We start from the raw sequence: 60,948 nt of genomic DNA, 5'->3' as shown, positions 1-60,948 counted from the left end.
GACCCAAAACAATCCTTTCTTTTCTTTTGCTGATAACTTTCTCCCCTCACCCTCTTCCTTCTGCCTATAAAAACCTTCCATTTTGCACAACTCCTCAGAGAGCCTGTAAATTTACTAGAGTGGTTGCTGGTACATTTCTGAGTCCCTGAGTAAAGTCAATTACCTCTTCAAATCTACTCAGTTAAATTTTTGTTCTTCGACACTGAAGACTTTAAAATAATTCAATCAATCTTTACAAAATGTGTGTTATGAATGTACTTAACGTATTTGTTTCTGATGCTTCTTACATAGTCTATTCCTATATTGGAAAGTGGTTATTTTATTGTTAGTGATAAGGATAAGTGATGAGGATTTGAGATGAAGTGTGATTTTTATTATTTTCTTTTATGCAACATTATCCTTTCAAAGAGTTGTTTTTAAAATTTGCTCACTTAATTTTCCTGAACCCTACAAAATATACAAGGGCCTATCCATTCTTAGGAATGCCTTCCCCAGCTCTCTTTTTCACCTATGTAAGCAGAAAGACAGATGCAGTGCTCCTTCAGATTTATTAGGAAAGCAGATAAGAGACCAGAGACATGCAGAGATTACATAGTTTGTTTTGTTTCATTACCCTAATCTAATTGAGCATTTTCAACTGGTACAGGATTTTTAAAGCTAAGACACCACAAAATGGAGTTAGCTTTTCTTTTCTATGATAATAAAAATATTCAACTCTAAAACATCTATTGTGAATAATTTCCAAGTAACAGCATATTCCATTTTCTTTTTTTTTTTTTTTTAAGATTTTATTTATTTATTTGACAGAGAGATAGAGAGTACAAGCAGGCAGAGTAGCAGGCAGAAGGAAAGGGAGAAGCAGTCTCCCCGCTGAGCAGGGAGTCTGGCGCAGCTTTCAATCCCGGGACCCTGGGATCATGACCTGAGGGAAGGCAGCCGCTCAACTGACTGAGCCACCGAGGTTCTCCCCATTTTCTAAAGGTAACCATATCAAATTTTATAAAATTTTATAAAATGTTTTTCAGAACTCAGGAGAATTGAAAGCTCAGTAAACTTAGAGAGGTATTTAACAAAGCTAATTCATAATAATTATATCAAATTTCATCTATCTTGGTATTCCTATAGAATTTTTTAACTTGGAATACTTTTGAGATCTGAATCAAGATAAAAATTTAATTGTATATTTTCCCTAACTATAGCTTTAATTACAGAAGAACAATTCATAATGATTTCCTATTGATAACTTACATGAAATAATCCATAAAGATAATACAATGTTTTATTAACCAACTCAATTGGTAAACAGGCCAGTGGAGTTTTATAAATTTTATCAGTCATACAAATAACATTTAGTTTTGACTGTAAACAGAGAACATGGGTTTCCTAAAGAAAGACAAATCATACTTCCTTTGTAGATAAACTTTAATAATATTTGAAAATATTTAAGCTAGCCAAAACTGCTTAATACAAATTCATTTTCCGTACTTTCTAACAATTCTGGTAATACTTTAGGGTGTCTTATTTTGATAACTTTTGGCTTTTAATTATACTTTATGTTATAAAGTATATAAAGTTTCCCTTTCCTATTTAAGTAAATATAAGAAATGAAAACATAAACAAACACATATAAATTAATGTTTGGCTAATAGTTTTTAATTGCTCAGAAAATGTTCTGCACCTACATTCAACAATATAACATGGCGTGATTCATTTCCAAATTTTTAATGTTATACTTAAAAATTTCTGAACTGGTACCATTGTCAGAGTAATGTATACCTCAGACAACATAAATTGCATTACCCTCAAAAATAATTTTACCTACAGTTGCTATAAAAATTGTATATTATGGACATCCTATAAAATAAAATATTTATTTATTAGAACTACTTTTATATTCTGCTTTAATACTCAATTTCACATCAAGAAATAGCTTTAATCAGAAGCTGTGATTGAGAATAAGAAGAATAATTACAGAATTTTTTAAAAATCAAATACTCTTTTCAATAGTTAACTAGTTAATAAATTAAAGAAAATGAAACAGTTTTTTGGTCTGAATGAGAAATTTCCATGGAATATATGCTGCTATTGTCTGCAAATTTAGAGAGTTTGGCACAAATTTAGAGAGTTCCATATTTCCATGGAATATATGCTGCTATTGTCTGCAAATTTAGAGAGTTTTGGCACAAAAAATAATATTAAAATATTATTTAAATATATAACTGCTTTCTAAATTAATACAATATAATAGCCTATTAAAATGTTACACATTCAAAATAATTTATTAACTCATGTGTTCATTCATTTATCCATCTTTCAACAAATGTTTGGTTGAGTGTTGCTTTCATAGATTTCCATGTTTTAACATTTACATGCTAGAAATTCAGTATTTCTGATTTTCCATTTTCTTAAAGTAATTACCAAGGTAGGCAGAGTGTTAAATTCCAATATGGATCCTCATTCCATTTTTACCATATTTAAAAGGCTAAGCACCGTGTCTCAGGCTTGCAAATCTAATGCCTGCCAGGCTGGTTTTACAAATGCTTGAAGATGGCGAGCCTCTGCCAAACTAGACAGTGCATGCTCTTGTCAAGGTATTTATATTTTAAAAAGGTAATAATACATCCCGGTAGGCAAACAAAACCTATTATTGAGTCTAAGTCACACCATGGGCATCAAGGTTGCAATTCTTTCTTGGAAATTCTCCCATCTGATCCTTATAAAATCTCTGGCTCACATTATTATGGGCTTGTTCTGGTCCATGCCTTTCCGACAAACCTAGAAGCTGTAGGAACCTGAATATGGATTCATATGGGCAGAGATCCAAGGACCAAGCGCTGAAGACTCCTGAAAGCAACAGTGCTGAGAACATCTCCGCAGTGTGAAAAGTGTAGTGAGAAATGAGGACTTATTTCCCAAACTGAAGACTGAACCAAAGAATACGAAAGTCCTTCAATACACAGCCACTCAGGTAGAGAAATCAATTCTCTGGCACCAAAGACAGTGTTTCTAAGAGGATTTCTAAGAACAATCTCCCCAGAATTTTGAAGGAAAATATCTAATTTTCATCTCAAATTAAAATGCATTTTTTATTAGCCTCGACAATACCCAGCTCTCCCACCGCACGCTTCCGTAGCATAGAGAGTAACATAAGTTTTCAAATAGAAGATGCAAGAACGCACATTGGTAGAGTCCTGAAAAGGGCGATATATACATGCATAGAAAAGAAAATTAACACACGAAACTTTTCTTTCTAGAGAATATGGAAGTTACGTGAGACGAGGTGAATTTCAGGGAGCCTTGTATTTATAGCATCCTTATCTATACATGACTCAAAGTTTACTTCCAATAAACAAAATACTAGCAGATGCTGCTATCAATTTACATTCAACAAACTCCTACATATGCATTTGTAGATGTTTCTCTGTTAAAACACACATTTATTTCTTGACACATGTCTTTGCTAGCGTCCTAAATTTGGGTTCCAGGTGATCTAGAAACTCAAGCCCTTCTTCTTCCTGCCGATCACTGCAGCAGCCTACAGAGCCCGCCATAGACCCTTTCCCTTCGTAGTTATACGAACGCACGTAGTCTTCAGAATGTTTATGCTCCTCGTCTTGTCCACACATGTACACCTTCTGTATCAAAAAAGAGCACATTTTATTATTTTTTTAAAGACACCTAAACATATTAGCATAAAAATAATGTCTTTGATTTACCTTTTACTGTTTAATTTTTAATCAGAGTGTGTCCTCTAATGGATTCCTACATATAAAAAATGCACATGATTGGTCTGTATTATATTCATTCTGAAAATATAGCAGATATATAAATGCTCCTAGCGAACACATTTATGAAAATTAAAGATACATGCATATCACAAAACTAACTTATGATTTCCCATTTGAACATAAGATCTGTATAGTTCCAACATCTCTTTGCAGGCTTCACATATTTGGGGAACCCATATAGGCTATGATTCTTCCATTTATATACAATTATATAGGGACAATTATGGAATATATTCAACTGGATAATATTAACCAGTATCGGTTAATCTGAACCTAAAACAAGGAACTAAAACCCAAAATAAAAGCTTGACAGCCTGTCTGGTTGATGTTGATAGCCAGGCCTTTATGACTACACAGAGGATTCAGTATACTAAAAAATGTTTATAATTTATGATCCATGTATCACTCTATACAAATCTTTCACTCCAAGTGATTTTCCTGGTAATTTTTAGGGAAGAAGCTACTGGTCCTCTTGTACTTCCTAAATATGTATACATATGTCCCTCCTAGATAGTTGTGCAGTTTTGTAAACCTTATTTTAAAAATTAGACTTGAAAGGATCATTTTTCTGTTTGGGCTTGGGCCTTAAATCCATATATATGATAATTAAAGAACTTAAAAGGTGATGAGTTCCAGGTGCCTGAGGAGGAAAACTTTTGGGAAATCTTGATTTAAAATCGTTTTTAGGGGCCTCTGGATATATCAGTGGGGTTAAACGGTTGCCTTCCACCCAGGTCATGATCCCAGGGTCCTAGGATTGAGCCCCACTCTGGGCTCCTTGCTCAGCTGGAAGCCTGCTTCACCCTCTCCTTCCCACTTGTGCTCTCTCTTACTATCTCTGTCTGTCTTTCTCTTTCTTTCTCAAATAAATAAATGAAATCTTAAAAAAAAAAAAAAAAGTAAAATCGTTTTTAACTTTCATGGAATATGAACTCGAAGACATTGGCACTCACCTCACCAAGCCGAGGTTGGGTGAAGCTGTGCCAGTCGGTATATGTGTATCTTCCAGCCTCCATTACTCCCTGTCCTGCTCCCTTGACAGATTCCAAGGTCTGATGTCCACCGCCTTTGCTGGAATCCAAAGTGTAGCCACCTTTTACCATCTCAAAGCTTTGCTGTGTTTTGATTCCTTGGCCACCAAGAGTGCCAACAGACATGCTTGTGTCACAAACATTGGATGTCTGTGTGGGGAGTCTAATATTTGCTTCCTAAAAGTAAAGTTAGAGTTATAAAATGAGTGAGTCAAATTGAAACTAACAATTTCTTTTCATTTTTCTTTCCCATCAAAATTGATTATGTTTGGGTTGGGCCGCTGCCTTCGGCTCGGGTCATGATCTCAGGGTCCTGGGATCGAGTCCCATATCGGGCTCTCTGCTCAGCAGGGAGCCTGCTTCCCTCCCTCTCTCTCTCTCTCTCTGCCTGCCTCTCCAACTGCTTGTGATATCTCTCTGTCAAATAAATAAATAAAATCTTTAAAAAAAAAAAAAAATTGATTATGTTGAAGTCCAAACCCTCAGTGCCTTAGAATGTGATCTTGTTTAAAAAGAGGTCATCACATATGTATTTAGTTAAATTTAGTTGAGGCCACACTCAGGTTGGGTAAGGTGAAATTTGAACACAGACATGCACAAAGGGAGAAGAATACCATTGAAGATTTGGTTTTAAGTCCAGGAACCACGAGTTTATGATTCTTTGGAGTCCTAACGATAGGTTCCCCAATGATAGGTCCGTGATCAAAGGAGCGAGACTGATACAAAGCGAAGGTCAAGCAAAGCTTTATTTCGCACCAAGCATCAAGAATCAAACCGACCGTTTGGGGCCGCCTCTTACAGGGAGGGCGACGCCTCCCTGCCTTAAAGACTAACTCTTATAGAGCAAAGGCCATGTGGTTGAGCCTGGTCACACACAGGTGGCCAATGAGATTGCAACACACAGAGAAAGCTGCACAGTCATGCTAGGTCACTCACGGGTGGTCAATTGAATTACAATTCACCCCATAGTAGCTATTTGAACTAGCCTATCACCTTGGTCAGAATTGGCGTCCAAAAGGTGGGGCCCACACTCCTTGGTAGCTGGGGAGACAGTATGCGCGCCCCACTGATTGGATGTCTCCACCTGGCCTGACTCATTCCTGCATTCGGGCTCTGTTATCTCCACCTGACCTGACCCGCTCTTGTATTTGGGCTCTGTTGTCAGGGACTGGTTGACCATATTCTACTGGTTTCCGGGACTTGCTTTAAGTAAGTTCCCTGGGTGGCGGGGGCAGGGGGGGAGGGGAATGTCAGTTTAAGTTTTACTGCATAAACAACAAAATCACTGTTTAACTGGATGGAATTGCTCTGGCTAAATAGGCCCTTACACTATGAAAGTAATACAATAGAATTATAAAGTTAAACGAGTTAATCCAGGGATGCCTGGTGGCTCAATTGGTTAAGCACCTGCCTTTGGCTCATGATCTCAGGGCTCTGAGATTGAGGCTCATGTGCTCCTGGTTCAGCAGAGGGTCTGTTTCTCCCTCTCCCGCCCCTCCTCACTGCTCATGCTCTATCTCTTTCACTCTCTCTCTCAAACAAATAAATAAAATCTTTTTAAAAAATGAGTTAATGCATGCAAAGCACATGGAGTTCTGCTTGACATAGTAAGTGCTCAATAAACATTAGTTGTCATTATTATTACTATCATTATGTAATACTCAGCTGTTATCATTGGATCACCATACAATTCATACGAAAGTGAAATCTAATTTACCATCACTTCTTCTCCAGGTCCTTCAGTGTTTGACACAATTAAATTTTGTTGGGCTACATCTGGAAAACACTTCTTTACTGTTCTCTTAGCAGTAACACAGAAACAAGCAAACAGAACACCTAAAAAATAAAAAAGTATTTAAGTAAAATAGTATTTATTTTCTTGCTCGTGCATATCATTTTTTTTTTTATATCTTTTCAGTGTAACAGAATTCATTCTTTTTGTACCACACCCAGTGCTCCATGCAATACAAGCCCTCCTTAATACCCACCATCTGGCTCCCCCAACCTCCCACCCCCACCCCTTCAAAACCCTCAGGTTGTTTTTCAGAGTCCGTAGTCTCTCATGGTCATTTAAATCATGATTTTTAAAAAGTTTCTTCACAGAACTTTAAAGAATTTGTTCCATAAATTAAGATCCCTTTGGGTTATGAAATTTAAAACAGAGTATATAGACCATCTTCTGTCTGACTAAGACTATGTTATTAGGCTAAATGAGAAAGAAATCAGTTAAAAGTAAGAAGGATGAACTGAGCATAGTTTGTTAACAGGTCTCTTCCCAACTCCAGAATTAACTTAAATGTTTCTCTTCTTTCCTCCACACCGAAATAGTAACTCCCTTTGATTGAAATTTAAGCTAGTATTACTGATAATTCAAATCCATACAGAACACACTCAAAGGGCATTAGGCATAAATACAAACATGAAAGGCAGTTACTTAAAATCTGTGGCCACTTTTAAAATTGTAATCACTGTGCTAAGGGGCATGTCCAATCTAACCTGCAACTCAAGTCAATGAATTAGGACACAGTAAAGACTATGTGGAAAGCCTATAGGTTCTGTAGTCAAATAAATGACTAAAAAAGGAAGGAAGGCTAGAGGGAGGGCGAGTGGGAAGGAGAGATGAGAGAAGGGTGGGCAATGATTTCTATCACTTTTGCATCTTGAAAAAAAGTTTGCAGAATGCAAAATCTCAACATTCTTTGCATGCATTACTTTTCCTCAGTGGCTCACCATGACCATTTTCCACTGAGAGTCTTTTTTTTTCTTTTTATAATTCCAATTTTCTTTCTTTTTCAAGTTTATTTGTTTATTTTTAAGTAATTCTACACCCAATGTGGGGCTCAAACTCACAATCCTGAGATCAAGTGTTGTGTGTACCTTTGACTGAGCCGGCAGGCACCGCTCACTGCAGTCTTCTTCAGATGTATGTTAAATACCTTTATTAATAACAGCGAGCATAAACATCTAAGTGAATTTTGGAAGTACTCTTCACTAATTCTTCCTGTGCATAAACTTGGCTGGTTAAAAGACTATGTTTTGTATGGGAGGGAATCTTAACCAACCTCTTGATTTTACTTGTGGAAAAATGAACTTGAAAGAAAGGAAATGATCTATCCTGGGTCTCATACCCAGGTCTCATCCTTAGTTCATAGAAGAACTAAGGGTACGGTTCTGAAAATTAGTTTAAGTTTAATCTGCTCTTACTGATATGTTTCTTCTGTATCAAAACCCCCAGTCATATAGTACACACAAGACTTTTAAAAGGACACATTTACCAAAGGCTATAAAAGGTCGTTAAATAAAGAACCACCATATATATTTTTAAATATTAGATAAGCCTTCAACTAACACATTCTCGATAATTATACTTACATAACAGCAATGCAGAACCCAACACCATGGCAAGAATAGCCCATCTTCCAAGTATTACATTTGGCTTAACATCTCTCACATTTTTCATATTCATTTTACAGTCTGATGGAGTTGTACAGTCACATACTCTCACTGTTAACATGTGTTTTGCATTTAAGCCATGCCTATCTTTTATTATGAGAGGCACAGTATAATAGTTATAATCAAGAATTTGCCGCTGACGGAGAATGGCAGTTTTACCTAGAGCAAAAAAGGAATATATGTTGAAACTTTTCAGTTGCAATATTAATCTTACTTGATATGCTTGGGGTAGGCTGGGGAGAAAAGGTGCAGAATTTAGCTTAAGGAAAAACTCTAGTGGCTCTTCTTTTTTTTTTTTTTTTTTGAGAAGGAGAGACAGAAAGAGGAGGGGCAGAGAGAGAGGGAGAGAGAGAATCCTAAGCTGACTCCATGTCCAGCACACATGTCCTGAACTGAAATCAAAAGCCCCACCTACACTTAACCTACTGAGTCACCCAGGTGACTCACCCTGCTTTTTATTTCTTCCTTCCTTTTTTTTTTTTTAAAGATTTTATTTATTTATTTGACAGAATGAGACACAGCGAGAGAGGGAACACAGCAGACGGAGTGGGAGAGGGTTAGAAGCAGGCTTCCCACTGAGCAGGGAGCTGAATGCGGGGCTGGATCCCAGGACTCTGGGACCATGACCTGAGCTGAAGGCAGATGATTAACCCACTGAGCCACCCAAGCGCCTCCCCTCAACTCCTGCTTTTTATTTCTTAAAAATGATTCTGATTTCTTGAAAAACCAGAAAAATGAATTAATATTGCTCTATATTTATATTAGACTAATCTATACTTAACATTACTCAAATACCATATTAAAACGGATTGATGTGTTCTCTTAAAAGATATTTGGAACTAGAGACTAAATATATTATCTATTGCTTTAAAAACATACTTTTGCTCTTTTCTCTGGGCTGCCAACACGCCATTCAGACTGAGGAAGACCCGGAAACTTTGGGGTCACAGGAGCCACAATCACAGCCACATGGGCTAGCACCGGATTCACCCAGGAAGCCAGGGGGACACGGGCAGCATGTGTCACCACCCTACCAACTTTGACAAATATGACTCAGGTCACTTTAAAAAAGTTAGTGTGAGGCATTACTCCTTAAACAGGAACTGGAGCCTCTGCCCAGCTGTCGACCTTGACAAACTGTGGACCTTGGTCAGCGAGCCGACACTGGTCAATGCTGCCAAAAACAAGACTGGAGTTGTTCCTATCACTGATGTGCTGTGCCCCGCCTACTGCAAAGTTTGGGGGGAAGGGAAAGGTCCCAAAACAGCCGGTCATCATGAAGGCCAGATTCTTCGGGGGAAGATCGGGGAAGATCAGAGAATAGACATAGACTCTTAACGGTTCAGATTTGGCATTTCATTTCCATATATTTTTAGCGACAAAAGACCACGTTAATTTCTTCTATTTCTATTGTCTGAGTGTGTGTGTAGTGAGGAGGAGGGCTGGTGTCCTCATGTTCCACATGAGCCATGAGGAAGGAGGTTCAATAAAAGCTAATGAGAAGTTAAAAAAAAAAAAAATTAAAAAGCAAGGTATTATCCTTTTGGGGGGATCAATAAAATCATTTCCTAAAATGAATGTTTATTTATCATAATGAACTAAGGTGAATGTCAAAACCATCAGTCATCTTAAGTTCCTACCAATGAGAAGATTTAGCATAATTACATACCATCTTTTGTTTCTAAATTCCAAAGTTTGTTGGCAGAATTATCCAGAAAGAATTGAAAAGGTGGACCATTCTCCGGTCCATCAGCATCTACAGGTTCCAGCACAGCGTAATCCTTATCATGCTGACAAATTGTCACGTCCTTATCAATTTGTGGTGGGTGATCATTAAAGTCTTCCAAAAGAACTACTAATGTTCCCGTGCAAGATCTGCCATCTAAGAAAAATTTAAAGATAGGATATTTCTTTGCTTAAAAACTTATTTTTGGCATCTCTGTGACACACCGCTGATATCTGCTCTCTAGTGGCTGTCTGAACTTGAATTTCACACACTTTGGGATCCCAAATACCACTGCTACAAATACAAAATAGTGACATGTCACTCTTCCTTGAAGCTTGATGGCTCTATCAGATGTTATCTTGAGATGCTTTTTAAAATGAAAAGGTATGACACGATGAGCAATGTCACTACAGAAGAGCCACCTGAAAATAAAATTGATTCCTTACAGCTTACTTTGTGAAGAGCATTGTTCATCTTGCATATACAAAGACTTCACTTTAGGTCATCAGTTACTTCATTGACTTCCTCTGCAGACTCATTTCCTCACATACTCTTTTCCCAAACTTTGTAAAGTTTCTCATCAAACCCACTGGGTGCACCTTTCCCTGTCTGCTTTGGTACATTCTGCCGCCACTTCTGGGAATACTTTTCTCTTTCTCTTTGCCTGATCATACTTTGTTATCCTCCAAGAATCCGCTCAGATATCTCCTCCTCTTGAAACTTGCCGTGACTTTTTTCTAGACAGTGGCAGCGATATTCTCCTTTGATTTCTCAGAACACTTTGCTCATCATTGACTCACTCGCTGAACTGTAAACATGATCATCCTCAGAGCTAAGTTGTATTCGTCTTGAGAACCTAATGCTCTGCCTAGCATTTCTTGGCTAACTTATAACTTCATAGTAACACCTTGAACATAATGCAATTACTGTTTTATACTGTCCAAAAAACTTTGTTGAATAAACCATAAAATAAGTTTGCACCTTTCCCCTAATTCAATAAATATGTTTTTGACCATAGGAGTGATTACTCATCTCCAGATGGCCACTGTTATTGGCTTAAAGCATTTCACCTTGTCTCAATATTTTTAAGGAAAATATTACCGATGATTTGTGTTTAAGAGATAATGAAGTTCAAAAAACATGTCTAGGTTTTACCATTTGTGATAAGATAATAAACTACAATAAATCGTAAGCTCTCAAAATTGAAATAAACAGAAAAATTGATCCAGTTTCTTGTTTTTTGCTTCTAAATTTGAAGCATTAGATAAATTCAGCATTTTTCATAAAGACCACTATAAATCATAAGCAAATATAATCCATTTTTACTTTGAAATAACACTTAAGCCATATCTTGTAGTATATTTCAATGATTATTTGCTTATTTAATTATTAAAAGTTATTTTTAAATTAATTACTTCATAAAAGGCCACTGTTGCATATATCTTTTCCAAAATTATTCTATCTAAACAAATTTTATAATATCTAAAAATAAAAGAGAGCTACAGCTCTTCTTTCTTTTTTCTTTTTTTTAACAGCTCTTATAATAAGAAATCTGCAATAGAACATAAACATTTTGATACTGCCAGAAATTTGTAGATAAAGTTGAATACAAGTGACAACTTTAAAATCAGCAAACTAAAGATGATGTGTTAATTAGCACAGTTAATCTAGTTAGAGGAACATAATATAAATAAGAAGCAGTGAAACACCTTTTTATAGAAAAGATACATTACTTGTGATAAATTAACTATCATTCCCAGGGAAAGGAGACTTAAGAGGTATTAAGAGAAGAACTGAACACAGACGAGTGGAATCAATCACAGAAGATGTCCCTGTCATTCATCTGAAGCAGTTAAGTGACCTGAATTTCAAACAGGACGGGCAGTGCTATACTAGGCAGAGGGTACATGAAACAGTGCTTTCTAGCGTGATAGCAAGGAAACCAATCTGCTTGGCAAAGAAGACTGACACAAGAAGCAGAAGTAAATAAATTGGATTCAAAGAAAGCTAAAAGAATGTCTAGGTGATCATCCTGAAATATTTATGAGCACCAAAACTAAACTTTCATCTGGAAATATAAGTAATTATTAAGATATTTGGCCCTTTGGAAGTATATATTCATTTTGTTTATGAAAATAAACAAAAATGTTGATGTCACCATGTGGGTCTTTACTTCTTTGTGAGCACACGCAGATTACCCATGAGCCTGGGACATAGACTCTTACAGTTCAGATTTGGCATTTCATCTCCTTATATTTTTAGCGACAAAAGACCACGTTAATTTCTTCTATTTCTATTGTCTGTATTTTCCTTCTCTTCAAATAACATTTCATTTTCCTATCACTAAGCTTCTCATTTCTGTGAAATGAGGGGCAGCTCTTAACTGATTTCTACGTATGATATCCATACAATCTTTTATGGGGAAGTTGTTATACTAAGAACCTCTTATGAGAATACAGTAATCCTTTCATTTATATTATGTGAGAATTTGACTTATCTTCTGAATTCTAATTTCTATAGTAACTTGCCTAGTACTTGGAACTTACTAGACTATTAACATTTGTGAAATACATGAGTAAACGTAAGTCCTTCTTTGACATCATAATCGTGCTCTTGAACCACTGCGCTTTCACTTCTGCTTCCATAGGAGCAGAAAATCATCCAGGGTTTTACAGTGGCGGCAACATTATTTCTCAGCTAATGTTTTCTGCATTCTTTAGTGGTTTTTTTTTTTCCTACCTGTATTGAAAGAACTTTTAACGTAGTTCTGTAGTTTTAATGTAGTCTCTGTGAGAGGTATCAAGAGGAAGAGAGGTTCGTACGCAAGTGGGTAAGCGATGATATTTTACAAGGACACTTACATTTAGTTTTTTTTTAGATATTGAAACATAAGTATTTTTGGCACATGGAAATAGTACTATTCAAGTGTTTGTTGGTGCATTTTTTTTAAAGATTTTATTTATTTATTTGACAGACAGAGATCACAAGTAGGCAGAGAGGCAGGCAGAGAGAGAGGAGGAAGCAGGCTCCCTGCTGAGCAGAGAGCCCGATGCGGGACTCGATCCCAGGACCCTGAGATCATGACCTGAGCCGAAGGCAGCGGCTTAAACCACTGAGCCACGAGGCATATGTTAACCTACTAGCACATGTATACAAACATACTAGTAAATATAGGGAGGTTGCTGTGTGTGGGTCTCAGCCTGCACATAACCAATCTTGTGGCTAGACTGGCCTTTGTGGTTCTTATATGACTGCAAGGTGTCCCAACTATCAGGAAACTCTGGGGGAAAAAAAGCTTTACTGTACTTACAAGTCCTGGAAATTACGTGGCACTTCTGGGGCCACACAGAGAGGATGTGGGGGTCAGGGAGAAAAAAAAGCAAGCCTGGGATACCGCTTTGATTGGGGTCAAGAGTGGGGGTTGAGGGTTTCTGGAGTCCAGTCTTCAGTGGTGAATTTAAAGCCTAAGAGTAGAAATTTAAAGAGCTTGGAAGTGAAAACACAAGCTGCCCCAGGGATCAGTTACTGAAATCAAGATCTCTAAAACAAAGGAGCCTGGGCTGGTAGGGCTACTGGGATGTGGTCTGAATCAATGTCTTGTCTGCTTAGTAACGTTTATTCCAGATAGGGATCTTTGAAGCAGATGCCTTTGCAATCAAAGCTTAAGTCAGGCAGGTACTTGCATTGCAAAACAAACAAACAAAACTGTTGGGGTATGATACATTACAATGATCCACATTCAAAAGTCATCTTCTGTGAGGAGTGTATGTTCAGAAGGATTTGGAAATGACTACTTTATGACATTTGAAGGACATTTCTTCACTAGATAAGTTCTAGAATTAACTAACCTTGGAGAAGGATTGTAAACCACAGCAAAAGATGTAGTCATTATTTGACCATTTCTTGGGAAATATGATACGTCCATTAAGAAAGGCTCAAACAGACCTACCTTGAACCCAATTGTTTTAGAAGGACTAAACCCTTTCAGGAAGTTCAAGCCATAATTATCTAAGTATATACTCCTGAAAACAATGGAGATCCTAGAGGATGCCACCGTGTCTTTGACCATTTGTCCTCTCCTAGTTTTCATTACTGATGCACTGGAGCTGACATTGGGTGGTCTCCAACAAATTGAGCAATCTGTGCAAATCTGTTTTGCTTTAAATTTTGATATGAAAGTAAACAAAGTTCACCCCAAGACTTCCTTAAAAATATATCCTCTATTTCTACAAAATTGCACTTACCTGTATCCATTGCAACCACAGAAACGTTGTATTGGTCGTTTTTTACAAATTTTGATTCTCTATCTAGTACTTTTATAGTTCTCAAGTCACCAGTGTGTTCATTAATTTCAAACCAGTTATCTTCATCTCCTATCTTCTTATACCTAATTTTAAAAAATCAAATGTAAATGCTCAAACCAAAGGCCGGACATAATCTCAAAACATATCATTTTGAAGAATACCTTACCTTAAGCCTTCACTACTGCGTGTATCAGGATCCAACGCTTTGTATCCCTGCAATTCTTGTCCAACTTGGAGGCCATCTTTACTCTGAATAACTTTCACTGGCGGTTGGCATTCAGGACCCTCATCGCTGTCTTTAATTTTAACAGTGACAGTTGTAGTGCACATAGTAGGAGTTTTTGAATTTGCTGCTTTAGTGAATTGTGCTTCATTAAGGACACCAACTTGCAAAACAACCTGGCGATTCACTTCATAGTTCAATGGCTGTTTAATAAACACACTTTAATCAGTCAATCTGTAATACTTAATACAGAAGACTTATAATTAGGATTCCAAATCTTAGCACAAAATGGAATATCATTTTTGTGCGTAAAATATTACCAAAAGCAGGTGCTAATATACTTTAAGACTAATGGTTGACTTCCTATAATGAGAAATGCTATCAAATGCAAAATTATTGACGATTTAACCAATTTCTCTTCTCACCTTTCTTCGGGAAGATCCTGCCTTTAGTTTTTTCATTACAAGTTTAAATATTAATAGAAATACAAAATAAGTGATAAACCCAAATTTATCAAGTGGGAGAATAGTGATAACTGAGACAACAGAAGTATAGAAAGAGTATAAGAAGTATATAAGATAATTAGACCACTGGGACATGAGATTTGGCTATAATGGAGCAGTTACTCTGAGTGTATGTGTAAAAATTATAGTGATACTATCTAGCAGCATCTTTTGGAAGCACATTATTTTTAGGGCTTTTTAAAAGAAATTATCATATTTGAGTTTATATAGCTCCTAATCAAAGTGTTCAGTCCTGAGCTGAATAAGAAGAAAGAATGTTGAAACAATGGTTAAACAATTAGAGACTAAAATCCATCAAAATAACATAAAAAGGAAAGCAAGAGAAAGAAATCTAGAACCCCCCCCCAAAATGATAAACGAACAAACAAAAAACTCCAGGAAAAAAAAAGAAAAAGAGAGTGAGAAAAAGAATAAGCAACATAATAATTAAGGGGCTTTTTCTAAAAATCATAGGAGGAAAGTACAACTTGTGTCTGTAGCTTTTAAGAAAATCCACTCTCCCTAAGATATTAATCAGGGAAAATATGTTAGAGGTTAGAAAAGGCAATGCATAGAAAGGCTCAGAAAGGAACCAATTATGTCCTTAGTCATCCACCCTGAATATGCCTGATTTCATCTGATTTCAGAAGCTAAGCAGGGTCAGCCCTGGTTAGAACCTGGAAGGGAGAAAGGAGCCAGATTTAGTTTATCATTCTGGGTGATACTAATTGCGACTCTATTTTTAAAATCCCAAAGTGCTGGCTACTTCAAATATAGGAGGATTAATGGCAATAGTTGCTAAATAGTTAATAAATAGTCTGTTATACAGCATAGAGAAGTAAAAGTATAATCTGAGCATGAAAGCAATTGAAAAGGCAAGAGGTTTGATGTCCAGTAGTGATTCTTCCATTTCTCTCTTTCTTGTGTTCCATAAAATTAAAGATCAAGTGGCTGCCTAAGACTCCTTCTAAGAACAATATTGATTACTCATACAATATTTCTTTGCCTGGGTTTTCTCCATCTATAGAACAATGTGTTTTGTGCCTGCAATGCCCATCTTCTAAAAAAAAAATTAGGGTAAAATAATAATAATTAAAAAAATTTAAGTAAACAAATTTAAATCATTTCAGCATTACATTGCAATTCTCTAGTCATATGTTTACAGAAATTACTATGGAGATATATAGTATATAGGACATAGATATGTAGAAATCAATGCCCAAGTGTACATTAGTATTTTTTAAAGTATTGCTTGATTGTTTTGTTGTTGTTTACCTTGACAACACACAAGACTGCTTCATTTGTATTGGGGTCTGTGCTAATTTTGAAGTTTCCATTTTCATTTCCCTGTAGGATCTTGTAGACAGCCTTTGAGTGAGGAGTGTTTGGCAAGTCCTGGTCGTGTACCGCCATTCGTAAAATCTCAACGTCAATTCTGTTTTCTTCTACTTCTGTAAAATACTAAAACAATTGCCTCTTGTTGTGATAAATTCATAGCTTTAACAACATGATTTTCTACTTTAAAATTTACATTTAAAGAAAAAGAAAATAAAGTAATATAGGAACATGTGAACATAAATTGGAAAGGACTTAAAAAATTCATGCATAGATTATTTCTTTCCTTACTAAACTGCTTTTTCAAATCTTACCCATTCTTCAAATATTAATTCATCTCTTAACTTCTAAATTTCTCTGAAATCACTCAAGCCCTCAGATTTTATCTATTCTGAATTGCCTCAATTCTTACAGTCTATGGCCCTGTTTATATCAACATAGTAAGCCTTCAATATTTATAGGTAATTATAACCTACACTGATTTCTTATTATTACTGGATGACTTGACATTTTTTCCTCTTCCCTCCAAAAATGAAATACAGTTACAGAAGCATATTATATTAAAAGATTAAAAAAGTAGTAAACCATAATCTTCTAGAAATGTAAAATAAATTCATAGAAGGATGATAAATCATTAGAGTACAATAGATCTTGATTCTAATCCCAGTTTTTCCTCCTCTTACATGGTCTATATGTATGAGATCGTAAGCAAGTTACTTAACTGACTTTTCATTTTCTCTAAACTATGGGATAAACCTATCTTTACAAGGTGTAGGGATTCATATAAAATATTATATGAATGTGCCTATCACTGGAGGTTTTCTTTTCTTTAACTTGTACTCTGGTACAGATTAATAAAAAAATTATTATTTATTAAAAGTTCAGGAAGGAAGAGCCATTTCCTGGAAGTATCTTCCTATATATGTTTCTTGTACTGTGTACTTCCTAAGGGAAAGTTCCCTCATACATGATGCCGGGAGAATCTGCGTATAGATAATGGGAGGTCCACACTGTATGTAGTGCTGTCCCAGCAAAGCAGAGGATATAAAGCTAGTCTCTTTTTCATCTTAGGAAGTTGAAATACAAAGGATACCAGAGAGAGAGACCTCTTTTCCTGCACTCTATAAAATAAACTTAAACCCAAGGCATCCAATAATAGAACTTGGCATCCAAGAGACTGGTGAATACATGAACAACATCGACAGCTAAGCAGCCCTTTGATAGCCAAGAGAGTAGTTTTTTCCTAGCATTTAGAAAAAACTGGTTCTTTAATTATTTTTTCAGAAATCATATTTTTTCATGTTATCTGTAAGTGGTCACTCTTAAAACCAAAATATGGAATCTCACAGAACTACCAAATTCCTTGTGTATTTTTTTGAAAAAGTGAAAGCACCTAGGTAAATGAATACAAAGAGATACTCACAGAAGTTTCTGTAAAATATGGTGGATTGTCATTTTCATCCTCAAGTGAAATAGTAATTGTTCCTGTATTAAATAAACCAAAAGGTTGGCCCCCCATATCTCGCACTTCCATTATTAACTTGTATGTATCACAATGCTGGAAAAAAAAAAAAAGTGAGAGAAAAAGGTACACTGATGAGCACATCTATTTCCTATAGCTAGTGATTCTCATTGCCATTGAATAGGCTCTCACTATTTTATGTTCTTTTTTTATTTTTTAAAGATATATAAATATAAATAAGAATAAGAGATTGGCTAGTCAGTACAATAGAAACCGGATGTGTCTACCATAAAATTTCAAAATTTAAAGCTATTTGCATCCGCACATCAAATCAGGTCAATGATCTTCATGAGAACTTGCCCAATACCTTGTGCTTTCCCCAAATCTCCTTAGACACGAAGGAGGTATCCAGAGAAGCCCAACCACAGGCTTTAGGGAAACAATCTGGGGAGGTGGCCAGACTTTTCTGGGAGTTCATTATGAGTATAAATATAGTTTAGTGAGTCTAAAATTAATTAATCAGTTCATTACTTCTCTATCCAGTAAAGGTGTAGTTGTGGTGATGACACCTGTATCCGGATGTATGGAGAAATGCTTTGGATGATCTGGGATTTGCTGTAAGATTTTGTATTTCAGACGAGTATGGAGAGTGTCTGGTTCATCAAGGTCTATGGCAGTCACTTGTCCCACTGAAGTTCCTGTTCAGAAAAATCCCATATTGTCAACAACTTAAAAGAGCCATAAAATTGAATTACAAACAAGGTATGGTTGTAGCGTATTCTCCCCAAAATGACAAGTATATTGATTTTACAAACAAGTGGAGTTTCTTAAGTGCTCTTCCAAACCCCAGGATCCCCTTAATTATGTGGGTATTCTGAATAACAGGGTTAATATTCCACATGTCTAAGAACACCCACCCCACCTTGATTAGCGTGGTCCTCCAATTCTTCCCTCCAACCCACCACCCGAGCTCACAGGTCATGTTTGGATGGAATCTTCTTTGCATGTCTCACTTCTTTTATGGGACAACTTGATAATGTTATGAGAGGAATAGCACAGCTTTGATTATGATAACAAAGAATTTATACCTTGATATTTCAATAAATCTGCTGAATTGTTAATATATGCAAATAATTATTAATATATGTAAGACAAACATTGTATAGCAACCTGCCTATCATTTGGACAAGATTTACAGTTCAGAAGAGTACAAGAAATGTTATTTTAGCAAATCAAGAATTATGAAAGAACAATGTTAAACATGCATGCAGACGCAATGATGAGAGAATGCAGGAGGCATTTCTTGTAACTTTTTTATTTTCAAAATAAAATGGATACTTTTGTGCCTAGGTCACAATCTTGGCTGTCTATAACATTAAACTGGTTTGCCGTTTTTTAAATTTGTTTGGAAAATATGCCAAGTAAAGTATGTATATATTGTTATAAGTCAGATAAACATTTCCATGAAATGATTTATTACTGGGTCTTTGAAAATGTCTTGAAACTTTGTAAAGATTCCAATTATTTATTGCTTTATGAATGCATCTGTGATGCCTATGTACATGGTCAAAATAGAAAATGTGTATAGCATTTGTCTGTAACACACATATATGCATTGTGGATTAATCTAACAAAGTTGGTAACTTCCCATATTAGCTGCCTTGTACTTACACATAGCAAAAATGAGCACAAAAAAGTTTGCCTTTGAAGAATTTATGATCTTCAAAGATTACAAGGTTTTATATAGAATATCTTTGACACTCCAGCATTGTTAAATGTTTTTGCATAATTGTGTTACAACATTACTGGGGATTTTAATCAAAGCAAAAATCTAGTTTTTTCCTGAGAGGTGAACTTACCAGTTCTACAATTTTCAGGCACACTGAAGATAGTCACTTTGTTTTCAAAATAGGGAGCGTTATCATTATCGTCTTCAACTTTGAACAGCAAGGGGAGTGGGTACTCCGGGGCATAACCGTCTGCTGTTGTGGCATAGGCGTAGAGCTGAAGAAGAGACAAGCACCGTCAGCTTGTTTGCAAATGACACATTATGCACAAAATTAAGTCTAGCAGTTGGGAAAAGACATAAGGTTTAAAAATCCATCCATGAAAGAATATGTAACTAAGAACTTGGGCGATGGAAGATACACTAGCACAGACAATGCTGCCATATGGCTTCAAACCTTGTGCAGTGTTCATGTGATTCTCCCGCCAAGGACCGTGCATTCCAGCTAAATGGAATTACTCTGTTCTCTGAATTAACCGCATACCCTTCCGCTTGTTAGATTGTATATAAATTTCCCCCAGTTATGCTAATAAAAAGTATTTTATTAGAGATTTAAAAAATAGGATTCCATTTATTTATGGATTTGCTTACATGTATAAATAGATATCAATGATCTTCAGAGATTCAATTATCAATTCTTTTCTCTGGTTACCTGCATGTTCTCATTTTTCTATCATAAACATATTTCTTGTGTAAAAAAAGTGCCAATAAAATCATATACAGGTTCCAAAGCCATCTCAAAATGGTATATGCTGGTTCCAAAGGCCAGGATTTAATGTCCTTTTCTTTCAAAGACCATCAGCTTATTTCTGTACTCTTCTTATGTGGTTTATGCATTATAAGTGTTCAATAAATAGTGTTTGAGTTAAACAGATTTTCTTTACTGACAGCACCAACTAAACATGCCCAAGGTGGATTCTGTATTAATTATTCACAGGTCAATTATTCACCGGTCAGTTATTCACTGGTCAATCTTCCTGATTTTCCTACTGTAACCATCTTCCAAAATGAACCAGGATTAAAATTCCAGGTATCTCCCTCCTCCTTGTCCTTCATTAGCCTTATCTGTCAGTTGCCAAGTTCTAGAGATGCTGGCATTTCCGTGTCTCTGCCACTCGTTATCTCTCTTTTATTCCTAATGCCATCACTCTCATGAGACTCCAAATGTATTCTACATGTTATCCTACCAACTTTCCTGCAATTTTCCTAACTGACCTTGTCCAATATCTGCAGCACTCAAGAGTCAGAGTCATTTCCACAAAGCACAATTGTAATCCTGATATTACCTAAATAGATTCTTCAGTGATCTCTGTTTCATCTACCAAAGTAACCACAGAATCCCCGCTCCTGTTAAAAGGCAACATTGCATCTTTACAGTTTATCTGGAAGGAAGAAGCTTCCACTCCAGTCTCTGGGATGGATGTTATTGAAATGACCATGTTCTTTCTGTTCCCTTATTTGCATTTCCCCAAACAACCCCCAGCTGGAGTTTGTCAGTTATAAAACTCGTATACTTTGATTTCCACCAGTCTGATCACTAGATCTTATTCCCAATAAATTCTGAATGCAGAGTGGAAACACAGCAGTATTCCCGCCCACCATCCCCACCAGCAGCACCGTGGTTGTCTTCACCACCGTCCTGTCTGGATGTCACACTATTCGGCCTTCCTATCCATCTCTTCCTTTCCCCTCAGATTTTGTATGAGTTTTTCTTTCTTTAAGCTGCTGCCATTTGAGATTTTTAGCTACAGAAAACTACAAAATTATCTTATGTCTCTATAAGATGACAATTGTCCTTAGGGATGAAGCCTGTGACATACCAAAGCACCCAACACAGTGCCTGAGTAGGTAATTCTTCAATAAATAGATTTTTCCATTCAATTCCATCCATCTTTCCTTTTTAGAAAGACAAACTTCCCTTTAGATGGGCCCTTTGGGGCACCTGGGTGGCTCAGTGGGTTCAAGCCTCTGCCTTCAGCTCAGGTCGTGATTCCGGGGTCCTGGGATCGAGCCCCGCATTGAGCTCTCTGCTCCACAGGGAGTCTGCTTCCCTTCCTCTCTCTCTCTGCCTGCCTCTCTGCCTACTTGTGATCTCTCTCTGTCAAATAAATAAATAAAATCTTAGAAAAAAAATTGGCCCTTTGCAAAAATTTATCATAAACATTCTTCACAGAATCACTTGTAATGAATTCTTCTACTTCATCACATTGGCATTAAAATATCTCCCTCTCTAACTTAAGTCCAATCTGCTGTAATTTACACAACTTCTTACTAGTGCTTCTCTTTATCAGAAATGAAGATCATCTAGTTCCCACCATACAATCACTTGTAGTTTGACATAATAGTGTTTCCTGATGTTTAATAACAAGTTAATATCATTATCTCACCTTCCATAGATTCAGGTGTGGTGATTTTGTTTCAGGTACTATTTCAGATACCAGGTTTTATATGCTTTTTGTTTGTTTGTTTGTTTGTTTTTACTAATAATGAACTAAGTATCTCCAAAATAAATCAAAATTCAAATCATTGTTCTCAGACGGTGATCTAAACTAGGAATATACCTAAACTTTAAAGCATAGCCTAGTTCCCTAGGAGAATCTATTTATGTCCCTGTAATAGAGAAACTAATTTAAATACTTTCTTATTTAGTCATTGAGGTAAACTCAATAATAGTACTGGTTTTACAGTAGAGTTCACATTCTTTTATACTGAAAGCAATAATCATACACTTGAATATTGCGATAAGAAGTATATAGAACATTATACTTTAAAATTAGTCATATTTTTAGCTGAGTTAGAAGAGTATTATTTAAACTTCTTGTGCATTTTTAATATATTGTTTCTCCCTTGAATTCTTCTGTAGTTTGAAGAATCTCATTTCTTTTAGCCCTTTTCCACTACAATTTGCTGAGTTGTCTTGTCTTTTCTTTTCCTTTTTTCCCTTTCTTTTCTTTTCTTTTTCTTTTTCTCTTTCTTTCTTTCTTTCTTTGGGAAGATGGAAACAGTTGCCAACAGGAGTGGGAACCTGAGTTTGACCTTGTAAAGAAAGATATCTAGTGTAGACAGGGCAAAGGTAGGAGGAGAGCAGTGGCACCAAAGCTGAGTGGGTACAGAATATGATTAGCAACATACATTTAAAGACAATGGGTGCGCCTGTGTGGCTGAAAAAGAAATGTATGTTGCAAGATAAAAGATTCTGGGAAAAAGACTACCTGAAACTAATTTTTCCCTGTGTATTTACAAAGATACAGATTCTCCTCAACACTCAAAGAGAAACACGTTTGTAACTGCTTTCTTTCATAGAATAGCCTGGAATTATTGAAGAAAATCCTCTACTTATACAAGAATTCTTTGAAAAGATTTGATAAAATGGACTTATACACATCCCTGAAAGGTTAGATGTATTTAATGGTTTAAGACAAACTCTTGAAACTGCAATAATGATGGGATTCATCCAGAAAAATACTTACAAGCCAAGATGAAACAATCTAACATGGGGCCAGAGGGAGAGTAGGAGCACAATGAGAATGTGTGTGGAATTAGACCTATGGCAGCCTGTGCCAATAATTAATGAAATCAAATTATTTCAGGTAACAATAATTGAGTAATACATAACATTTATATAGGTTAGATAAATGCAAAAAATTGGGAAATCCCATCAAAATCCTGTTTTTGAGGACAAAATCCTAGAGCATGTGTATTATTTTAAAATTTTTTTTAAAGAGCTGTATGGTTTTCATACTGATTTTACCAATATTTAATTTGTGTATTTAATGTTTGCAACAGCTCTGAGGTAGATAAGACAACTATTAGTAGCCTGTAAGGCAGAGAAGGAAACAGATTCTTGAAGGTCGTGACTCATCCAAGCCTAAAGGAAAAAGTGGCAGATAGTGAAGATCTACTAATTTCCAGAGTAATAAGCTTTCCAATGTAAAGCTAGTAAGTGAAATCAATTTGATACAAAAACAAAGATGTATTATTTTAATTTGCACCTCTATGTTGACAGAGAAGGCTACCATTCTACATTGCCTCAAGTGATTTCATGTTTCATCATGTTTATATCTGGCTGTTATACTTCCCTTTACAAATCTTACTAATTTTCAAGAGGTATTTCTTAATATCAGTTCAATCTTAACTATGATTTAATGGGAACTAAAGAAACATGGGCAATTCTGAAATAAAAATTATCCAGAAGCCCAACATTAAGAATAAATTCCAAACCGTTTTATTTCTTTTGTCCTTTAAAAGATGTTAAAAAATAGCAAAGTAACTTTTTAAAAAAAGTAATCTCTACATCCAACATTGGATGAACTCACAATCCTAAGATCAAGAGTCACATGCTCTACCAACTTGAGCCAGCCTGGCACACCAATGTAACTTACTTTTATTTTTTTTTAAGATTTACTTATTATGTATTTTAGAGATAGACAGCACAGGGATGAGGGACAGAAGGAGAGGGAGAGAGAATCTTAAGCCAATTCTGTGCAGAGCACAGAGCCCCAGGTGGGCACGGTCTCATGATCCTGAGATCACCACCCTGAGTTAGTCGCTTAACTGACTGTGCCAGCCAGGAACCACCCCCCCGCCTTTTTTTTTTTTTTTTTTAAAGATTTTATTTATTTATTTGACAGAGAGAGATCACAAGCAGGCTGAGAGGCAGGCAGAGAGAGAGGAGGAAGCAGGCTCCCTGCTGAGCAGAGAGCCCGATGCGGGCCTCGATCCCAGGACCCTGAGATCATGACCTGAGCCGAAGGCAGCGGCTTAACCCACTGAGCCACCCAGGCGCCCAACCCCGCCTTTTTTAAAAGATTTTATTTATTTATTTGACAGAGAGAGGTCACAAGTAGGCAGAGAGGCAGGCAGAGAGAGACAGAGACAGAGACAGAGGAAGCAGGCTCCCCGCTGAGCAGAGAGCCCGATGTGAGACTCCATCCCAGGACCCTGACATCATGACCTGAGCTGAAGGAAGAGGCTTAACCCACTGAGCCACCCAGGTGTCCGGAACCACCCCCTTTTTATAAATAAAACTATTCTCTCTTTCTGTTCTCTGGCAACAATCCAGTGAGAAGCAGCTGAAGACTTCAAAAATTCAAAAACAGGGTGTTATCAGCAGAATAAGAAGTGAAATGTACATTGCAGCATACAGAGAAGGCAGCTTATTATTTCTCCTTAGGAGTGACTACTAGTGTTGGATCTTTTCTCCTTATAATGGATCTATAAAAGGGGCAGAGGGACTGGGTGGCTCAGCTGATTAAGCATCCACCTTCAGCTCAGGTCATGATCCCAGGGGCCTGGGATTGAGTCCTGCATCAGGCTCCTTGCTCAGAAGGGAGTATGCTGCTCCCTCTACCTGCCGCTCCCCCTGCTTGCGCTCTCCCTACCTTTCTTTCTGACAAATAAATAAAATCTTTAAAAAGGGGAAGTTCAGATAATTTACATATTCACATGCACACATACCTATATGTATATATTTTTCAACTTCATATGGTTTCTTGATCAAAATGTTTGCAATGATGCTTAGCATACCTCACCTATTAGAATCTATGTAAGCTATTTTTTTTTTCTTTTTAGGTTTATTTGACAAAGAAAGAGAGGGTGCACAAGCAGGGAGAATGGGAGGGGGGGAGTGGGAGAGGGAGAAGCGGGCTCCCCATTGAGAAGGGAGCCTGATGTGGGGCTTGATCCCAAGAGCTTGGGATCATGACCCAAGCTGAAGACAGAAGCCCAACCGACTGAGCCACCCAAGTGCCCCGGTAAGCTATTTCTATTTCTTAAAGTAATAATTTGATATTATTGTGAATAAAGTATGTTTATTCAGAGAATTTAGGTGGAAACATAAAATTATAAGGAAAAGATGTCATTCTAATCCAAACATTTAATTTAATTATGAAATCCCTAAAGTGGGACATTTATGTTCTAAAAATTTCACCACCTTATCCGGTGCTTTGACATCCTTAGGACAGGGTCTCCACCCGCCCCCCCAACCCTAGTCGTTCACTTCTTTCATGGCTGCCTTTGTGTGGTTACCAGTTCCTGCTTATCTTTTCTTTTTTCTTTTTTTTTTAAATATTTTTATTTATTTATTTGACAGAGAGCGAGAGGGAACAGAAGCAGATGGAGTGGGAGAGGGAGAAGCAGACTTCCGGCTGAGCAGGAAGCCTGATTTGGGGCTCGATCGCAGGACGCTGGGATCATGACCCGAGCTGAAGGCAGACGCTTAAGGACTGAGCCACCCAGTTGCCCCCCTGCTTATCTTTTGGATATCTGCTAAGATGTTAATTTCTGGACTACCCAAGTATGAGATAACTTTCCTTTCTATGGACTCATTTAACAAAGAGTCCTTCAGTTATACTCACTTCTAATTCAAGAATCCAAGCACTTAAATAATTTAACTCACCATCTCCCTAAAACTCACTGTGAATTTCTTCTGTATGTCAGGTTAGACCTCAGAACACTGAGGAGATATGTGAAGTTTGAAACAGAAAAAATAAAGGATTTAATTTTCTGAAGAGCTGAATTTTACTTTGGGTCAAATTAGATAAAATAAGAGAAATTGATAACTTATTCTGGTTACTAAAGAAATAAAATGATATCCAAGGCTCTCATGGCTGAAGGACAGTCAGAGAGAAAAAAAGAAAAGAAGCACAATATTATTCAAGAGGTGAAAACAGTGAACCTCAGTTTTATGATATGTTTAGAATTATGTTGGGTGACTTTAAATTTTCAGTTGCTGGGGCCCATCCCAGAACAATTAAATCAGAATTTCTGGGAAATGACCTAAGCATCAGTATTTTTAAAAAAGTTCTCATGTGATTTATAATGTACAGTCAGGTGGAGAATAATTGAACCTGTTATTATAGGGAACTACAAACTCAAGAAAATTCAGCACTGTTGTCCCAGGGTTCTACAAATCAAAGCCTGTCCTTTAAAATCTGTCATTTTATTTTATAGAGCTTTTCTCCCCTTATTATATCCATTATCTTTCTTCACCAATTGTGCTAATAGAAATGTTAAGTTTACATCATACTATAATGATATTTAAAATACTAAATCAAATGATTAATTTTTCTAATATGTAAATAAGCTGTATTAAAATTACAGAAACTGGGGGTGCCTGGGTGGCTCAGTGGGTTAAGCCTCTACCTTCGGCTCAGGTCATGATCTCAGGGTCCTGGGATCGAGCCCCGCATCTGGCTCTCTGCTCAGCGGTGAGCCTGCTTCCGCCTCTCTCTGCCTGCCTCTCTGCCTAGTTGTGATCTCTCTCTCGCTCTCTGTCAAATAAATAAGATTAAAAAAAAAAAAACTATGCTTTAAAATTACAGAAACTGTAACTGAAAAAATAATTCTCAATAAACCAATAATCTTACTGGAAACTGTTCATACTGCTCACGATCTATGCTTCGCGTACAAAAGATGTCCCCTGTGTCCTTATCTATGTAGAATAAATTGAAGGGCTCTTTGTCCACTCCTGGTCCACTTATGGAGTAAAAGATGGTGTAGTTCTGTGCAGCATCAGACTGGACCTGTAACATAAGTGACAATCTAGTAAAATAATGAATATGCTATGGTAATACCTTCAACCTGATCTGTTGTGATGCTTTAACTATTATCACTTGCTCTCTTTTTTATTCACCTATTCTTTCCTTCCCCTGCTTCTTTATGCATCATCCCATATTTTTCAAGCTCTTATTCATACTCAGCAACATGCAAAGCCACAAACTGGATCATCTATATGATCCTAAATTTTTTTGAATTCTCTGCATATTTATGGAAAATCTTGGAGATGAACATACCTTCACAATTTCTAGTCACTTAATCCTTATTCCTATGTAAAATATAGTAACAATTTCAGTGGTTTTGAGTTATTTGAAGTGGAAACTTTTCTGATTTAAAAAATTAAAAATAACGCACCCTGAATACTGTTTTTCTGAAAATAAATAAATTGGAAAAAAAAATAAAATAACGCACCCTCCCACCCACCATTAAGACCTAATTTCAAAGCTGGCCTATTATTACACTCCAGGTAGCTGGCAGTGACATCTCCTTTTTGGTAAACAAAAATACCGGTCTTTTTTTGTGAGGGTAAGTGTGAATTAAGGGGACAATTGAATTATGCAAAATCTATAGGCATGTCCTCTGAGCAAAGAAGAGTGAAGTATGGTGGACTATTCAGGAGAATCTGGATATAGATTTAGAAGCATCAGAAACTCAAAATATGAAACTTGTTTGTAAATGCAGAATAGGATTTCTAGAGGAAAGTGACAAAATACACTGATTTTTTTTTTTTTTTTAAGTTCTGGTGAATGGGTGATCCTTATTAGTACAAACAGGTAAAAGCCCTGAAAGTTTTAAAAGTAAACAAGCTATACTATATAAAGTCAAATGAGGTAAAACGTACCTGCTGAACATGTTGTGGAAATGGACCTAATGAGTTCTCCATCAGCGAACAGGGAATAGGGGCCCATCGTCTCTTGCTGCGTTTGAGAACTGTGTCTCTGGTGTGCCTCTTCTTCGGAACCTGCATGTGATGAGAGTTGAAGAAATAGAGCCCAGCCTCTTATCAGGAATTGTGATTTTCACATGTACACCAACGTGAAGAAAATAAGTAGGGGTTGCACATAATAATATCACAGGTAATACCCAAACTGTTTGTGTTTTTTATTAAGATACACACACACACACAAGAACCAGTTTCATTCTGTTTAACCAGTTAATCAACCAGAGATTTGTAGGGCATTGCTGAAAGATGCCATCTCGAGAAGTATTAGCCTCCTAAACAGAAATTATCTGTTAACAAATATCTAAAAACTGATTTTATTCCACTTGGTGTGGTACAACCAATATTTGCCAAAATACTGGCTACAGCGTTTGTAGAACTATGCAAAGACAGAGGTCAGTGTTTGTTCAAGTATATTTTATTTTATGTGTTGTGGAAACTATAAAATGAAAATATGAAATAATGTTTTATAACATTCCTCCTATATTTGTAATATGTGTTATGCATGTTAAAATGCAAGCACATTCTAAATTTGGTAAAGAATTCTTATAATCAAAAAGAATACAGCTGGGAAGTCTCTCACAAATTAAATTACTTATTCATAAGTTATTCCACAAGACTTACTTCAGGGTGCAGACTTTGCTTAAAGTGAGATTTCTGTGAATTTCAGCAATCTCTCCCTTCCACCTCTTGACTACCACTCACGGCAAGAGCATGAATGAGCCTAGAGCCTGGACATTCCAACCAGTCCTATGGACTGGCTACATGTCATTCTCTGAAGAGAGGGACCCTGTGGCATTTTCTATTATGGCGGAGTAAGCTGTAGACAACCTCTTTAAAGCAACTGAAATCCACAGTCACTTGGGAGAAAGCCACTCAGGGTGGAGTCCCACACCTCAAACCTGACTCAGTTTTCACTGAGTTTTAGACCCACCCCTGCTTGTTCCTTAGGTTGGTTGTGCTAATTGCCACAACTCAAAGCACTATCTGAAACCTTTGATATTCTGACCTTGCTCCCTGGCTGCAGAGCTGTTCATTTCTGCACCACTTTGTGACAGCTCTACCACTCCTTGGAACAGTCTAGTCTTTGCACAGGTTAGTTAGAAGGGGAATAAACACACAAGTAAGCATTCAGAAACCGTGATTTTGGCAAGGAAGGAAGTCTATGAAATGAAGTCCTTTTGTAAGCAGAGCGTATACCTTCTTTCCTTTCACATCCAGTACAATTTCTATCTTTTTCTGTTCCTGGCTCTGGCCATCTGAAGGAAAAATGGAAAAGCTCTTCCTTTCAGAAGACAAAATGAGGTCATGTGTTGTGTAAATGGAGCCATCTTCTAGAATCCTGAAGTCAGGGTCGCTGGAAAGGATTAGACTGGTGGATGGGAAACATTCCTTCAGATTCACTGCAGGGAAGACATTGGCAGCAATTTGTAAAATAAAACAGGAATAGAACAAGTTTTACAGGAATAACAACTGACAGTCCGTGAGAAGCAGAAAGAGGGAGGTGACGCTTGGAGGTTGTTGAGTACCTATTATTATAAAATTGAGGGGCCATGGAAATTAAATAATTAAATAAATGGAGTCATAGTTTCCATTATTTTCACCATAAATTAATTTGTGAAGAGATATAAAATATTTTGTTACTGTCCCTGGATTTATTGTTTCCACTCTAACTCCTGCTTATGGGTTTGTACATATACATACAAATTTATCATTTTATATGTAGTGTTACTGGTATGGTCTCAGATTTGAAACAGGTCTTCAACCATTTTGATAACTAAAGCTGTCTTGCAAAAAGGAAAGAAAACCAGTCTATACTTCAGTAATACTTGGTATATAATAAGGTTGTTATCAAAATGTTTCCTTTACAGATTCATATTTAACATATTTAGCATATTTGCTATATGTCTATAGAGTATAGGTTGTATCTCTTTTACATACTTTTAGAAGATTTAAGGCAACGGATTAATTTAGAATTTCAAAGCACAGGCCAAAATGATGTCTGCCTTGGAAAAGATACCACTTTTGTATTCAAGGTGTAAACTTAAGGCCAAAGAAAAGCCTCATGAAAGGAATTTGACCCTCGGACTCGGAGCAACCAACCTATGCTTGAAGAATGGCTGTGATAGTGAAATTTTATTTGACTTTCACAAGCTATTCTGTGTAACAAATCACACAAATTCTTGTGGGGGGACTTGTTCATTATAGTCAACCTCAAGCACAAATATTATTGGGGGGGCATTTAAATTTTAACACAACTGTTTTATATCTAATCAATTAAAGAGCATTGGCTTTGGAATTTTGGCAACAGATTAGTTGATATGAATTAAAATATGCCTCTGGTTTTCATGCCCTCATTCATCTGAACTAAACTCATTTAGCCCTTTGATGTTTGCTAATTTTTCTGGCAATAAAAGTATACAACTAACGTGGTACTTTAATTGTTTCTAACCACTACCAAAACACAAGTAGTCCATCTTTCATTTTATGTTGGATTTTAATGCCAAGTAGCTATTACAGGGCTTTATCCCAAACTTTACAAGAGCAGCCTGAAGCTAAATGTAGCAGTTAAAACTATGAAATTCTTAATGCTGTTTCTCACCTTTGCCTACAAGTGTTTCAGCCTGAAGATGAGAAGGAACTTGAAGAGAAATTTTCTGACAAGCATCACAAGATAATATTAAAACCTCAAAAAAAGAAAAAAAGAAAAAAATCAGGAATTATATTTGATCACAGACTTCCACATTACAGTTGTCTTATTGATTAAAAAAAAAGTCAATTTCAGAAATAAATTTATCTTCCAGTTCTTCCATATTTTTCATATTTATTTTATTTTAAAGATTTATTTATTTCATTCTAGGGAGAGAGAAGGTGGGGATGGGGAGGGACGGAGAAGAGGGAGAGAGAGTCTCAAGCAGACTCCAAGTCTGATGCCCAATGCCATGAGCCTGAGATCAGGACCCCAGCCCAAACCAAAAGAGCAATGCTCAACAGATTGCCCCACTCAGGCGCTCCCATGTTCATTTTATTTTATTTTTAAAAATATTATACTTATTTATTTAACAGAGAGAGAGAGAGATCACAAGTAGACAGAGAGAAATGCAGAGAGAGGGGGGAAACAGGCTTCCTGCCGAGCAGAGAGCCTGATGCAGGGCTTGATCCCAGGACCCTGAGACCATGACCTGAGCCAAAGGTAGGGTCTTAACTCACTGAGCCACCCAGGTGCTCCTCCCATATTCATTTTAAAAGGGAAAAGCAAAGGAAGTGGCTTTAGGGGCACCACAGTCATTTAGTATTAATGATATTAATGAGAAATTAAAATAAACAGAAGTTCTTAGAACCCAAATCGTATCGTATTATTTTCTAAAAATGGGTTACAAACAATTGATTTTACATAGAGATTATCATCTCTAAGTCCATTCATAAATGCCACACTGATTTCTTAGCATGAAGAAAGTACTTAACTCTGGAATTTAATGATCACACATTTGTACACAAATCTTCATTTCCATACCCCCACACAATTTGAGGTTATAGTTGATTAAGGCTAGAAACCATGACGATTTTTTTTTAACCTCATAAAGAACAACACCCACAAAACTTCCCTCATCTCATATTGCTCCTGGAACTGGTTGGCATAACCTGGAAAGTCTAAATGGTCTTGAATCAAAGAACTTGTCTAAAAAAAAATATAATTCAAGATATAGAAAGTAGCCTTCAACAGAGTAAAGATCAGTAACTAAATTCAAGGCATAGCTATTGTTTTAGAAAGCTAGGTAGTTAAAGGAAAGAAGATAGACTGAGGGAAAAAAATTTATTGGTTTAAAAGTTTTGACAGGTTTAAAACATAATTTACTTCTTTTTTTTTTGGCATTTTGTACCTATTTGCTTCCTTTCTATTTATCAAAATGAATGATTTTTTATTACTTAAATATAACATTGCACAGATCTAGATTTCCCAGAAACAGGTCAATTTTATGATTAATTTTTCAGAGAAAATATTTGTAGTTTTATGGGATGTATTATTTGGGAGAAAGAAAGAGGAATGCATTATCGTCCATACTCAGAGTGTGTAGTTCATTTCCAACTCAATTCAATTGCATTGGCTGTATTTTGTCAGTCTATTTAAATAGTTTGTAATTTTACAAAAGCTCTGTTATGCAGAAAACACCAAAAACTGGAATTTGAAAAATCAATTTGTAATCACTTTAATTAATTAATTAATTATATTTACTTATTTATTTTAAGCCTCCCTGTTATATGTTTTCACAACATCCCCATATTTCCCTTCCTGGAATGTCACATAAATCTAATCATACAGTCATGCAATGCTCTTTCTGTTTCCAGGCCTCTGTTCTATCGGCTTATAAGCTCCGAAAAGGGGAAAACCACACCTGTCTTGTTCTCTGTTAGAAACCCAGTATTCAGCACATGGTAGGTATTTAACAAATGGTTGCAGAATGAATTTGATGGAATTACATTCAGTTTAATTTAAATAACCACTTTTTTAAAACATAAGACATGCTTATTTATTTGACTTTTTAATATAGTTTTTCCTAATGCCAAAGAAAAAACTAAATTATATCCCAAGAACTTTCTTATCATAAAGAATTCTATTAGTAAGGATCTAAATATATGATGTGGAAAGAGTACTTTGTAATTGACAAAATATGTATACATATGCACAAGTCTCTGTGTATATATATGTGTGTATAGATACATATATTTAACCTATATACACACACACATTATTCTCATAGTATATAGTCACGTTCCCAACTCCAATACAGATCTTTCCTTTCTGCCCTAAGACCCCCACTTCTTTGCTTCTGGCTCTGTAGACAGAGCCAATGGAAGTTTCCAGAAGTACTATTCCCATCTTCAAGTTAAATTAACAGCTTAATGATTTGAGGGAGCTGGAGTCAGACACCCTTTTAGCTATAATGGGGGTTAAGGATGGATGGGCAAGGGATGAACCAAAGGAGACTGGACACAGCAGAGACCAGAAGCAAAAGTAATCTGGATGAATCCCACAGAAATCTTTCACCGCATTTTACCCAATACTTAATTTAAGGTGATCTCTGAGGTTGTTGTCTGCCTCCCACTCCCCAGGGAGTTACAGAATGAGAATTTGACCATCAACCCTGCATCACATATTTATATGGAGAAACTGTTTACCCCCATACAGTGAAATCTTTAAATTCTTAAAATATACTTTGAAGCTAAAGGATTTTGCCAAAATGGAGCGGGAAAGAAAGGAAATTCATGGCTCAGAAATGCCATATGGAGATATGGGACCAGTACCCTTCTCCCTCATCCCCACCAAAGAAAAACAGCACCTGAGTACACACGTACAAAGCTCTAAAAAACCCAAGTGGAAGCCAACTTAATAGAATTTTTTCAATGATGGTCACATAATTGAATTTCTTTTTTATTATTTTTCTCAGGTTAAACCCCTTGCTCAGACTACGACTTCTGCTCATCTCTTAGCTCCTGGTGGGTACAATGAAAGTTCTGGATAACTGCACCTTCACCCAGACTCCCTTTCCTCTTTTTGCAGCTGAGTGGAACTAAGCATGTAAAATATCGACAGCTTATTTAATGACTCCTAGCAAAAGCAAACCTCAGAACCCCTGGGCCATGTGCCCGAGGAATGAATTCATTCCACGACTCCTTGGGAAAACACCACAGCAAGACTGAACCGGGGAATCCCTTGAAAAACTCTAACATCCAGGCAGTGGGCACGTTAAGAGTAAACAAAAACACCAGCCATCTCAGGTCACGGGTCTCTCAACTCTCCCTTTTTTTTGTTTTTGTTTTCCCAGTCTATCTTCTTGGACTTCCACTGCCACCCCTACTCTCTTTCAAGCCCAAACTGGAGGGAGGAAGCACGTAGTGACATGCTTGAATTCCCTAATCCTTTGCTTGTTACTCACCAGGAGACAGAAAAGGAGCTGCTTACAGAAGATGCTCCCTGGGGCAGCAGAGGCTGCAGCCATCAGAAGTGGTCCCAATGGTCAGGACTGGTGGCTGGATAGCAGGGCAGCTTGGGATGCCACCCTGGGCTTAAGCAGATTCCCAATGGCTGGCACGTGTGCGGGGCACGCTGCGGCCACCTTGGCGCAGCTGAGCTGGGTTTGGAGGAGAGTCAGGAGGCAAAGCGATAAAAGACAGAAGGAGCAGCAGGAGAATTGCTTTCTCCTATTTCCAGGCCAGTCCTCCTCCTTCCAATTCAATTACCTCTGAATGTGAAGAGGTTTTCCTACAAGTGGGGAGGGTGGGGTACGAAACACCCCAAAACCCAGTCACTAGCTCCTCCTTACAGCTTTCAAAATTTCTCCTGCCACTTGACACATAGGCAGAAGCAAGAGGGAACACCCTCCATCCTCAGCCCTCCTCCTTTTCCCCCCCAGGTTGATGCTCCCCGGTTATTACCCACTCCCACGTCCTCCACTCCTTCTTGGCCTTATTAACCTGTCTTGCCCCTGGGTGCAAAGAGAAATGGTGCACCAGCTCCGTACAAGGAAGTGATACCGCCTCAGCTGCAGTTTTGGCAAATCCGGGGCCATAGACCTGTGCAATCACAGCCATCAGATGTTATCTCCCCATCAAAGCGTTTAGGTGTTGTCTGCCACAGGTGTTCCGCCGCGGCTCCATGGGAGGGAGAGCTGGTGCTGTGGTCACAGCGGTGACCTCGCTGTGTCTACACCCCGTCATCGGCTGTCCCCCAGGGTTTGGTCTTCTAGGTGTCACCAAGAACTTAGTACAGTGTGTCTGGGATATCATTTTTTATGGCATTCTTTTTGCTACTTGTGACGCAATGAATTTTTTTCCTTGAGTGTCCTTATTTGAGAACTACGATCTGAGACCAGCTCTCTTTCAAATCACACCATTCATCCTAATTACTGGAACCTCACATGTGGGCTTTCCTAGCCTAAAAGTACCATATTCCAAGCAGTTCAGTTTCTTAAACACTAATGATGCTTGCAAGGAGGTCTAAAGCATCATTTTTCCTGCCACGACTCAGCCAGTCCAGTATCAATGGCACCCGTCAGCAATGATGGGCATTAGAAAAAGAGGGTAAATATTTTCAAATGGTAATTGTTTCATTTGGCCTACAGAGAAGGAACTAAAATTCCTACTTCCTGAGCCACTGCTAAAAATCAGGAACCATGGTAGGCATTTCAGTGATTCCTCCCAAACAGCCCAGCGAGGGCTCCTTGGAGATGATGAAACCACGAGAAAGGATGTGATCATCCTTTGCTAGCTGACCCACAGACGATGGAGAAGTCCACATTAGAACCAGGCCTGACTGTCACTAAAATGCTACTTTTTCACTGTCCTCTTATTTCAATGATAAATACAGACACGTATGTTGAAAAGGAGCAGAAGGTGATAAGGCATGGGGTGTCTGAGGGGCTCAGTCAGGTAAGCATCTGCCTGAGGCTCAGGTCGTGATCTCAGGGTCCTAGGATTTGAGTCTTGTCTCCCTCTCCCTCTCCCTCTGCCTGCCGCTCCCCCTGCTTGTGGGCATGCTCTCTCTCTGACAAATAAATAAATAAAATCTTTAAAAGGGAAAGAAAGTGATCAGGTGTGTAAGCATTCAGCCTTGCTGAATAAGCCAGATTGGGCTTATTAATACTTATTATATTTATTAATAAGTATTATTAATTAATACTTATTATATTTATAATAATTAATTACTTATTATATTTATTAATAGCAGTCCATCGTTTGGAATACTGTGAGCATCTGGCCTCTTTTGTGAGAGTCATTCTATGGCCAAGTAAAATGGTTGTTAAACCATTTACGTTACACATCCTTTTACATGAAATTACTCTTCCTGCTCTTGCTACTGACATTTTGACCTCGTGTTTAACTGAAAAGTAAAGGCACAGCGCAATATCTGAGCTGCTGAGAAAGGAAGGGTGAAAGATTTTCTTTTCGTTATTCAACAGTGGGAGCAATGCCTTTCCTGCATATAAATGCAGACATAGGAATATAACTGCTTCTTTGCACGTAGAGGCTGGGAAGACTTGCAAAATAAAAGACCAGGGAACTAGAACTCAAGATATCTGGTAGTGTTTTATTGCCGAAGGTATAGCTACCAATAAATACATCCTGTGTCTGCACTGGAATATGTTCAGAAAATAAAGTCACTGTAATTGGATATCTTAATATTTGATGCTTTGGGAGAAAAGAAAAGCACCTGCCTGGTCAGGTGTATATTTATATGTAGGTATATCTAAATATAGTTATAATATTATAGGTTATTCGGAAAAAGTTCTGTTTTGTTGTTGTTGTTTTGCGTGTATGTTAGTTGTATTTTGTCCTAATCTATGTCTAAATTACCAGCATAGCTGAGTGACTGATGGTGAAGTACAGTAGTTAGCAGCTTGGATTCTTTAGATTAAGGGCTTAGATTCTGAACCTAGATTACCTGGGCTTCAACTCCTGGCTTTACTCCTCACTACCAATACGCCATTAGGCAAGTTACTTAACCCCTCTGCACCTCAGACTCTTCATCTATAAAATGGGATAACAATAGCTGCTAATTTATAGATTAGTATGAGGATAAATGTCATAATACATAGAAAGCACTTTGAACAGTGTTTGGCTCATAGCAAGTGTTAATGTTTTATACCATATAATTGCCTAAGTGTGCAATAAAATGTTGAAGCAACTACGCTTCAAGAAAAACAAACACAAAATTATTGTAAATCCAAGGTCTCTTATGTAAAAGCTACCTAAAGATGCACAAATAGATGCATTCATTGAACAAATATTTAAGGGTCCATATATAGGACTCTCACCTCTGCTAGAAGATAAACACCATATACAGAAAAAAGGAAGACAGACATCTCACTAAAATTTTTAAAAAGTACAACTTTCTGAAGGAAAGTACAAATATAGTTTTCTTTCTAGTTGAAAATATAGGGTAAAAGAAGACTGTAGCAAATATTAAATAACTTAGCCTTTTAGAGAGAAATTAAGACTAGACAATGATTATATTCTAAATGCAGAATCTTGTAGAAGAAAAAAAATTTTAAATATGTCAGTATCACATAACCTGATTTCCACCACTGATTTATGATCATACAGAGAAAGATTTAAATCTAAAAACCCATGTGGCCTTCATAGTTCTTTAGTTTTTAGCTTAAGACATGTTGAGAAAATATGCCTTCTTGTGAATTTTCAAGAAAGTGTCTTCAGGAAATAGTGACAAATTTCTTTCTTTTCTTACTTTTTTTTTTTTTAAGATTTTATTTATTTATTTGACAGAGAGAGAGAGAAAGAGAGTACAGCAGGGGGAGCGGCAGGCAGAGGGAGAGGGAGAAGCAGGCTCACAGAGCAGGGAGCCTGATGCAGGGCTTGAGCCCAGGACCCTATGAACATGACCTGAGCCAAAGGCAGACACTCAATGACTGAGCCACTCAGGTGCCCCATGTTTTGTTTTGATGTTTAATCTTAATTTAATTTTATTTTTTTCAGTGTTCCAAGATTCATTGTTTAGTGACAAATTTCTTCAGAAATATTTATGCACAGCCAACTTGTAGACAGTGTTATCTTTGAATAAATTCAAGGCCTCAAAATGGCCATGTACTGATAGAATTTTTCTCTCTGTCACGTGACCAATTTATTTTAAAAGACTCTGAACTGGTAGGAATCTATGTACATTGATGAACCCATAATAAGACACTTTCTGTTAAATATGTATGACCAAAGATAACAAACTACAGGGATAAATGAGGGCGTATGATCTTAATGTGGGAGGGTAGAAGTGTATGAACAAAGGAATAAAAGTGCTTTTTTTTTGCTATAAAAGACACATTGGATCCCATAAATTCAATGTACCACAGTGGAAAGCCCCTTCAATTCCATTGGACTCAAAGATCCTTTATCTGGGCAAAAGGTTATTGAAAATTAGAAGTAATTCATAATAACTAATAATTATTAGGAATGATTTCTTGAGGTTGCTTGCATATAGGATGGATTAATTTTACCTTAAAAAATGACCACTTCCCATTATAAAAAACTGTTGGCAAACCTATGAAAAGAAAGATCAGCATAACATCTCTGTATGATTTAGAACTCCATTGAGCACTCATGCCTAATTCAAACTGGCTTAAGAGAAACAAAAGAAAGCATAGTAGTTGGGGATAAGAGGATTTGTTAAGTCATGTGATTGGAAAGTCCAGGGATATCTTGAGTTCAGGCATAGCTTGAGCCAAGTTGTCAAATGATCTCACCATGCTGTTGATTTTCTCCATCTCTTGTCTCTTTGTTCCTGTTGGTTTCATTGTCGTTCAGTTTCCTCAGTGTGGAGGCAAAGATGGCCACCAGAAGCTCTAAAATTATATTCTACCATCTTGGTAATCCATAGTTGAAAGAGCATATCTTGATTCCAGTAGTTTGGACAAAACACAATTCCACTAGCCAAATTTTGTCCATAAATTTAAAGTCAAGGGCCAGACCAGATCACATAAACAAAAAGTGGCAGAGAGTTCATTGTCCAAAACAACCACAGGCTATCAACAGAAAAAGGAAGATTAATAGTTTGGCAGGCAAATATCCTCCAAACTGACCATTTCTTTATTTGTCATTTTAGTCATACCAGTTATGCACCAAATCATTTATTAACATGATGGTGCTGATGACAGAAAGCTGAAGAAAACATGATCTCTGCCCTCATGGACCTAAAAATCTATCACGTATTTTGAAAACAAGTTAAAGTACTTCATATGATATAGTTAGTATTAAAATCCTGGTCAAATGCACATAATGAATACTTTAGACTTTTATTCACTTCTTGAAATTTCCTCCAATTTTTATTTTCTTTGCTGGCCTTCAAAGTTAAATGTTTGGAAAAATGTGTTGTTTTTTTCTATGATACATGGAATCTTACTGTCAATTATTTACCTTACATGTTAAAAATAATGTGGAGTGCCCAGGTGGCTCAATTGTTGGGTGTCTGCCTTTGGCTCAGGTCATGATTCCAGGTCTGGCTCCCTGCTCAGTGGGGAGCCTGACTCTTCCTCTCCCACTCTCTCTGTTTGTGCTCCCTCTCTTGCTATGTTTCTCACTGTCAAATAAATAAATAAGTAAATAAAATAATGTTATTAAATGTTTATTTTTATGGATAAGAATAGATGCTCATGACCTAAACTTTGTTAAGATGGAAAATTAGGGGGAAAACTTCAACCATAATCTAAATGTAATCTTCCAGTACGTATCTTCTAGTCTAGCTTCTGTGTATAGAATTTTAAACATTGTTATACTGTGCTACCAATTTAATTCTGTAGCATATATTTCCCCTTAACAATTTTTATAGAACAAACATTTGTCCCATACCATGGCAAGTCCTATATAGGTATGTATTAAACAGTATTAAATTCCTTCAAATAAGTGCACTACGATTGATTTAATCAGTCCTTAAGATTGAGTCCTTCAGTTTTTCCAAATTTTTTATTATTATAAAAACCGAACTGGGGGAGGAACAAGATGGTGGAGGAGTAGGAGACCTAAATTTTGTCTGGTCCCAGGAACTCAGCTTGATAGTTATCAAACCATTCTGAACACCTACAGACTCAACAGGAGATCTAAGAGAAGAAAAGCAGCAATTTTAGGAACAGAAAAGTGACCAGTCTCTGGAAGTGATTCCTAGATCCTGAGATTCCTCTCCTATCATTAATGTCATTCAGTCTAAACTCATCAAGTATCATTAAGCAATAAAGTAGTTCCTGTTTTGTCCTTAAAAACAAATAAACGCTATCCTGAAAGCAAAAGCCTTTTCTGGATTTAGGATCATTTCTTGAGATAAAGTCCTTCATATAGACATTCTAGGTGAAAAGATATGAAATTTAATAGCTCTTGGTATATAAAACCAACTTATATCCCCAAAACAGGGTTCAGATGTACATTCTCACTGAAAATGAACAGAAACAGCAAGGATCCTAGCCAGGATCGAATATTAACAGTTCATTAAAAATCCCATATTCATAAGTAATACATTATCATTTGAATCTGAATTATTTGTCTGATCATGATGTTGAGCCCTTTTCACAACTGCTAAGTCACTGCATTTTTTCATAATATTTGAATATGTTAGCATATATCAGCAATTATAAGGAAATTGGCACAGTTGAAGTAAACCAAACAAGTTAATAATTAAAACTGTCTTCAATGGTATTGTTTCTTTGAAATAAGAAGATTCTTACATTTTTAGTTTTTAGCGTTTTATATATTTGTGATTGAATTTCATGGCAGTACAAAAATATTTTTTCCTTGGGGCACCTGAGTGGTTCAGTTGGTTGGGTGACTGCTTTTGGTCCAGGTCATGATCCTGGAGTCCCATGGGATCGAGTCCTGCATCAGGCTCCCTGCTCAGTGGGGCGTCTGCTTCTCCCTCTGCCCCTTCCCCATCTTAGTCTCTCTCTCTCTCTCTTATCCTCTCCCTTTCAGATAAATAAATAAATAAAATCTTTAAAATAATAACACTTATTAAAAATTTTTTTTGCCTTTTAAGTCCTTTGAAATGCTAATATTCCCTAGGAAACTATTGCTATTTTCTGATGTAACAACCACAAAACCCACGGAGAGCTTTATCAGTTGATTTGTAGGCTAGATTGCAATGTAAATGTAGTCATTTCTATAGGAAATGTGACACCTACTCCAAGGAACCATTCCTAATTTACTTGTTACTAAACTGAAAAGAAAACCTATTCCCCAAGATACTTGCAGCTTGATTTCCATACAAGAAAAATGAATGCCATTGATCAGATCCTGAAACCTGTTTCATGAAACGCCCCTGAGAATTTGTTCTTACCTAAGGTTAATTGAACAGACTGTCATCTCAGTGGTTCTCTGCTGCTTCATGAGTCTAAGGAGAAGATGAGGAATTGGATTGCTGGTCTTTTCCTGGGTTGCTATGAAACGCTGCTATTTCCTGCATTCCTAAGATAATTAGAAAGATGAGAATGGGAAACAGAGTACTCTGCATGATCAGACAAAACACCTTTATTATGTGGATAGCGAAACATTTTGTAAATCATGCTGCCCTTTGGGAAAAGTTTTCCTATGTGAATTTGAACTAGAATGTTTTGGAGAGTTTCTGCCTTTACATTGAAGATGCGTGTGCATGTGTGCGCTGTGTTTCTCGAAAACAGGATAGAGGGCTCAAGTACAGTGAGAAAGCTTGGTGTTAACCTTAATGGAGCCAAGCCTGTTAGACTGAGCGTCTTGCTATTTTACCGCTATTCTGAAAGGAGAACACAATTATGGCATGTTTTGCTGAAGCCTTGGTGGTATTATTTTACACCAAATAATTTGACTTCTGGAGAATGTGTTGCTGCATCACTATGTCCTGTGGACTCTTCTGGTCTGGTGAGGCGGGTGGATATTCATCTTAGTGGACAGCAGGGTAGAAAGATTCATACCACGAACAATGAAGACAGGATACTGGGGCAGTCCAGGAAGTGGAATCCGTGAATAACTTCTGATGATTTTCTTTTCTTTCTTTAAGAGGAATAGTCATGCTTTGAATTGTTTTAATTTTTTCTGATGTTGTAACATTATATATATATAATATATATATATAATATATTATATAATATACACACACACATGAATTTAAATACTTAAACTATATATATAGTTTAGTTTATGATATATTATACCATACTTTATATATTACATATGGAGAGAGAAAAAGAGAGAGAGAACCTAAGTCTAGGAAGAGAATCATAGGAAGTACCAGGTCACAGAGGAGAAGCAGGCTGCAACTTACATTGGCTCATGGGTAGCCTGGAAAATGCCCTGTTCACCTATTGTACTAGAAAATAGATACTAGAGGGCGCCTGGGTGGCTCAGTGGGTTAAGCCGCTGCCTTCGGCTCAGGTCATGATCTCAGGGTCCTGGGATCGAGTCCCGCATCGGGCTCTCTGCTCAGCAGGGGCCTGCTTCCCTTCCCCTCTCTCTGCCTGTCTCTCTGCCTACTGTGATCTCTCTCTGTCAAATAAATAAATAAAGTCTTTAAAAAAAAAAAAAAAAAGAAAATAGATACTAGAAAATGAAGATATCTTGATGGCATAGTTGAGTTGTAATATTTTAAAATGGTATGTAAAGCATTCTACAAGTCTAGTCTTCTTTAAATGAAATAATTGTATACATACCAATATTTTGAAACAAAACCACAATACTTAGGATTTTAAAAGTCTTTGGCACAAATTTAAAGACTGTAGTTGTAGAAAAATATATATATATGGAAAATACCCAAGTTTATAATTTTAAAATTATATGCTTGACAAAACTATTAAAAATGAATTAGATTTTTAAAAAATGAATTAAAGGTGGAAAGACCAGCAAAGAAAAAGAGACAACATAGAAGAGGAGAGAATGATTGACTCAACTAGCTGTACCGATGCCTATTACGTACCACACGCTAGATCAGAATTTACTCAAAGAAAAGTGCGAAATGACATGGCTACAATAAACTGTCTGATGGGGCACAAAGGAATCATAATCAACCAACCTAGAGCAGAAGGAGCAGTGTTAAATTCCGTAAACCTCTTAGTGAATTTCAGTTAAAAGAAATGGCAAATATTGGGAAAATCTTTAATGTTATTAGTTGTGTTATAAAACAAAGAGACAAAATATAGAATGGAAAGAAATCTTTGCTTAAACATCTACATTTCTATTTTTATTAATAAAGTATATTTTTGTCTTACAGATTTAGTGTAGAATATATAAATAGTTACATATGGAGAAAGAGATAGTAGTAGCCCATGACTATTTTTAGACTAAACTGCATTAAAAATATACCTCTATACTTGAGATTTATGCTAACTGTGGTTTTCTTAGTATAAGTGGATTAAGAGTGAGTAACATTAAACAAAAGAAGCTACACCCTTTAAAGCACACTCCCTCTAAGAATTAGCCTCAATTAGCCACTGGGCTTAAATTATTATTGCTTTATAAATGCTTCTGCAATCAACTGGTAACAGATGAGTCCCCTGCCATTGAATAATTAGTCTAGAAAATGCAGAGTTTAAGAACTCCCAGATTCCATTCACAGAGTTTGGATTCAGACCCAATATTTTAGCAGGTTCTCAGATAGTATGAGTGTAGAATAAATTCATTATTTATTAAGTATCTTTTCTGTGGCTCATAGGGAAGAACAATTATGCCCTAAAAATGCTTACAATGTTGCTAAGCAGACAAAATGTGTATGTATCAAAGAGAAAATGGAACAACAAACATATAAGCACATGCTAAGTATTGGTATAGAATTGAAGTGTTCCCAGCATTCAGAGGAAGGACTTTCGGTGAAGAATAGGATAATCAGAAAACCAAACCATCAGCACATACTAGTTAGTCAAATTTGTTAGCCTAGTAAGGTGACCAGTGAGGAACAGAAGCATAGCATAAGACAAGGGTCCTGAGTTCGGACAAACTGAAAAAGTACATTAAAACAAGGAGAGGCCAATTAATGATGTCTTGCTAACTATAAATGAAACTGGGGTTCAGAGGGGAGATGAGTCTATCCCATGAGTGGAGACATGAAAGGTAGATAGGAATTCCATAACTAGAAGGAAGACGGAGAACACCTGAAAGGAGAGAGGTGCAGGAGAACTGACCAAAATGGATTAGAAGGAAAAGCCTGGATGGCTCAGTTGGTTAAACATCTGCCTTTGACTCAGGTCATGATCCCAGGGTCCTGGGATCGAGTCCCATGTTGGACATTCTGCTCTGTGGAGAACCTGCTTCTCCCTCTCCCTCTGCCTGCCATTCTTCCTGCTTAGTGCTCTCTCCCTCTCTCCCCCTCAATCTGTTAAATAAATAAATAAATAAAATCTTAAAAAAGAGGAAGAAGTAGGAAGAGCTGGTCCAAGTATGACTAACATCCCAACTTTATCAACCAATAGTCAACATGACTTTTCTATCCTCACTGGTGCTTTCTTAGGTTTTCAGCAGACAGGCCTGACCTTTACTCACAGTGTAATAAGAGAAACAGAAAAATATTACAACAGGGCATGATGACATACAGCTATGAACAAATGCCATGAGTCCAGAGAAGAAAGTCATTCAGCATGGCAGATAAGAAGGCAAGGTTACTAGATCTTGTGTGTTGCAAAGAAGGAAGTAATTTTAAGTGGCTCTTAAAAGAATGGGAGTTAACAAGAAAGAAGAGTCCAGGGGAAAGACAGTCTCCCAAGAACTGTGTAATCAAAATTGAAGAAGCATGAAAGAGCAATGCTTTTGCAGGAAATGATCAGAAACTCCTAGTCAGAGACAAAATTTCAAGTTGTATCATGCAGCGAATGGTTAAAGAAAAGAGGAATTTTCATCCTACAGAAGAGGACAGTGGTGATAGTATATAATATTTGTTTTCAACAATCACAGAGGAAATTTTACACTTGGTTTTTCTGTTCCTATTTCTATGCTTAAAACAGTTTCAGATTTACAGCAAAATTGCAAAGACACTACAGAGAGTTGCCATATACTTTGCATGTACTTTCCCATGTTATTAATAGCTTATTAATAATTATCAATATCATTAGCTATTAATATCATTATATGGTACATTTGTTATTATTCATGAACCAAGATTGATACATTGTTATTTTTTAAGATCTATTTCTTTTAGAGAGGGGAGAGAGAGTGAAAGTTGGGAGAGAAACAGAGGGAGAGAATCTTCAAGCAGACTCCCACTGAGTGTGGTGACCAACACTGGGCTCAATCTCACAACCTGAGCTGAAACCAAGAGTCGGACACTCAATGGACTGAACCATCCAGGCACCCAGCTGGTACATTATTATAAACTTAAGTTTATACTTCATTCAGATTTCCTTGGTTTTTACCTAATGCACCTATTCTGTTCTACTGTCTCATAAAGGGTAACACATTACATCTAAGTTCCTCTTGACTGTAATAGCCTCTCAAGCTGTCTTTGTTTTTGATGACTTGGACCGTTTCAGGGAGAGCTGGTACTGTGTGCCCTGTTCAGATTTGTCTGATATTTTTCTCATGGTTAGATTAGACTGGAGTTTTCATTACATCCTATCAAGGGCACATACTATCAACATGACTTACCTGATAATAAATTTGACACATGCTAAGAAGTAGAAAGTATTCTAAAGGAGGTAATTAAAAAGCAAGTTTTAAATACATATTTCCAAGGACTCAGGTTCAGAGAGAATGAAGTTATTTACCTGAGTTCATGTGGCCAGTAAGTAGCCAGACCAAGACTCAGACCCAATTGTTCTGATTTTAAACTACGTGTTTCTTCTTCTTCTACTTCATTGGGTTATAATGTATATTGAATGAACAAATGCCAGTAAAGTTCCTGCCAGGGGCGTGCTGAAGCTGCATGTCCAGGTTCTCTAGAGCCAACAGTGCATATGTCTTCTAGCGTTTGCACAAGAGACATCAAGTTGGTAGCTTGAAATCAGCTCTGGTGGCAATCTTTACACCACAGCAATCATCACTCATTCTAATCAGAGGCATTTTCTTTTTAATTAATTTTTTTTCTGGAAAGTTCATTGTTAAGCAGCCAACAAGAAAAGCATTGGTTGTCTGTTCTGTATGTCCTATTTTTGGACCTGGACAATCTCATTTTATTTCCAACTGTAAATATAAAAAATTTGAATTTTTTAAATTAAAAAAAATTTTCAGTGGGTTAAGCCTCTGCCTTTGGCTCAGGTCCTGATCCCAGGGTCCTGGGATGGAGCCCCACATTGGGCTCTCTGCTCAGCAGGAAGCCAGCTTCTCCCCTCACTCTCTCTGCCTGCCTTTCTGCTACTTGTGATCTCTGTCAAATAAATAAATAAAATCTTTTTAAAAATTTTTAAAAGAAAGAAAGAAAAAGAAAGAGGAATAAAATACATCAAAACATTTCATTCTCTCAGAAGAATTAAAACAAAATAAAAATATTGAGCCTGAATAAAAAATCTAACAGCTGAGGGTTTAAAGATCTAAGTGGAAAACATCCATAGGTCAAAAGAGAAGAAGATAAAGAAGAGGAATGAAGGAAGGAAGGGAAGAAGGGAGGAAGGGAGAAAAAAAGGAAACCTCACTTGTTATTGTCTCAAAATATATTATTTTCTTATTATTGTTGACAATGGTTTTGTTTTATTCATTTATGTTTGTTTTCTTCATTTGCTAAATGTGGAAATCCTCCTGGGTCTGGAGCAACAACTTGATATTTACTGAACACCAGTTGCAAAGTTGCAACTGAGCACAAGTTGCAAAGTGATCTTTCTAGGTAAAATATATATTTCTAGAACCCCATGCTGATTTGAGAAGTACACATGTACACAGCAGATAATGTAAATTAAAATGCTGTACGTAATATTTAAACTATGAAAATATAGGACTCCTTCCACCCCTACTCCACCCACTTGGACTTGGTAGCTGCAATCTGATCCCTGGTTGAAAGACACCTGTCTAACAAAGCAGCTTTGTAGACAGTCTTATTGGGCAGAGCCACTTGGAAAGACTGGTCAGCAGAATGGAACTCCCTTCCCACCCCCAATTAGTGGTATTATCTCTAAAATGAGGATGAGCATAAGGTGTTCTGGTGAGGAAGATTTGAAAATTGAAAGAAAATGTGCTTGATTATATGCATCCTAGACCCTGTGTTGTCAGACTCTAAGAACGTCAATTAAGAATCTCCAATTTGTTTGGATAGAACATGATGATTCAGAACTGGGAAGGAAAGAAGGCTCTGATTGTAGAGCAAGAAATGCTCCCCAAAGAAAAATATCACTTAGAAAAGTGTTTTTGGTGTTTAGAGTAATTATATATACACAAATATTTTACCACTATTTAGTTTGTTGTTTTTCTACGTTGTGTGCATGTGTGAATGTGTCTGTATAAAATAAATATCACAAATTGGTTCTTGAATGCTCTGAAAGACATTGATGGATAGCTAAACCAGATACACTTACATAAACACATACACACACAGAAAAAAGTAGACTGTTTCGAAAGGAAATTTTTTTCAATGAGAGGCTGCAGTTAAGATGAGTTTGAGAAAATTCTGTCATAAAGAAAAAAACGACCAGTCTAGCTTGTTTTGTATTTTTTTTATTGGACGTCTCCAGTGTTTCTCAAACTTGGCTAGTTATCAGAAGCAGTTAGTGTGCTTATTAAGGTGCAGATTTCCTTGGTCCACCTCAGACTTATGGCATCTGGTTCTTGAGGGAGTGGCCTAGGAATCTGTATTTTTAACAAGTGCCCTAGGTGATCTGGATGAGTAGCCAGGATGAGAAACACAGCCTAGATCAGGGATTTCCAATTTTGGCTACACACTGCGATCAGTTAGAGAGTTAAATATATATATATATGTCTGGGCACCACCTCAGACCAATGAAATCAGAACCTCTGGGATTGGAGCTCAGGCACATTCATTAAAAAGAAACAAAACACACAAATAAAACGGCACAAGATTTCCTGGTGATTTTAATGTGCTACCAAGAGTGAGAATCACTAGCCTTACCTTAAGAGGAAGCTGACAGAACACTACTCTAAAACAGGAATCAATGAAATCCTAATGAGAAAACACCTGTTGTCCAATCTGTGGATACTACAGATATTTGGAGGAAAAGTAGCAAATTCAGGGCATTTCTAGAGGTTCTGATGACTACAGAGGTGAACCTCTTCCTCTTGTCATTTTATGTACACATTTTTGGACAGACAGAGGATTGGCAGGAAGTGAGGAAATAAAGTGGAAGAATTACCAGCATAATCCGATAATAAAAAAATAATACAAGAAGATCCCTAAGGACATCTCATCTACTCCCCTCAGCAATTTAAACTTGAGCCTATTCTATTTATACAGATGTCTATATGCTGCTTAACAACATCTTTTCATTTTCATTATCCAATCTTATAGCGAAAGTATACTCTTAATTTTAATAAACTCCAATAAATGTCTAAATAAATAAAAGCATACAATCAAGTCCCCAAGGAAGTTGCTCCCATCTTCACAATTTGCAAATCCAGCAAATGACAGCAAACTGGGCAGTTAGGACATGGCTATGATTAATGCTATTGGAGAAAACCTTATCTTTTTAAAAAAAGATTGTTTTATTTTCAGTTCAGTATAACTGTGAAAACCATTGTCACTTATGCAACAAAATATAGAATTAATTATCAAGTACCACTTACAAAGCTGGCATATTTACCTATAAATAGATTTTTTGACATACTTCACATTTACCAAATTAGAAGGATTTATTTTGCTTTCATGTACTTTGTGGTATACTCTACATATACAGGCCTTGCGAAACAAGCTGTTGGGTTTTTTTAGAGGCTTTATTTTTTAGGGAACTTTTAGGTTCACAGCAATCTGGAGAAAAAAGTACAGAGATTTTTCATACACCCCCTGCCTCCTGCATTATCAATATCCCACATAAGAGTGTTCATTGCAAGTAAGGATGCAGAGACACATTATGATCACCGGAAGTCCACAGTTTACACTACAGTTGACTCCTGATGGTGTACATTGTACGGATGTGGGCAAAGGTACAAGGACATACATCTATCATTACCGTATCATACAGAGTAGGTTCACCTCCCTAAAAATCCTCTGTGCTCTATCTAATCATCCCTTTTCCCTCCTAACTCCTGACAACCACAGATCTCTTTCTTGCCTCCATAGTTTTGCGTATTGCAGAGTGTCATTATAACTGGAATTATACTGTACACAGGCTCCTCAAACTGGCTTCTTTTACTTAGTAGTATAAATTCACGTTTCTTCCATGTCTTTTCATGGCTTGATTGCTCATTTATTTTCAGTGCTAAATAATATTCCATTGTTTGGATGTACTATGGTTTATCTATTCACCTACTGAAGGACAGCTTGGTCACTTCCAAGTTTTGGCAATTATTAATTATAACTATAGATAAAATTAAATATAATTAGCAAAGCTGATGGAAACAGCTGTGTACAGGTGTTTGTGTGGACCTAAGTTTTCAGTTCCCTTGATGGATTGATTATATGATGGGCGTAGAGTTAGTTTTGTAAGAAACTGCCAATCTGTCTTCAACATGATTGAACCATTTTGCATTTTCACAAGTAATGAATGGGAGTTCCTATTGTTCCACATTCTCAGGAGCTTGGTGGTGTCAGTGTTCTGGACTTTGATCTTTCTATTAGGTGTGTAGTGATATCTCATTGTTATTTTAGTTTGCATCTCCCCAGTGGCATCTGATGTGAAGCAACTTTTCATGTGCTTATTTCCCATCTATCGATCTTCTTTAGTGAGGTTTCTTAAGTTCTTTGGCCCATTTTTTAATTGGTTTCTTTGTTTCCTTACTGTTGAATTTTAAGTATATTTTGGATTACTTATATAATTTTGTACTTGTTGAATTTTAAGTATATTTTGGATGGATTAAGCATATTTTGGATTAAAGACCTTTGTCAGATATATCTTTTGCAAATATTTTCTCCCCCAGGGCGTAATGTTTGTACATGTGTATGTGCACATGTGTGTTTACATGTGTGCCTGTGATACATTGTCAAGTTATGTGTGTGTCTGTGATACATTGTCAGGAGGTGAGGGTATGTATTTCTGCATATTTGTTTCATTTAATATGATATTGTAATTCCAAGTTTATACTTGTATTCGTTTGTTAGAGTTACTGTAACAAAATACCACAAATGGGTGACTTACGCACCAGATATTTATTATCTCAGAGTTCACAAGATGTTAGCAAGGTTGGTTCCTTCTGAGAGAAGGACCTGTTCCAGTCCTTTCTCCTTTACTTGTAGATTGCTGTCTTTCCCTTACCTTTTCTTACATGTCTTCATACATTGTCTTGCTCTACATGTGTCTCTGTGTCCAAATTTTGCCTTTTTTAGAAATTGCAGTCATATTGGATTAGTGTTCACTTTCATGACCTCATCTTAACTAATAACATCGGTTTCCAAATAAGGTCACATTCTGAGGTACTGGGGGGTTAGGCTAACATATGAATTTTGGGGTCACACAACTCCATCCATAATAATGTTGAAGTCATTTGTTAAAGATTCTTGATCTGATGGAAAACAATGAAACCAAATCAAACCAAACCAGTTTTTATTTTTTTTAAAGATTTTATTTATTTGACAGAGAGAAATCACAAGCAGGCAGAGAGGCAGGCAGAGAGAGAGAGGGGAGAAAGCAGGCTTCCTGCGGAGCAGAGAGCCCGACGCGGGGCTCGATCCCAGAACCCTGGGATCATGACCCGAGCCGAAGGCAGAGGCTTTAACCCACTGAGCCACCCAAGCGCCCCCAAACCAAACCAGTTTTGATCCATGTATTTTCATGTATTGTTAGTTACATATAACTCCTATTTAAGTCCATGTATCTAATTGGACATCACTTTGTAGGCAAACCTTTCCTAGTTCTGTTATCCCCATCCAAATTGGTGTTAGCTACTCTTCTTTTCATTTTTTTTTAAATTTTTATTTATTTATTTATTTTTTTGACAGAAATCGCAAGGAGGCAGAGAGGCAGGCAGAGAGAGAAGGGGAAGCAGGCTCCCCGCTGAGCAGAGAGCCTGATGTGGGGCTCGATCCCAGGATCCTGAGATCATGACCTGAGCCAAAGGCAGAGACTTTAACCCACTGAGCCACCCAGGCGCCCCTTAGCTACTCTTCTGATATGAGGCCTCTACATGTTAGTAGGTCCTCCAGTGGACTTGTACGTTTTCCTTCCTGGATGATGAATTCTTTATGTTCAGGGACGGTGTATTTCCAGTGGCTGGAATTATGCCTCCCACATAGAGCGAAGCAATTCCTATTTGTTGAATGGAAAAAGAAGAAGATTAAGTATTGAGAAATAACTTTTTCTACAGAGGACCACACATTTCAGAAGTCATTCTTGTATTGACTTGGCCGCTTCCTGTCCCTCTGTCTGGAGTGCCTCCCCACCACCTAACACGTGGCTCCTTATTCTCATCTACTATGAATCCGCTTAAATCATCTCAGAGAGTTTGTCCTGGGTACCCAGTGTAAAGTAGGTACCCTGGTCCCCATTATTTTCTCGGCCAACTCCTTCTTTGTTTTCTTGTTAGCAGTTACTACAACGTAACGTTGCATTTTGCTTACTTTTTTGTTTTTTGTCTCTTTGTCTATCTTCCTCATTAGAGTGTGTCCTTCCTTAGGAGAGGGCGTCATTAGTCTTATTCATCATTGTCTCCCCAGAACCCAGCCCAGTGCCCAGCACACAGATTTTTGTCCCCTTTTGCTGCTGCTGTAGATTCATTGGGGAAAAAAAAAAAAACCACATTATTTTTTTCTTTAGGAAAAATTGAGAGATTTTTGTATTCTGAGCTTAAAATTATTTTCCAAGAACCTGTTACAGAGGTTTTCTTTGTGTTAGTTTGTTTTTGTTTTCCAAGCAGAAGAAAGGGATAGATAAAGAGAAAAAAAAAGGCAGAATAGGAAGAAGAGGAAACATTGTCAATCTCTTGGAATAACGCTCCCACCCAAACAGACCTGGGTTTAAATGTTGGTTCGACCTCTTACATTTGCATATTTTAAGTAAGTAAAAAAACAAAAACCAACAAAACAACAAAAAAGCCACAACTTCTTTGCAAATCAGTTACTTAATCTGTGAAATTTCATATTTAGTTTCAAATTTTTAAATATGAAAATGCTTTTTTTTAAAGTAGGTACATGTTTTGTGAACTTAAAAATTTTTTAAATTAAATTTCCATTGACCTCACACAAGATAGGCAGTTTGTTAGGATATGATATCTTTGGTTCACAGCTTTTATTTATTTTTCCTTAAACTTATTTTATTTTCTGTTAATTTTTACATTTTGCACACTCTTTCAGGATATTTCTTCCCCCCTGGTCCTGAAATGCAAATATTTTGCAAATATATCTCTAGTTGTGGGTCTTTTTGAATTTATTTTACTTGGAAAAAATGCAACTCCATCCATCTTTATCCATTGTAACTTGTGGCTGTGCTCTTTTTTCCTTTTTAAATTTAATATTTTATTTATAACAATAGGTTATGTAAGTCTCAAATACATTGTTCAAAAAATATCACAGTTTGTTGCCTTATTCCTTCCAAATCCCAATTCTCAGTGTTAAAAATAAATTCAATTTTTTAAGCTATTTTTTCTGTTATTTGCCATCACTTTGCTAAATACTGTGTTTGTACAGAAACTGTTGTTTTCCAAATTTAGACCATTGACTTTCTACAATGGAAAATATGTGTTTATCTCTCTTACATCCCCCATCCATAATTCTCAACCTCTCACCCAACTTCCTTCATAAATTTAGATTAAATCAATGTCAAGTTTCAACCTTATTATGACTGTTGATTAGGTTAGACATACTTAGAATTTGCTCAGTTCTATTTATATTTTGCAGGAATTCTTCTGGAAAATTTCTGTCTTCTTGCTCCAATATGGCATCATGGAGTTCTAGGCCTTCAACACAGTTGATTTCCTGAAACTGCTCATCAATATTGTAACAGAAATTTCCTTTGTCAGTTTTGTCTCTTTCGTATTTTTTCTTTTTTTCCTCCCGTAATTTTTGATGCCCCAGTAGCAATGAGCATATCCAGTCCTCAGACCTTGGTTTCTAAATCTCCAGTTAAGAGGTGCCTGGTGGGTTCAGTCAGTTAAACATCTGGCTCTTGATTTCTGTTCATAATCTTGAGCTCCTGGGATGGAGCCCCACGTTGGGCTCTGTACACAGCTGGGAGTCGCTAGAGGATTCTCTTTCTCCCTCTGTCCCTTCCCTCCCCTGCTTCCTCCCCTTCTCTCTATCTCTTTCTAAAATAAATAAGTAAATCTTAAATAAATAAATCTGCAATTAAAAAATCCAGAAATCCTTTAAAACAGACTGATTGTAGGTTTGAGGCAGGAAAAATACCAGATGAACCTACACATCTAGTAATGTCAGAAAGAAAGGAAATGCTCAAAAAAGAAAGGGATGGTGGCATGCCAGAAGGACACAGAAGCAAACCTAAAAGACTTCCCAATGGCTAAAGTTAGAACAACTTGAGCAACCAAATAATTATGTATTACTGGACTATAACCCAAACGATAAAATAAACATTACAAGCTCATGCTGATGTAAACAACTAGCTAAATAAATAAACAGGGGTAAATACACAACTCTTACATATGACCTCTAATTAACAGAGGTAGAGAAAAAGGAGATAGAAAATTATTTCTACAGTACAACAGTAGAAATTGCCATTATATGGCCCGGATAAATGGACTATATCATCTTTTCCACCGAGTTAGTTCACATCCCTGTACTGTCTTAGTAAGTAATGCATAAACCAAATTTATCCTTCACTCTTCTCTTTCCTTCTATTCTCTGACCTTACTGTCACTGTTTTATTTAAGATCTCTCTTCTTTAGTTTGCACAACTGCAAGATATTCCAATAGTCCAACTGAAATGAAGACTATAAATCAGGTTTGAAGCTTATTAGTCAGGGCCAACAGAAAGCCAAGGGTTAAAGGAAAGAGAGTAGATACAGTGATGAACTACAGTATCTGAGCTGGAAGTATCATCATTATTATAATCACCATTAGAGTCATAACAGCTACTGTTTATTGACTGGTTTCTATGTATCAGACACTGTTAAATAGTTTACATGCATCATCTCAAATCGTGCTCATAGCAACTCCAGAAAGCTAGGACTGTTATTATGATGTTTTACAGACAAGAAAACTGAGGTCTAGAGGGTTTAAGTAACTTCCCCAAGGTCAAAGAACTAGCCCTTGGTGAGGAAGAATTTGAACCTACTTGAAATTAGCAGGGCACTGTGAATGGGATAAATTGTAGAGATCAAAGATTAAGAGCTGGAAAACACATAAAATAATAGTAACAAAATGAGAGGATGGAATTATAGGAGATTGTTTATGACCGGAGAATAGAATGGTTGAGTTTACTGTTTTACCCCTCAAGTAGTTCTGGATGACAAGCTTCAAGTTTCATTATGGAAGTAATGAATCCCCATGGTGCCCATATGTGCATAATATGGAGCATAATCTTGAACAATGAAAATGCAAGCTGAGGGGTAAATAATTCTCCCTTTCATGCTTTAGCCAGAAAGTTTTGGGAGACATTTCCTAAGGGTCCTTGTGCATCAGTCACCTCTGCTGGTGACAGACTCAGTAATGTACTAGTGTATTGGCTTTTCCTTCTCTCATGTTTCTCTCTCCTGCCCTCTGCTCCTTCTTGAAATTGTTTCCTAAATAAACAAGCTGCACTTAAGTCTCTACCTTGCCTTAGGCTCTGCTCTGGGAAAAAACCCAGGCCAAAACAATAGGAAGCGGCCTTAAAAGACAAACCTTCAGGATGAATGCTCCTTGTTAGAAGTGAGCAAGACTTTTTTGCTTTCAAGACTTACTGCTTTCAGGACCATAAAGAAGTTTAGATCTTGTGTTAGCCAGAGTTCTCCAAGAATGAGAATCAATAGAACCAATATATATCCAATGAATGTGTGTGTGTGTGTGTGTGTGTGTGTGTGTGTGTGTGTCAGAGAGAGAGAGAGAAGAGAGCAAGACAGAGTGATTTATTTTAAGGAATTGGCTCATGCAGTTGGGGGTTTAGGGGTACAAGTTTGAAATCCAAACAACAGACCACAGTCTGGAAACTCAAGTAAGAGTTGATATCTTGAATCCAAATTCTGCAGATCAGTGGTCTAGAAACTCAGACAGATTTTATGTCGTAGTCTTGAGGAGAATTCTTCTATATCAGAAAAACTCTGTGTTTGCTCTTAAGGCCTTCACTTGATTGTATGAGGCCCACCCAATTATGGAGGATAATGTGTTTTACTTAAAGTCTATTAACTAATCACATCTTTTTAAAATTTATTTATTTATTTAAAAGATTTTATTTATTTATTTAACAGATAGAGATCACATGTAGGCAAAGAGGCAGGCAGAGAGAGAGAGAGAAGAGGAAGCAGCCTCCCAGCTGAACAGAGAGCCCGATGTGAGGCTTGATCCCAGACCCTGGGATCATGACCTGAGTTGAAGGCAGAGGCTTTAACCCACGGAGCCACCCAGGTGCCCCAACTAATCACATCTAAAAAAAGAATGCCTTCATAGCAACATCTAGACTGGCATTTGACCAAACAACTGACACCACAGTCTACCAAGTTGACACATAAGATTAAGCATCACAAACATCAGCATAGCCTTATGGGGATATAAAATCTGTGCTCTGGAGAAAAACAGCTTACACACCAAAGGAATTGAATGTGCTGGTCCATTTGGACCCACATGAACTATGACATCACACATGAAAGTTAGTGTTGAACTACAGAAAGCAGGATATAAAACTGGATAAGGAAGAACTTTTTGATATGAGAGCATTCTTCTTTGACCAAAGAGTTAATGCCCAGCAAGCACCCTTGAAGCCGATCCTAATATGTTGCTGAGAATGTTCCTTGAAATTTGGACATGGAAATGGTGTGTAGTAAATGAAGTGGAGATGTTGAAATTTGGTGGCCGTAAGGTTTGTGAAGTGGGAATGTTTTAATGAATTTATTACATGAGATGGTAGAGCTCATCATCTGGTTATGCTTCTTGAGAGGGACTAGAAGGTATTACTTAAATTAAGGAATTGAGGACTCCCCTGGGGCAGGGATACTGGCACTTTGAGGAAATTAATAGTGATCATCCTCTGTAGGGCTGGAGTTCATAGTAAACAATGATGCCACTACTTCCTACCAGTGATGGGGATAATGAGATTCCAGAATGGCAGAGGCCAGATGCAAGTCTGACATAGTTATAATGAGTAGCAAGGCTGGAGTGGAAATTAAGGTCCTGGACCCAGTAATACCTGTGGTGATGGATAACAGTCTATGGTGTTCTAAGAGTAGAGATATATGACCACCCATCAGGATACTGCTTTGTCAAAAGATGAGGAGAAAAAGGCTGATAGCCATCATAACAGAAGATTTATGGTTCTCTGTCCAGTTTCCTGGTGTAAGTGAGCTTACTGATGCAGAATCCATTGACTGAAGGTAAATTGGCTTTCCCTGAGGAAGGGCCCTGTAATGCAACTGTTTTTCCCTCATGTTCTGGATATTTTAAAAATATACCAAGACATAAGATCTTGGTCTCATTTGTGAGAGCATGAAAAAATTCATTAGATGATAAATATTATATATTTGGCATTGGGTCCAAGAAGGCCCAGAAGGCACAAATAAATTATATTACCAGACAGCTCAGATTCCTTCGGCACTTACTTCTTTTGTATTCATGTCTCTTCCTCAACTAACACATGTAACCTCACAGCGGCAATTATGATTGAACGGTGAAGCATGGAAAAACAAAACAGAAACTAAACCTTTCCTGGCTTTCCAATGGGTCAACACAGGATGTTAAAGTTAACTGTAAGTGGACCGCTGCCATCTTATACCCCCACTCAGGGGTGGTCCTGACGGTGAAGGGAAATTCTCCCCATAAGTAAAGCCAGGAGCAGTATATTTGTTTTCTCATGTTGAATGAAGGAAAAAATAGCCTGAATTATAGCGATTCATAACTCATGGGCAGTGGTAAATGGACAGGCTGACTGGTCGAAGTCCTCAAAGAAATAAGAGTAAAAGATTGGGGAAATTCAGGATGAAGGACAGAAGGGATGGTGACACTTGTGGTAAACATAGTGATTCTTGGACTCACCTGTTTATGTTAGTTCCATCTTATTATCTTCTGAACAGTCGCAATCTATTGGTGATAAATGCCCAGCCTTCCAGCTTTCTTCCCTCTTTCTTTATTGCCTATAAGGTTTCTCCATGGGTGGGGCAGGGGAAGGTGCCTGGGTGGTTTTGTCAGTTAATCAGCTCAGGTCATGATCTCAGGGTCCTGCGATCTGCTGCCACAGGGTCCCTGTTCAGAGAGGAGTCTCCCTCTGCCTCTGCCTCTGCCCCTCCCCTGCGTGTGCACATGCGTGCTCTCTCTCTCTCAAATAAATAGATAAAATCTTTAAAAAAAAAATTTTTTTTTCTCCTTTGGGGAGCCAGTGTTGTTTATGCAAACTTGGAAAGTTGAAGAGGACATACATTTCTATGGGGTTGTGCTGTGTTCTGGAATGAGTTTCCTGCTCTAAGAAACACCCTTGGATCCTCTCTGACCTTTGCTACAGAACACAGTATTTCCCAAACACAAAAGTTTCCAAAGCCTGTAAATATTTGTGCGGTAGTTGATGTCTTTAAAATATTTGATATTCACAAGCTATGACTCTTAACTTATTGTCTTATACTTTGCAGAAAATGCAATTTTCTTCATATAGAGTATGCATATATCTTACTCAGGTCATTCCTAACTATATATGATATGGCACGATATGATATTGTTGCTGCTAGTAAGGTTTTTTCCCCAAAAATCTACTTGTATATGTTTATTTGGGTTGTGTACTGAGTAGGACCCCTAGGGAGGTGTGAGCAAGAAATGAAATCTGGACATAGCCCTCTTTCCTTAGCTGCGTGCTCTGGCACAAGGCTGTGTGTGCAAGAATAAGAGGTTCTTTTTCTATTTCACGGAAAGTTACCTCCTAGTCTCCATGTCCCGTGTGTGTGTGTGTGTGTGTGTAAGAGAGAGAGAGAGAGACGAGGGGGTTTAATATGATCATCTTTATATTTAAAATGTGTTGATTTTTGCGGATTTCTTTACTTTTCATCCACTTCAATACACCATATTTTACATTATTTTAAAGTACTTTTTTCCACTGAAACCTAGCACACTTGCTTTGAACAAAGACTGACTGGGACAGAAATACTAGTTGGTGTTGCTTAGTTTCTGGGCATCTGCACTTTGACTTGTCAAGACCTTGTGTGTATAGTTAATAACACCTTAAGGGTTAAACTCAAAAACATATAAAGAAGGCAAAAGAATTTATAAGAATGACTCAGGTGAGAGTTGACTAACTCAACCTATATTCTGTAATCGGAACTATAGTCAGCTTACCATACATGTTTCTGTAAAATAAATTATAAGGATGTGTTTCACAAAGATTCCTGGAAGCACCAGTAAACAACCCTCTATTAGTTGTTTACTAATTTCAAGCGCAGTAATGTGTTGATTAAAATGTTATATGCAGGGATGTCTGGGTGGCCCAGTCGGTTAAAAACGTCTGTCTTTGGCTCAGGTCATGATCCCAGAGTCCTGGAATCAAGTCCCGGCCTGGATGTGCCCTGCTCTTTGCCCTGTGGGGAGCCTGCTTCTTCCTCTGCCTGCTGTTCCCCCCTGCTTGTGCTCTTTCTCTCTCTCTCCCTCTCTCTGACAAATACATTTTTAAAAAATCTTTTTAAAAAATGTTATGTGCAAACAGCAACCGTTTTCTCTGCTCTCTTCTAACCCCTTCCAATTTTCTGTCTTTTTCTATGATATCACACTTGTCAGCCTCAGCTCGAGTAATAGTGAGATAAAGCATTTCTCTTTCATTTCTGAATTCATTGGAAAAGCCATGCATCACTGTGAGGTATTTTCTACTCTACAAAGACATGCTTTAAAAGGCGCTGGCTCTCGACCACCTCCTGCCCCAGAGAGCCGCAGAATCCCAGCTGTGAGCCAAAGGCTCGGTCTCGGGCACTCCCGAGGGGCTGCCTTCGCTCTCTGCTATTACCACGGGCTCTCAGCGCCCAGCCAGGCCCTCCTGTTTACACCTGGTGCTTAGGTCTCCGCTCGCAGGTCATCAACTCGCAGGTTGAACTTTTGACTTTCCTGCTCAGAGGCAGAACCCAGCTCTCATCTTTCCATCTCTGAAGTCAATCAAAGCGCTAGCGCCTCCCGGGTTCAGAGGGCTCTGCTCTAGATCGGGTGGCATTTTTTTACATCCTGGCTCTGCTGGTGACTAGCTGGGTGACCTTGGACAGGTGAATCAGCCTGTCTCTGCCCCAGGTTTCTTGTCTGCATAGAAGGCACAGTGGTCCCCTTCCTGAAAGGTTCCTGTGAGGGGCAATAGGGATTATGGGTCAAGGACATAATTATCGCATGGCGTATAGTATCCACTCAATATATAATAATATTTATAAATTGGGCAGGGAGAAGGTAGCCCTGCCCTCTCTCGAGTCAGGGGCACCACCTGGCATCTGTGTTTCTATACCACCCTCAGTTTGATTATGGCCTGTCACTGTCTTGCCTGCAATTCTCCACGTGGAGATCCCTGACCGCTCTTCCTGTGCCTTTGAACATCAGCCAGCCACAGTTTCCTTTATCACCCCTGCCTTTATGGACCACAACACAGGCCCACGGAAATACATACGCATACTGGGCATCACACGGAACCTTACAGAGATGAGCGAGTGGGTGGTAGAAACTAGGAAGCGAAAACAATAAAACAAAACAAAACATCATAATACTAAAAACACCGCCTCCTAAAACCCCCGCTGTAACCTACCCAGTCACATGATAGGAATTTCTTAGTAGTCTCCGATGCCCTGCCAGGGGTCTGGCCCATGCCGTGTCATTTGGATTCCCTCTCTTTTCTCAGTGTTTCCTTTCCCAGTCTCTGCTCTGCCTTCTCTCTGCTTCTAAATGTGTCTTTATTTCTAATGTAGTGTACCTTACCCATTTCTTTATTTCCTTGTCTCCTTCCTGTCTTTGCTTCAAGTCCTTAGGTTTTATCACCCGTGATATCACGGTATTTCCCTAAACAAGGGCATTTTTCTCTTCAAGCAAAGCTCTGGTACCAGATACTCAGGTAACCTCATCACCACATTGTCAAACACCCGTAGGGACCCTGCTCAGGCACTCAGACAGGTAGGAGCTTGTCAGTTCTGCTGGGAGATCTTTACTGATGTTAAGACAATGTGCTTCTCTCCCTGGATTAAAAAATAATAATAATGACGATAATGTTATTAGGGATAGCTGCCAAACTGTCAAAGGACCTTTGAGTATCTTCGAAAACAATTCTTTATTATTGATGCACATGTCGATATGCGGGATTCAGCTGCATTCACAAAAAACCCCTTTCTTGTTGTCACAGTTCTCTCACGGTCCTTTTAGGTTGGTTACGCAGCCTCCTGATATATTCATTTCTGTTTATATGGAGAAGGCAATGGTTCCTGAAGGCTAGTGAAAAGAAAACCCTTTTTTCCTTTAAACCCAAGACTCAAAACCTTCCTCAAGTTTTACAATATTTATATAGATTTAACATTTTCCTCAGGCTATTTTAAGTGTTTTATATCCAGTGGTTTATTTACTCCTCACAGTAATCCTACGATCTAGATGCGATTATTATCCCCCTTTTAAAGGATAAGGCCACCTAAGGCATTAAGTCACTCTCTAAAAGCACATGGGGAAGACATGATAGGGATGCAGTTTGAATCTGGGTAGCCTGACCTTAGCCACTACACTAAATTTCTTCTCAAAGAAATAGAGGAGCTGTTGATGAGAAATATATTTCAAAAGTATACTATTAGAGTGAAACCATCCCCTTTGAATGCGACTCGCTGTAAATTCATTGAGATTGAGATTGAGAGAAATAGGGTCTAGTCTGAAGGGTGTATGGGGTGGAAAGTGGATTGGGGGAGGAATTGATAAGAAAGAAAGTGAAATGGGAGAAAATACAATTCTATAATTTTGCTTCTATCCATGCCTTGCTACGTCCCCGGACCCAGCTATGGGAAGCATTCTAACAACTACCTTTACCACACCCGGCTTCACTTTCCAGTCCTTGCGCTCATCCCCTAGGATCTGGATAAGTGTTCTCAGAGTGGCATCTGGATTGCAAGCATTGGGAGACAAACACCCAAGTGCTTGGCAAACCTGAAATTCCTGATCTCATTCCAGTCTAGATGAATCTTTCCTGGACTGGGGGAGGGAAGGGACCAAGGAAAATGCATGTTTAGTGAGAACCACAGGTAATATC

General features: G+C 37.4%; 1 protein-coding gene across 2 annotated transcripts; it reads right to left on the bottom strand.

Annotated features, from left to right (window-relative positions):
- Positions 1-1,261: 1,261 nt before the first annotated feature.
- On the bottom strand, positions 1,262-34,508 carry DSC1 (desmocollin 1). 2 transcript variants are annotated; one of them, XM_044243225.1, is made up of 17 exons: positions 34,045-34,508; positions 30,711-30,795; positions 29,309-29,511; positions 28,010-28,129; positions 26,979-27,134; positions 19,685-19,829; positions 18,357-18,523; positions 17,787-17,921; positions 16,304-16,489; positions 14,469-14,728; positions 14,243-14,385; positions 9,942-10,154; positions 8,192-8,431; positions 6,537-6,655; positions 4,742-4,996; positions 3,717-3,762; positions 3,545-3,635 (listed from the first exon to the last, which is right to left on the bottom strand). In XM_044243225.1, exons 1-16 carry the CDS (start codon positions 34,105-34,107, stop codon positions 3,727-3,729), a joined length of 2,526 nt encoding a protein of 841 aa, XP_044099160.1. In that variant the 5' UTR covers positions 34,108-34,508; the 3' UTR covers positions 3,545-3,635; positions 3,717-3,726. The 2 variants fall into 2 exon arrangements, with proteins under 2 accessions (XP_044099159.1, XP_044099160.1); XM_044243224.1 differs by lacking the exon at positions 3,717-3,762 and having other exon boundaries at positions 1,262-3,635; positions 34,045-34,507.
- Between the last annotated feature and the right edge of the window lie 26,440 nt (positions 34,509-60,948).

This window comes from Neovison vison, chromosome 3, assembly GCF_020171115.1.
Source record: "Neovison vison isolate M4711 chromosome 3, ASM_NN_V1, whole genome shotgun sequence".
Taxonomy (NCBI): Eukaryota; Metazoa; Chordata; class Mammalia; order Carnivora; family Mustelidae; genus Neogale; species Neogale vison.
Note: the sequence above shows the minus strand (reverse complement) of the source record. Positions and strands in the feature narration are given on the sequence as shown.

Excerpts from the sequence above, each read along its gene's own strand:
- DSC1 (XM_044243224.1), bottom strand. The coding sequence starts at position 34,107 with ATGGCTGCAGCCTCTGCTGCCCCAGGGAGCATCTTCTGTAAGCAGCTC. Across the intron at positions 19,830-26,978 it reads AGCAGTATGAACAGTTTCCA|CTCTACGCCTATGCCACAAC; the intron begins GTAAGATTATTG and ends TCTCTTCTTCAG. Across the intron at positions 8,432-9,941 it reads GAATTTAGAAACAAAAGATG|GTAAAACTGCCATTCTCCGT; the intron begins GTATGTAATTAT and ends TTTTTGCTCTAG.